Source organism: Procambarus clarkii, chromosome 11 (genome assembly GCF_040958095.1).
Source record: "Procambarus clarkii isolate CNS0578487 chromosome 11, FALCON_Pclarkii_2.0, whole genome shotgun sequence".
NCBI lineage: Eukaryota > Metazoa > Arthropoda > Malacostraca > Decapoda > Cambaridae > Procambarus > Procambarus clarkii.
The window spans coordinates 49263013-49330970 of NC_091160.1; the positions used below are offsets into that span (position 1 = coordinate 49263013).

Consider the following 67958-nt stretch of genomic DNA (forward strand, 5'->3'; position numbering starts at 1 on the left):
ATTCAGGCTTGTTCGCATTTGTGTTCCTCACGTGTGCCCCAAAGAATGAGGTGATTTGGTAAAATGCTATGCCCAAGATTACTATCCGAGTGCCGGCGGTGGGGTGGTTCAAATAGCCTCGGCTATCACCTCATTATGTCCGGTCGTGTTGGTCAAGTGGATTAAGGCGTCTTGTACATACCAGTTGCGTGGCTCCTGGGAGTATGGGTTCGAGTCACTTCTGGGGTGTGAGTTTTCAGTTGCATATTGTCCTGGGGACCATTCAGGCTTGTTCGCATTTGTGTTCCTCACGTGTGCCCCAAAGAATGAGGTGATTTGGTAAAATGCTATGCCCAAGATTACTATCCGAGTGCCGGCGGTGGGGTGGTTCAAATAGCCTCGGCTATCACCTCATTATGTCCAGTCATGTTGGTCAAGTGGATTAAGGTGTCTTGTACATACCAGTTGCGTGGCTCTGGGAGTATGGGTTCGAGTCACTTCTGGGGTGTGAGTTTTCAGTTGCATATTGTCCTGGGGACCATTCAGGCTTGTTCGCATTTGTGTTCCTCACGAGTGCCCCAAAGAATGAGGTGATTTGGTAAAATGCTATGCCCAAGATTACTATCCGAGTGCCGGCGGTGGGGTGGTTCAAATAGCCTCGGCTATCACCTCATTATGTCCGGTCGTGTTGGTCAAGTGGATTAAGGCGTCTTGTACATACCAGTTGCGTGGCTCCTGGGAGTATGGGTTCGAGTCACTTCTGGGGTGTGAGTTTTCAGTTGCATATTGTCCTGGGGACCATTCAGGCTTGTTCGCATTTGTGTTCCTCACGTGTGCCCCAAAGAATGAGGTGATTTGGTAAAATGCTATGCCCAAGATTACTATCCGAGTGCCGGCGGTGGGGTGGTTCAAATAGCCTCGGCTATCACCTCATTATGTCCAGTCATGTTGGTCAAGTGGATTAAGGCGTCTTGTACATACCAGTTGCGTGGCTCTGGGAGTATGGGTTCGAGTCACTTCTGGGGTGTGAGTTTTCAGTTGCATATTGTCCTGGGGACCATTCAGGCTTGTTCGCATTTGTGTTCCTCACGTGTGCCCCAAAGAATGAGGTGATTTGGTAAAATGCTATGCCCAAGATTACTATCCGAGTGCCGGCGGTGGGGTGGTTCAAATAGCCTCGGCTATCACCTCATTATGTCCGGTCGTGTTGGTCAAGTGGATTAAGGCGTCTTGTACATACCAGTTGCGTGGCTCCTGGGAGTATGGGTTCGAGTCACTTCTGGGGTGTGAGTTTTCAGTTATATATATATATACATATATATATATATATATATATATATATATATATATATATATATATATATATATATATATATATATATATATATATATATATATATGTATCATACATATACATACACATACATATACATATGTATATGTATAATTATTAAATATGACCGAATATTTAATAATAATTCGGTCATATTTAATAATATATGTCTACAGGAAAGACTGCTACCAAAATTTACTAATATATATATATATATATATATATATATATATATATATATATATATATATATATATATATACATATATATATATATATATATAATTTGTATTATTATTAATTTTGTATCAACCCATGTATATCTTGTAACCATCAAATACATAATAAAGCACAAAAAATAAAAAAGGTAGTGAATGGTGAGAGAAAAGCACACAGAAACTGTATTGGAGGGGATCTAAACATTCCCTCTAATGCGTTATGTGTGGCTTCCTCCGAGGCTATGGGTCCCCCTTCTTCCAGCTAGAGGTGGTACTCCCTTCCATTAAAATATATATATATATATAAATATATATATATATATATATATATATATATATATATATATATATATATATATATATATATATATATATATATATATGTCGTACCTAATAGCCAGAACGCACTTCTCAGCCTACTATGCAAGGCCCGATTTGCCTAATAAGCCAAGTTTTCTTGAAATAATTGTTTTTCGACTACCTAACCTACCTAACCTAACCTAACCTAACTTTTTCGGCTACCTAACCTAACCTAACCTATAAAGATAGGTTAGGTTAGGTTAGGTAGGGTTGGTTAGGTTCGGTCATATATCTACGTTAATTTTAACTCCAATAAAAAAAAATTGACCTCATACATAATGAAATGGGTAGCTCTATCATTTCATAAGAAAAAAATTAGAGAAAATATATTAATTCATGAAAACTTGGCTTATTAGGCAAATTGGGCCTTGCATAGTAGGCTGAGAAGTGCATTCTGGCTACTAGGTACGACATATATATATATATATATATATATATATATATATATATATATATATATATATATATATATATATATATATATATAACTGAAAACTCACACCCCAGAAGTGACTCGAACCCATACTCCCAGGAGCCACGCAACTGGTATGTACAAGACGCCTTAATCCACTTGACCATCACGACCGGACATAATGAGGTGATAGCCGAGGCGATTTGAACCACCCCACCGCCGGCACTCGGATAGTAATCTTGGGCATAGCATTTTACCAAATCACCTCATTCTTTGGGGCACACGTGAGGAACACAAATGCGAACAAGCCTGAATGGTCCCCAGGACAATATGCAACTGAAAACTCACACCCCAGAAGTGACTCGAACCCATACTCCCAGGAGCCACGCAACTGGTATGTACAAGACGCCTTAATCCACTTGACCATCACGACCGGACATAATGAGGTGATAGCCGAGGCTATTTGAACCACCCCACCGCCGGCACTCGGATAGTAATCTTGGGCATAGCATTTTACCAAATCACCTCATTCTTTGGGGCACACGTGAGGAACACAAATGCGAACAAGCCTGAATGGTCCCCAGGACAATATGCAACTGAAAACTCACACCCCAGAAGTGACTCGAACCCATACTCCCAGGAGCCACGCAACTGGTATGTACAAGACGCCTTAATCCACTTGACCATCACGACCGGACATAATGAGGTGATAGCCGAGGCTATTTGAACCACCCCACCGCCGGCACTCGGATAGTAATCTTGGGCATAGCATTTTACCAAATCACCTCATTCTTTGGGGCACACGTGAGGAACACAAATGCGAACAAGCCTGAATGGTCCCCAGGACAATATGCAACTGAAAACTCACACCCCAGAAGTGACTCGAACCCATACTCCCAGGAGCCACGCAACTGGTATGTACAAGACGCCTTAATCCACTTGACCATCACGACCGGACATAATGAGGTGATAGCCGAGGCTATTTGAACCACCCCACCGCCGGCACTCGGATAGTAATCTTGGGCATAGCATTTTACCAAATCACCTCATTCTTTGGGGCACACGTGAGGAACACAAATGCGAACAAGCCTGAATGGTCCCCAGGACAATATGCAACTGAAAACTCACACCCCAGAAGTGACTCGAACCCATACTCCCAGGAGCCACGCAACTGGTATGTACAAGACGCCTTAATCCACTTGACCATCACGACCGGATATAATGAGGTGATAGCCGAGGCTATTTGAACCACCCCACCGCCGGCACTCGGATAGTAATCTTGGGCATAGCATTTTACCAAATCACCTCATTCTTTGGGGCACACGTGAGGAACACAAATGCGAACAAGCCTGAATGGTCCCCAGGACAATATGCAACTGAAAACTCACACCCCAGAAGTGACTCGAACCCATACTCCCAGGAGCCACGCAACTGGTATGTACAAGACGCCTTAATCCACTTGACCATCACGACCGGACATAATGAGGTGATAGCCGAGGCTATTTGAACCACCCCACCGCCGGCACTCGGATAGTAATCTTGGGCATAGCATTTTACCAAATCACCTCATTCTTTGGGGCACACGTGAGGAACACAAATGCGAACAAGCCTGAATGGTCCCCAGGACAATATGCAACTGAAAACTCACACCCCAGAAGTGACTCGAACCCATACTCCCAGGAGCCACGCAACTGGTATGTACAAGACGCCTTAATCCACTTGACCATCACGACCGGACATAATGAGGTGATAGCCGAGGCTATCACCTTGTTTTCAGTTGCATATTGTCCTGGGGACCATTCAGGCTTGTTCGCATTTGTGTTCCTCACGTGTGCCCCAAAGAATGAGGTGATTTGGTAAAATGCTATGCCCAAGATTACTATCCGAGTGCCGGCGGTGGGGTGGTTCAAATAGCCTCGGCTATCACCTCATTATGTCCGGTCGTGATGGTCAAGTGGATTAAGGCGTCTTGTACATACCAGTTGCGTGGCTCCTGGGAGTATGGGTTCGAGTCACTTCTGGGGTGTGAGTTTTCAGTTGCATATTGTCCTGGGGACCATTCAGGCTTGTTCGCATTTGTGTTCCTCACGTGTGCCCCAAAGAATGAGGTGATTTGGTAAAATGCTATGCCCAAGATTACTATCCGAGTGCCGGCGGTGGGGTGGTTCAAATAGCCTCGGCTATCACCTCATTATGTCCGGTCGTGATGGTCAAGTGGATTAAGGCGTCTTGTACATACCAGTTGCGTGGCTCCTGGGAGTATGGGTTCGAGTCACTTCTGGGGTGTGAGTTTTCAGTTGCATATTGTCCTGGGGACCATTCAGGCTTGTTCGCATTTGTGTTCCTCACGTGTGCCCCAAAGAATGAGGTGATTTGGTAAAATGCTATGCCCAAGATTACTATCCGAGTGCCGGCGGTGGGGTGGTTCAAATAGCCTCGGCTATCACCTCATTATGTCCGGTCGTGATGGTCAAGTGGATTAAGGCGTCTTGTACATACCAGTTGCGTGGCTCCTGGGAGTATGGGTTCGAGTCACTTCTGGGGTGTGAGTTTTCAGTTGCATATTGTCCTGGGGACCATTCAGGCTTGTTCGCATTTGTGTTCCTCACGTGTGCCCCAAAGAATGAGGTGATTTGGTAAAATGCTATGCCCAAGATTACTATCCGAGTGCCGGCGGTGGGGTGGTTCAAATAGCCTCGGCTATCACCTCATTATGTCCGGTCGTGATGGTCAAGTGGATTAAGGCGTCTTGTACATACCAGTTGCGTGGCTCCTGGGAGTATGGGTTCGAGTCACTTCTGGGGTGTGAGTTTTCAGTTGCATATTGTCCTGGGGACCATTCAGGCTTGTTCGCATTTGTGTTCCTCACGTGTGCCCCAAAGAATGAGGTGATTTGGTAAAATGCTATGCCCAAGATTACTATCCGAGTGCCGGCGGTGGGGTGGTTCAAATAGCCTCGGCTATCACCTCATTATGTCCGGTCGTGATGGTCAAGTGGATTAAGGCGTCTTGTACATACCAGTTGCGTGGCTCCTGGGAGTATGGGTTCGAGTCACTTCTGGGGTGTGAGTTTTCAGTTGCATATTGTCCTGGGGACCATTCAGGCTTGTTCGCATTTGTGTTCCTCACGTGTGCCCCAAAGAATGAGGTGATTTGGTAAAATGCTATGCCCAAGATTACTATCCGAGTGCCGGCGGTGGGGTGGTTCAAATAGCCTCGGCTATCACCTCATTATGTCCGGTCGTGATGGTCAAGTGGATTAAGGCGTCTTGTACATACCAGTTGCGTGGCTCCTGGGAGTATGGGTTCGAGTCACTTCTGGGGTGTGAGTTTTCAGTTGCATATTGTCCTGGGGACCATTCAGGCTTGTTCGCATTTGTGTTCCTCACGTGTGCCCCAAAGAATGAGGTGATTTGGTAAAATGCTATGCCCAAGATTACTATCCGAGTGCCGGCGGTGGGGTGGTTCAAATAGCCTCGGCTATCACCTCATTATGTCCGGTCGTGATGGTCAAGTGGATTAAGGCGTCTTGTACATACCAGTTGCGTGGCTCCTGGGAGTATGGGTTCGAGTCACTTCTGGGGTGTGAGTTTTCAGTTGCATATTGTCCTGGGGACCATTCAGGCTTGTTCGCATTTGTGTTCCTCACGTGTGCCCCAAAGAATGAGGTGATTTGGTAAAATGCTATGCCCAAGATTACTATCCGAGTGCCGGCGGTGGGGTGGTTCAAATAGCCTCGGCTATCACCTCATTATGTCCGGTCGTGATGGTCAAGTGGATTAAGGCGTCTTGTACATACCAGTTGCGTGGCTCCTGGGAGTATGGGTTCGAGTCACTTCTGGGGTGTGAGTTTTCAGTTGCATATTGTCCTGGGGACCATTCAGGCTTGTTCGCATTTGTGTTCCTCACGTGTGCCCCAAAGAATGAGGTGATTTGGTAAAATGCTATGCCCAAGATTACTATCCGAGTGCCGGCGGTGGGGTGGTTCAAATAGCCTCGGCTATCACCTCATTATGTCCGGTCGTGATGGTCAAGTGGATTAAGGCGTCTTGTACATACCAGTTGCGTGGCTCCTGGGAGTATGGGTTCGAGTCACTTCTGGGGTGTGAGTTTTCAGTTGCATATTGTCCTGGGGACCATTCAGGCTTGTTCGCATTTGTGTTCCTCACGTGTGCCCCAAAGAATGAGGTGATTTGGTAAAATGCTATGCCCAAGATTACTATCCGAGTGCCGGCGGTGGGGTGGTTCAAATAGCCTCGGCTATCACCTCATTATGTCCGGTCGTGATGGTCAAGTGGATTAAGGCGTCTTGTACATACCAGTTGCGTGGCTCCTGGGAGTATGGGTTCGAGTCACTTCTGGGGTGTGAGTTTTCAGTTGCATATTGTCCTGGGGACCATTCAGGCTTGTTCGCATTTGTGTTCCTCACGTGTGCCCCAAAGAATGAGGTGATTTGGTAAAATGCTATGCCCAAGATTACTATCCGAGTGCCGGCGGTGGGGTGGTTCAAATAGCCTCGGCTATCACCTCATTATGTCCGGTCGTGATGGTCAAGTGGATTAAGGCGTCTTGTACATACCAGTTGCGTGGCTCCTGGGAGTATGGGTTCGAGTCACTTCTGGGGTGTGAGTTTTCAGTTGCATATTGTCCTGGGGACCATTCAGGCTTGTTCGCATTTGTGTTCCTCACGTGTGCCCCAAAGAATGAGGTGATTTGGTAAAATGCTATGCCCAAGATTACTATCCGAGTGCCGGCGGTGGGGTGGTTCAAATAGCCTCGGCTATCACCTCATTATGTCCGGTCGTGATGGTCAAGTGGATTAAGGCGTCTTGTACATACCAGTTGCGTGGCTCCTGGGAGTATGGGTTCGAGTCACTTCTGGGGTGTGAGTTTTCAGTTGCATATTGTCCTGGGGACCATTCAGGCTTGTTCGCATTTGTGTTCCTCACGTGTGCCCCAAAGAATGAGGTGATTTGGTAAAATGCTATGCCCAAGATTACTATCCGAGTGCCGGCGGTGGGGTGGTTCAAATAGCCTCGGCTATCACCTCATTATGTCCGGTCGTGATGGTCAAGTGGATTAAGGCGTCTTGTACATACCAGTTGCGTGGCTCCTGGGAGTATGGGTTCGAGTCACTTCTGGGGTGTGAGTTTTCAGTTGCATATTGTCCTGGGGACCATTCAGGCTTGTTCGCATTTGTGTTCCTCACGTGTGCCCCAAAGAATGAGGTGATTTGGTAAAATGCTATGCCCAAGATTACTATCCGAGTGCCGGCGGTGGGGTGGTTCAAATAGCCTCGGCTATCACCTCATTATGTCCGGTCGTGATGGTCAAGTGGATTAAGGCGTCTTGTACATACCAGTTGCGTGGCTCCTGGGAGTATGGGTTCGAGTCACTTCTGGGGTGTGAGTTTTCAGTTGCATATTGTCCTGGGGACCATTCAGGCTTGTTCGCATTTGTGTTCCTCACGTGTGCCCCAAAGAATGAGGTGATTTGGTAAAATGCTATGCCCAAGATTACTATCCGAGTGCCGGCGGTGGGGTGGTTCAAATAGCCTCGGCTATCACCTCATTATGTCCGGTCGTGATGGTCAAGTGGATTAAGGCGTCTTGTACATACCAGTTGCGTGGCTCCTGGGAGTATGGGTTCGAGTCACTTCTGGGGTGTGAGTTTTCAGTTGCATATTGTCCTGGGGACCATTCAGGCTTGTTCGCATTTGTGTTCCTCACGTGTGCCCCAAAGAATGAGGTGATTTGGTAAAATGCTATGCCCAAGATTACTATCCGAGTGCCGGCGGTGGGGTGGTTCAAATAGCCTCGGCTATCACCTCATTATGTCCGGTCGTGATGGTCAAGTGGATTAAGGCGTCTTGTACATACCAGTTGCGTGGCTCCTGGGAGTATGGGTTCGAGTCACTTCTGGGGTGTGAGTTTTCAGTTGCATATTGTCCTGGGGACCATTCAGGCTTGTTCGCATATATATATATATATATATATATATATATATATATATATATATATTTGGGTAGCAGTCTTTCCTGTAGACATATATTATTAAATATGACCGAAAAAGTAAGATTAATAATTCTAACACGAATTTTCTCGATCTTTCGTACATTTCTTTTCACTGTTGGTGGTAATTCAAAAATCAATTCTCCAAAATTCATTTTTATTTCTAGTCTGACGCGACACTTGAGCGCGTTTCGTAAAACTTATTACATTTTCAAAGACTTTAGTTTACACATACACAACTGAATAGAACTTACACATCTCCGATTTGTTTATATCTACATTTGAGTGAGGTGGATGGGGTTAGGTGGTATTAATAGGGTATTAATTTCATCAACACAAGACAGAACACGAAACAATGGGTATTGAATGGAAGTGATTGTAGAAAGCCTATTGGTCCATATTTCTTGATGCTTCTATATTGGAGCGGAGTCTTGAGGTGGGTAGAATATAGTTGTGCATTAATTGGCTGTTGATTGCTGGTGTTGACTTTTTAATGTGTAGTGCCTCGCAAACGTCAAGCTGCCTGCTATCGCTGTATCTATCGATGATTTCTGTGTTGTTTACTAGGATTTCTCTGGCGATGGTTTGGTTGTGGGAAGAGATTATATGTTCCTTAATGGAGCCCTGTTGCTTATGCATCGTTAAACGCCTAGAAAGAGATGTTGTTGTCTTTATATACTGGGTTTTTTGGAGCTTACAGTCCCCAAGAGGGCATTTGAAGGCATAGACGACGTTGGTCTCTTTTAAAGCGTTCTGCTTTGTGTCTGGAGAGTTTCTCATGGGTAGGCTGGCCGTTTTTCTGGTTTTATAGTAAATCGTCAGTTGTATCCTCTGATTTTTGTCTATAGGGATAACGCTTCTATTAACAATATCTTTCAGGACCCTTTCCTCCGTTTTATGAGCTGTGGAAAAGAAGTTCCTGTAAAATAGTCTAATACAGGGTACAGGTGTTGTGTTAGTTGTCTCTTCAGAGGTTGCATGGCGTTTCACTTTCCTTCTTATGATGTCTTCGACGAAACCATTGGAGAAGCCTTGTTGACTAGGACCTGCCTTACCCTACAGAGTTCTTCGTCGACTTGCTTCCATTTTGAGCTGTGGCTGAGAGCACGGTCGACATATGCGTTAACAACACTCCTCTTGTACCTGTCTGGGCAGTCGTTGTTGGCATTTAGGCACATTCCTATGTTCGTTTCCTTAGTGTAGACTGCAGTGTGGAAACCTCCGCTCTTTTCCATGACTGTTACATCTAGAAAGGGCAGCTTCCCATCCTTTTCCATCTCGTAAGTGAAACGCAGCACGGAACTCTGCTCAAACACCTCCTTCAGCTCCTGCAGATGTCTGACATCAGGTACCTGTGTAAAAATGTCGTCAACATACCTGCAGTATATGGCCGGTTTCAAGTTCATGTCGACTAAGACTTTTTGCTCGATGGTACTCATGTAGAAGTTTGCAAACAGGACAACTAGGGGAGAACCCATGGCGACCCCATCTACTTGCTTATACATGTGCCCATCCGGGCTCAAGAAGGGTGCCTCTTTAGTACAAGCTTGGAGTAGTTTCCTTAGAATATTTTCGGGTATGTCAAGAGGAGTACAGGCTGGATCACGATACACTCTGTCGGCTATCATCCCGATTGTCTCGTCCACTGGTACGTTGGTGAACAGTGATTCTACGTCCAACGAGGCTCTTATCCCTGTGGCCCGTGTGCCCCGCAGTAAGTCAACAAATTCCTTTGGAGACTCCAGGCTGAAGGTGCAAGGGACATAAGGAGTCAGCAGGCCGTTGAGTCGCTTCGCCAGTCTGTACGTGGGTTAATACCCTATTAATACCACCTCACCCCATCCACCTCACTCAAATGTAGATATAAACAAATCGGAGATGTGTAAGTTTTATTCAGTTGTGTATGTGTAAACTAAAGTCTTTCAAAATGTAATAAGTCTTACGAAACGCGCTCAAGTGTCGCGTCAGACTAGAAATAAAAATGATTTTTGGAGAATTGATTTTTGAATTACCACCAACAGTGAGAAGAAATGTACGAAAGATCGAGAAAATTCGTGTTATAATTATTAATCTTACTTTTTCGGTCATATATAATAATATATATATATATATATATATATATATATCCTCCTGAAAAACACGACAATAGGACACATTGATGAATGTCACAAACGGGTTCGATCATTGTTACAAGTCAAACACTTCTTCATATTCCTCTTAAGTTGGACTAGTGCCCAAGACGCAACAGGCATTTCCCCCTCTGAACCGCAACACTGAGGCGCTGGAACAAGAAACTTTTTGCTCTCTGGTCTTTTGTATCGCTGATCAATTTGTCCCCCAATTCCTTCAGGAACTTCAATGCCCATTTTCCCCACGAACCTATATATATATATATATATATATATATATATATATATATATATATATATATATATATATATATATATATATATATATATATATATATATATATATATATATGTCGTACCTAGTAGCCCGAATGCACTTTTCAGCCTACTATGCAAGGCCCGATTTGCCTAATAAGCCAAGTTTTCCTGAATTAATATATTTTCTCTAATTTTTTTCTTATGAAATGATAAAGCTACCCATTTCATTATGTATGAGGTCAATTTTTTTTTATTGGAGTTAAAATTAACGTAGATATATGACCGAACCTAACCAACCTTACCTAACCTAACCTAACCTATCTTTATAGGTTAGGTTTGGTTAGGTAGCCGAAAAAGTTAGGTTAGTTAGGTTAGGTTTTCGAAAAACAATTAATTCATGAAAACTTGGCTTATTAGGCAAATTGGGCCTTGCATAGTAGGCTGAGAAGTGCGTTCAGGCTACTAAGTACGACATATATATCATAGTAGGCATCCTTCAGTCTCGGGAGACTATGGAGTTGCGCCCTAGTTGTCAATCCTGGTGCAGCGTCTGGTGTGACTGATGAGGCCAATCCGAGAGTGGCAGTCCATCCCACACCGAGCACAAACGAAGTCCGATTCTGGTCTGTCTTCCTGGTTACCGGCTTTCCTTCTCTGTCTCTTTGCCTCCGAATCCTTGGCAAGTGACTCCTCGAACTTGGAGAGACCTCGTTGAACAGACTGCCTCCAGGCTGAACGGTCTGTAGCCAGTGTCTCCCATATAGCAAGATCGACGTCCATGGCTTTCAGGTCCCTTTTGCATACGTCTTTATACCGTAGCTGGGGCTTGCCTACTGGACGCTTTCCCTGCCTCAGCTCTCCATACAGGAGATCCTTGGGGATCCTGCCGTCGCCCATTCGCATACGACATACGACATATATATATATATATATATATATATATATATATATATATATATATATATATATATATATATATATATATATATATATATATATATATATATATATATATATATATATATATATATGTCGTACCTAGTAGCCAGAATGCACTTCTCAGCCTACTATGCAAGGCCCGATTTGCCTAATAAGCCAAGTTTTCCTGAATTAATATATTTTCTCTAATTTTTTTCTTATGAAACGATAAAGCTACCCATTTCATTATGTATGAGGTCAATTTTTTTTATTGGAGTTAAAATTAACGTAGATATATGACCGAACCTAACCAACCCTACCTAACCTAACCTAACCTATCTCTATAGATTAGGGTCGGTTAGGTAGCCGAAAAGTTAGGTTAGGTTAGGTTAGGTAGGTTAGGTAGTCGAAAAACAATTATTTCATGAAAATTTGGCTTATTAGGCAAATCGGGCCTTGCATAATAGGCTGAGAAGTGCGTTCTGGCTACTAGGTACGACATATATATATATATATATATATATATATATATATATATATATATATATATATATATATATATATATATATATATATATATATATATATATATATATATATTAATAAATATGACCGAAAAAGTAAGATTAATAATTCTAACACGAATTTTCTCAATCTTTCGTACATTTCATTTCACTGTTGGTGGTATACCACCAACAGTGAAAAGAAATGTACGAAAGATTGAGAAAATTCGTGTTAGACGTATTAATTTTACTTTTTCGGTCATATTTAATAATATATGTCTACAGGAAAGACTGCTACCAAAATATACTAATATATATATATACATATATATATATATATATATATATATATATATATATATATATATATATATATATATATATATATATATATATATATATATGTATATATATATATATATATATATATATATATATATATATATATATATATATATATATATATATATATATATATATATATATATATATATATGTCGTACCTAATAGCCAGAACGCACTTCTCAGCCTACTATTCAAGGCCCGATTTGCCTAATAAGCCAAGTTTTCATGAATTAATGTTTTTTCGTCTACCTAACCTACCTAACCTAACCTAACCTAGCTTTTTTTGGCTACCTAACCTAACCTTACCTATAAATATAGGTTAGGTTAGGTTAGGTAGGGTTGGTTAGGTTCGGTCATATATCTACGTTAATTTTAACTCCAATAAAAAAAATTGACCTCTTACATAGAGAAAAGGGTTGCTTTATCATTTCATAAGAAAACAATTATAGTAAATATATTATTTCAGGAAAACTTGGCCTATTAGGCAAATCGGGCCTTGCATAGTAGGCTGAGAAGTGCGTTCTGGCTACTAGGTACGACATATATATATATATATATATATATATATATATATATATATATATATATATGTCGTACCTAGTAGCCAGAACTCACTTTTCAGCCTACTATTCAAGGCCCAATTTGCCTAATAAGCCAAGTTTTCCTGAATTAATATATTTACTATAATTTTTTTCTTATGAAATGATAAAGCAACCCTTTTCTCTATGTATGAGGTCAATTTTTTTTTATTGGAGTTAAAATTAACGTAGATATATGACCGAACCTAACCAACCCTACCTAACCTAACCTAACCTATATTTATAGGTAAGGTTAGGTTAGGTAGCCAAAAAAAGCTAGGTTAGGTTAGGTTAGGTAGGTTAGGTAGACGAAAAAACATTAATTCATGAAAACTTGGCTTATTAGGCAAATCGGGCCTTGAATAGTAGGCTGAGAAGTGCGTTCTGGCTATTAGGTACGACATATATATATATATATATATATATATATATATATATATATATATATATATGTCGTACCTAGTAGCCAGAACGCACTTCTGGGCCTACTATGCAAGGCCTGATTTGCCTAATAAGCCAAGTTTTCCTGAATTAATATATTTGTTCTAATTTTTTCCTTATGAAATGATAAAGCTACCCATTTTATTATGTATGAGATCAAATTTTTTTTATTGGAGTTAAAATTAACTTAGATATATGACCGAACCTAACAAACCCTACCTAACCTAACCTAACCTATCTTTATAGGTTACGTTAGGTTAGGTAGCCGAAAAAGTTAGGTTAGGTTGGGTTAGGTAGGTTAGGTTGCCGAAAAACAATTAATTCATGAAAACTAGGCTTATTAGGCAAATCGGGCCTTGCATAGTAGGCTGAGAAGTGCGTTCTGGCTATTAGGTACGACATATATATATATATATATATATATATATATATATATATATATATATATATATATATATATATGTCGTACCAAGTAGCCAGAACTCACTTCTCAGCCAACTATGCAAGGCCCGATTTGCCTAATAAGCCAAGTTTTCATGAATTAATTGTTTTTCGACAACCTAACCTACCTAACCTAACCTAACCTAACTTTTTCGGCTACCTAACCTAACCTAACCTATAAAGATAGGTTAGGTTAGGTTAGGTAGGGTTGGTTAGGTTCGGTCATATATCTACGTTAATTTTAACTCCAATAAAAAAAAAATTACCTCATACATAATGAAATGGGTAGCTTTATCATTTCATAAGAAAAAAATTAGAGAAAACATATTAATTCAGGAAAACTTGGCTTATTAGGCAAATCGGGCCTTGCATAGTAGGCCGAGAAGTGCGTTCTGGCTACTAGGTACGACATATATATATATATATATATATATATATGTCGTACCTAGTAGCCAGAACGCACTTCTCAGCCTACTATTCAAGGCCCGATTTGCCTAATAAGCCAAGTTTTCTTTTATTAATATATTTTCTCTAATTTTTTTCTTATGAAATGATAAAGCTACCCATTTCATTATGTATGAGGTCAATTTTTTTTTATTGGAGTTAAAATTAACGTAGATATATGACCGAACCTAACCAACCCTATCTAACCTAACCTAACCTATCTTTATAGGTTAGGTTAGGTTAGGTAGCCGAAAAAGTTAGGTTAGGTTAGGTTAGGTAGGTTAGGTAGTCGAAAAACAATTAATTCATGAAAACTTGGCTTATTAGGCAAATCGGGCCTTGAATAGTAGGCTGAGAAGTGCGTTCTGGCTACTAGGTACGACATATATATATATATATATATATATATATTTGTAAATATATATTATTTGTATTATTATATATATATTTGTTTATATATATATATATTTGTGGTTCCAAGGGGTTGTCATTGCCAGGGGGTGGTAATGGGGGACGAGCTCCCATGACCTATAAAATGCTCCTATACGGCATGCGTCTCAAATAGCCTCTTACAACCAAGTCCAACTCCTGGCCTGCACGGGTGGCTTAGTGTAAGTCCGGCGGAACTGCTTTTATCGACAGGAGAAGGGGCGAGGGCGTACCTCTGGCGCCATAAAACCAGCTGCTCCGGGTAGATGGGACTCGATAGCCTGGGAAGGCAGCCCATCTAGGGGAAGGAAAACCCTGATTTTAAACCTCCGCTGCCTGGCGGCCATTCCCCTTTTTTGGGAAAAGCTTCAGGAGTCAACCTCGAGGAAAAATCCGGAGTTGGAGCCCCTAAGGCAGTTCGTTGTTGACGTCGACCTCGTTCTGGCAACTCCTGCGACGTTGCTGGAACCATGCGTATTGGCATTTGCCTTTCTATTGGATAATTTCAGCAACATGGAGAGGGGGGACCTGCTGCATGGGTAACAGCTTCTCCTCCATATCTACCTACCCAGGCTTTGCGCCCTGGAGAGGACACTCCAGCTTCGCCTCACAGCGTCGAACCAACACGGGAAGCGACAGTCTACCGGTTTTAAGTCTTCTGCTCGATTGGCGAAGAGTGTGACGCCAGGGGTTGCTTCCGACAGTGGGAGGGGTCATCGCGCCCCACTGGGCAGCTACCGTCCGCCTCAAGCTGGGCAAACCCCAGCCAATAAGGTGTTGCCTCGCCACGGTCCGTTAACCTCACTGGGTGCGTGGGGTTTAGGGTGAAAACCGACAAGCGGCCCGACAACTTTGCACCAAGCAATACCAAACCAAAGAAGAAAATATCAACTGCCCTAAAGCTGGGCACATGGAACGTCAGGACACTGACACCAGGTTTCTCTGACGACCTGCAAGAAATCAATGATGCCCGAAAAACAGCAATCATCGATAGGGAACTGAGCAAGCTGCAGATGGATATTGTTGCTCTCCAAGAGACCAGGCTCCCAGGATCAGGATCTGTGAGAGAGAGGACCTTCTCTTTCTTCTGGCAAGGAAAACCTCCAGATGAGGCCAGAGAACATGGTGTGGGATTTGCCGTCAGGAATGCACTGTTGGGACACATTATGCCACCGATGGGGGAAACCGAACGAATTCTATCTCTGCAACTGCACTCCCAAACAGGACCAGTCAATGTAATTAGTGCATATGCACCAACCCTGACTTCTCCAGCAGAGGCAAAGGAAAAATTCTACGATGACCTCAACAGAGTCATAGCGAGAATCCCTGTAAAGGAGCCACTGTTCATCCTCGGCGACTTCAACGCCAGAGTGGGTGCCGAGCACAACATTTGGCCCACTTGCCTGGGTCAGTTCGGCATAGGAAGGATGAATGAGAACGGGCAACGTCTGCTAGAACTCTGCTGTCTTCATGGTCTTTGTGTCACCAACACGTTCTTCGGCACAAAGCCTCAACACCGAGTATCTTGGAGACACCCCAGATCCAAGCACTGGCACCAGCTTGACCTGATTCTTACCAGGCGTGAAAGTCTACCCAGCGTCAAGATTACGCGTAGCTACCAGAGTGCTGTCTGTGACACCGACCACTCCCTGGTATGTAGCAGGGTCAAGATGCAACCAAAGAAGATTCATCACTCGAAAAAGGCGGGCAGACTTCGCATCGACACCACCAAGACCCGCAACCAGGACAAGGTGGAAGATTTTGCACACGTGCTCGAGGAAGCTCTCCCTGGCCCAGCTGGGGTCACTGCCTGTAAAAGATGGGAGCACTTTAGAGACGCTGTGTTCAACGCTGCCATTTCCACCTTTGGCAAGAAGACCAGCAGGCCGGCAGACTGGTTCGAGGCTCACTCGGAAGAGATGACACCTGTAATCGAAGAGAAGAGAAACGCCTTGGCAGCCTACAAAGCCTGCCCAAGTCAGCGCAACTTACAGATGCTTCGGGCCGTCCGCTGCAAAGTGCAGCAGAGCGCCAGGCGATGTGCCAACAACTATTGGCTCCAGCTCTGCTCCCAGATACAGACTGCAGCGGATACAGGCAATGTAAGGGGAATGTATGACGGCATCAAGCAGGCCCTCGGCCCAATCCAGAGGAAGACCGCTCCTCTGAAATCTGCCACTGGCGAGGTGATTCAGGACCAGACACTGCAGCTGAAGCGCTGGGTCGAGCACTACTCTGAGCTATACACCAGGGACAATGTGGTCACCGAAGATGCCCTGAGCGCCATTGAGTGTCTGCCTGTGTTAATGGAGCTCGACAGCGAACCTACCCTGGAAGAACTCAGCGATGCCCTAGACTCCCTTGCTTCTGGTAAAGCTCCTGGCAAAGATGGCATTCCTGCTGAGACCTTGAAGTGCTGCAGAGGTAGCCTGCTCATGGAGCTGCATGAAATTCTCTGCCTCTGCTGGGAAGAAGGAGAGGTGCCACAGGACATGAGGGATGCCAACATCGTCACACTGTATAAGAATAAAGGTGACAGGGGCGACTGCAACAACTACCGTGGAATCTCCCTCCTCAGTATTGTCGGAAAGCTGTTTGCTCGAGTCGCATTGAAGAGGCTCCAAGTACTTGCAGAGAGAGTCTATCCAGAATCACAATGCGGATTGAGAGCTGGCAGGTCGACCATCGACATGGTCTTTTCCCTCAGACAACTGCAGGAGAAATGCAGGGAACAGAAGCAGCCACTCTTCGTAGCCTTCATAGATCTGACGAAGGCCTTCGACCTCGTCAGCAGGGATGGCCTGTTCAAGATCCTCCCCAAGATCGGATGCCCACCCAGGCTCCTCAGCATCATCAGATCTTTCCATGAGAACATGAGGGGCACCGTGGTCTTTGATGGCCAAACATCAGACGCCTTTGACATCCGAAGTGGAGTAAAGCAGGGCTGCATACTGGCTCCAACCCTATTCGGGATTTTCTTCGCAGTTATGCTGCGGCACCTTGAGGCTACCTTGAGGTGCTTCCGGGGCTTAGTGTCCCCGCGGCCTGGTCGTCGACCAGGCCTCCTGGTTGCTGGATTGATCAACCAGGCTGTTAGACGCGGCTGCTCGCAGCCGCGTCTTCCGTGACAGATCCGAAGGCACGCCTTCGGATCTGTCACGGAAGGCATTTACCTCCGGACCAGGTCGGATGGAAAGCTCTTTAACCTCGCCAGGCTGAGAGCCAAGACGAAGGTTCGGCTGAGGTGTCTGCGCGACTTCCTTTTTGCCGACGACGCAGCAGTCACTGCCCACTCAGCTGAAGACCTCCAACGGCTCATAACCCGCTTCAGCGAGGCCTCTCAGGCTTTCGGACTCACCATCAGTCTGAAGAAAACGCAAGTCATGGGACAAGGAGTGGACTCCCCACCTGACATCGGCATCTCTGATTCCAAACTGGAAGTCGTTCACGACTTCGTGTACCTGGGCTCCACAATCTCTGACTCCCTCTCTCTTGATACGGAGCTAAACAAACGCATCGGTAAGGCATCTACTACCATGTCCAGACTGACAAAGAGAGTGTGGGCCAACAATAGGCTAACTGAGCATACTAAGATTCAGGTTTACAGATCCTGTGTCCTGAGCACTCTCCTTTATGGCAGTGAATCTTGGACACTCCGTGCCCGTCAGGAAAGACAGCTGAATGCCTACCACATGCGCTGCCTTAAACACATCTTGGACATCACCTGGCAGGATAAGGTGACAAACAACAACGTCTTGGGGAGAGCAAGAATCACCAGCATGTACACAATGCTGAAACAGAGACGAATGCGCTGGCTCGGACACGTTGTGCGAATGGGAGACGGCAGGATCCCCAAGGATCTCCTGTACGGAGAGCTGAGGCAGGGAAAGCGTCCAACAGGCAAGCCCCAGCTACGGTACAAAGACGTATGCAAAAGGGACCTGAAAGCCATGGACGTCGATCTTGCTATATGGGAGACACTGGCTGCAGTCCGTTCAGCCTGGAGGCAGTCTGTTCAAAGAGGTCTCTAAAAGTTCGAGGAGTCACTTGCCAAGGAATCGGAGGCAAAGAGACAGAGAAGGAAAGCCGGTAGCCGGGAAGACAGACCAGAATCGGACTTCGTTTGTGCTCGGTGTGGGATTGACTGCCACTCTCGGATTGGCCTCAACAGTCACACCAGATGCTGCACCAGGATTGACAACTAGGGCGCAACTCCATAGTCTCCCGAGACTGAAGGATGCCTACTATATATATTTGTATTATTATTATTTTTGTATCAACACATGTATATCTTGTAACCATCAAATACATAATAAAGCACAAAAAATAAAAAAGGAAGGGAGTGGTAGGAGAAAAGCACACAGAAACTGTATTGGAGGGGATCTAAACATTCCCTCTAATGCGTTATGTGTGGTTTCCTCCGAGGCTATGGGTCCCCCTTCTTCCAGCTAGAGGTGGTACTCCCTTCCATAATATATATATATATATATATATATATATATATATATATATATATATATATATATATATATATATATATATATATATATATATATATATATATATATGTCGTACCTAGTAGCCAGAACTCACTTCTTAGCCTACTATTCAAGGCCCGATTTGCCTAATAAGCCAAGTTTTCCTGAATTAATATATTTACTATAGTTTTTTTCTTATGAAATGATAAAGCTACCCATTTCATTATGTATGAGGTCATTTTTTTTTTATTGGAGTTAAAATTAACGTAGATATATGACCGAACCTAACCAACCCTACCTAACCTAACCTAACCTATATTTATAGGTAAGGCTAGGTTAGGTACCCAAAAAAAGCTAGGTTAGGTTAGGTTAGGTAGGTTAGGTAGACGAAAAAACATTAATTCATGAAAACTTGGCTTATTAGGCAAATCGGGCCTTGAATAGTAGGCTGAGAAGTGCGTTCTGGCTATTAGGTACGACATATATATATATATATATATATATATATATATATATATATATATATATATATATATATATATATATATATATATATATATATATATATATATATATATATATATATATCCTACTGAAAAACACGACAATAGGACACATTGATGAATGTCACAAACGGGTTCGATCATTGTTGCAAGTCAAACACTTCTTCGAATTCCTCTGAAGTTGGACTAGTGCCCAAGACGCAACAGGCATTTCCCCTCTGAATCGCAACACTGAGGCGCTGGAACAAGAAACTTTTTGCTCTCTGGTCTATTGTAGCGCTGATCAATTTGTCCCCCAATTCCTTCAGGAACTTCAATGCACATTTTCCCCATGAACCGATATATATATATATATATATATATATATATATATATATATATATATATATATATATATATATATATATATATATATATATATATATATATATATATATATGTATATATATATATATATATATATATATATATATATATATATATATATATATATATATGTATATATATATATATATATATATATATATATATAGTGGGGGGGCACTATATATATATATATATATATATATAGGGGGCACTATATATATATATATATATATATATATATATATATATATATATATATATATATATATATATATATATATATATACAACTTTAGAACACTTTCCCACCAGGAGACTCGAACCCTAGCCAGCACAGAAGCCTTCCAGCAACTGGCATAACAGGTACGCCTTAACCCACTCCACCACCTGCTCAGACCCTTAAAAGAGATGGTAATTTCGGAGTATTTAACACTCCAAAGACTACAACCTCCCAAGAGCACTAGAGCAAGTGAGGGGTCATTTTTACGTTTTTTCATCCAGTCCCTGTTAATATGGGAGAACACTGTGTCTATGCTTAAGGCACAACTCTCCTAAACACGAGAGTGAAGTATACAACTTTAGAACACTTTCCCACCAGGAGACTCGAACCCTAGCCAGCACAGAAGCCTTCCAGCAACTGGCATAACAGGTACGCCTTAACCCACTCCACCACCTGCTCAGACCCTTAAAAGAGATGGTAATTTCGGAGTATTTAACACTCCAAAGACTACAACCTCCCAAGAGCACTAGAGCAAGTGAGGGGTCATTTTTACGTTTTTTCATCCAGTCCCTGTTAATATGGGAGAACACTGTGTCTATGCTTAAGGCACAACTCTCCTAAACACGAGAGTGAAGTATACAACTTTAGAACACTTTCCCACCAGGAGACTCGAACCCTAGTCAGCACAGAAGCCTTCCAGCAACTGGCATAACAGGTACGCCTTAACCCACTCCACCACCTGCTCAGACCCTTAAAAGAGATGGTAATTTCGGAGTATTTAAAGCTCCAAAGACTACCACCTCCCAAGAGCACTACAGCAAGTGAGGGGTCATTTTTACGTTTTTTCATCCAGTCCCTGTTAATATGGGAGAACACTGTGTCTATGCTTAAGGCACAACTCTCCTAAACACGAGAGTGAAGTATACAACTTTAGAACACTTTCCCACCAGGAGACTCGAACCCTAGCCAGCACAGAAGCCTTCCAGCAATATATATATATATATATATATATATATATATATATATATATATATATATATATATATATATATATATATATATATATATATATATATATGTCGTACCTAGTAGCCAGAACGCACTTATCAGCCTACTATGCAAGGCCCGATTTGCCTAATAAGCCAAGTTTTCATGAATTAATTGTTTTTCGACTACCTAACCTACCTAACCTAACCTAACCTAACTTTTTCTGCTACCTAACCTAACCTAACCTATAAAGATAGGTTAGGTTAGGTTAGGTAGGGTTGTTAGGTTCGGTCATATATCTACGTTAATTTTAACTCCAATAAAAAAAATTGACCTCATTCATATTGAAATGGGTAGCTTTATCAATTCATAAGAAAATAATTAGAGAAAATATATTATTTCAGGAAAACTTGGCTTATTAGGCAAATTGGGCCTTGCATAGTAGGCCAAAAAGTGCGTTCTGGCTACTAGGTACGACATATGTATATATATATATATATATATATATATATATATATATATATATATATATATATATATATATATATATATATATATATATATATATATATATATATTCAGTTGCATATTGTCCTGGGGACCATTCAGGCTTGTTCGCATATATATATATATATATATTTATATATATATATATATATATATATATATATATATTTATATATATATATATATATATATATATATATATATATATATATATATATATATATATATATATGTATATATATATATATATATATATATATATATATATATATATATATATATATATATATATATATATATATTATTAAATATGACCGAAAAAGTAAGATTAATAATTCTAACACGAATTTTCTCTATCTTTCTTATGTTTCTTTTCACTGTTGATGCTACTAGGTACATATCCCACTGATATGCTATTTAAAATTTAAGATATTGTAATTTCCAATTTGATTGACAATCACCAACAACAAAGCTCAGCGCCCATTTTTAGAATTGTGTGGTTTACATCTAGACACGGATTGCTTCTCAAACAGATTAAGGGTTTGCTATCCGGGAGCTGGAATTGGTGATATTGTTGGAAACATGAATGATATTATGACGGGAAATGGGAACAAACCCATTATTTGTATTAGTGCAGGGGGTAATTATGTAGGGCGAGTTAGGAGTGAGGAACTAATACAGATATTCAGAACATCCATTGAATTAGTTAGGAGCAAGGGAGGAATCCCGATCATATGTGGCATTCTTACAAGAAAGGGAGTGGGAAATGAATGGATGTCGAGGGCACTTTCCTTTTTCTTTCCTGAAATACTCTACTTTGTGGCGCCACATAAAGATGTTAAAGTTAACTACAAATATGCCTGTCCAGCTGCAAAAGGATCCATCAGCTGAGATATTCTCACATCAATTTCTGGAAATTGGGAACAGAAATGTGCTGGTTGATCTGACCTCAGGACTAATTTCATTGCCTCGTAACTTCTATAATTTAGTGACGTCAAAAGAAGAATTGGTTGAAAAAGTATTTCCCAATATTCAAACCAATTATAAAAATCACGATTGGCTGATTGAACGAGCTGTTCTTGCGGCCAAGAACAAATACGTCTAAGTACATAACAATATTATACAGTCTAACATCCAAAGCAAGGCAGTCACATACAAGTCCGTTGACACTGTTGAGGAAGACGATGAAGCAGTTAATTATCCAACATAATTTTTTAATTCACTCGATCTGTATGGGATACCATCACACGTACGGCAATTGAAAATCGGCTTGCCAATTATCATGTTGCGAAATTTCAACTAGCCAAAACTTTGCAACGCCACGCGCCTTGCAGTAAAAGAAAATAATCGGCGACGTCGTAGAAGCAACAATCTTGACAGGACCCTTCAAAGGTGAAAGGTCCTCATTCCTTGCATTCATATGATTCCCACTGATATGCTATTTAAAATTTAAGATATTGTAATTTCCAATTTGATTGACTATCACCAACAACAAAGCTCAGCGCCCATCTTTACAATTGTGTGGTTTACATCTAGACACGGATTCCTTCTCACATGGACAATTATATGTTGCGAGTTCAAGAGTCGGCAAACCAGACAACCTCTATATCTCCGCAGACAATGGAACAACAAAAAATATTGTAGACCCACAAGCACTGTGAAATTAAACATATTAGAAACGTGCACTTTCTCTTTTCTTTCTTTCGCATTTAACTAGACTGAGCCATAGCAACGCGTGGCGGGTACAGCTAGTATATAGATATAAATGGAAATGTTCGTTTGTTCAAAATCACTAATCTCCGAAAGTTCTTCACCAACTGCTTTAAAATTTTCACACAATGCTCCATTTGCATCCGAGCAGGTTTTTATATACATATTATATTGATGTCACGTCTGTGACGGGGAAAAAAACATGCTTTTTCGAAAATGTGTTTTTCATATGATTTTCATGTGAGAGATATCTTCGAAACCTGTTTACTAATTGCTTTGAAATTTTGACACGACGTTGCATTCGAATAGGCGCGTGTTTTTATATACCTACTATATACAAGTCTTGCCTGTGACAGGAGAAAACACGCTTTTTTGAAAAACATCGCCATCTGTTGGATGTAAGAGCTACACATGCCGTAATCTTCCAAGGTTCTTCACTGATGGCTTTGAAATTCGGACACAGCGTTCCATTCGAATTTGTGCATCTTTTTATATACCTACGATATAGATGCCACCCCTGTGACAGGTGGCAAAATATGTGCTGTGTTGCACATAATATCAACATGCACGCTATACTAAATATGTCACAAATTCAATTTCAATGTTTCTGATTGCATTGATAAATTTTATTTTCATAGATTTCGATTTGTTTTATTTTTTATTTAACTATTTTGTGTGACATTGTGTTGGAATTGAGCTGTGCTGTTTACTATACCGTTCATTTCATGAGTATAGATTATTTTTTTATTTTTTCATATTATCATTTCATTTTTTAATTTTTTTCTTATATTTTAGTGATGGAAACATCAGATCACTTGATGTTCCCAGTTTTCTGATGGCAACATTAGAACATTTCAGAAGGCATCGGGCGAGAGAGTGCTGAATGGTGGGGATGACGAGGGGACGGAAGTGAGAGATGGTGAGGAGGGCGAGACGACAAGGGAGGGGGTAATGGTGGGGAAGGACGAGGGGACGGATGCGGGGGGAATGGTGGGGATGACTAGGGGACAGGGAAGGTTGTTGTGCGTCAGTAACACACATGCGATGCTGAGCCACAACAATGCGTTGCTAGGTACTGCTAGTATCTATATTAAAATGTAAATGTTCATTTGTTCAAAATCGCTAATCTCCGAAAGTTCTTCACCAAATGCTTTGAAAAATTTTGGCACCACGTTCCATTCTCATACGAGCGTGTTTATATATTCATTATATATAGATGTCACGTCTGTGATGGAAAAAAACATGCTTTTTTGAAAACTGTTATCATGTGTTTTTTCATGTGAGGTAAATCTCTGTAACCTCTTTACCGATTGCTTAGAAATTTTGACACAACGTTGCATTTGAATATGCACGTGTTTTTATATAACTACTATACCTACATGCCACACCTGTGACAGATAAAAACATGTTTTTTTTTTAACAGCGCCATCTGTTGATCATAAGAACAACACACACTGTAATCTCTGAAAGTTCTTCACCAATCGCCTTGAAAATTTGACACAATGTTCCATTCGAATTCGCGTGTGTTTTTATATACCTACTATATAGAGGCCACACTTGGGATGGGTAAAAACATGTTTTTGTTTTTTTAAACAGCGCCATCTGTTACATGTAAGAGCAGCAAACGCTGTACAAAATATGTTACGATTCCATTTCAATGTTTCCATTTGCATTGATAAATTTAGTTTTCATAGATATCGATTTATTTTCATTTTGCTTTAAATATTTTGTGTGACATTGCATTGGAATTGAGCTGTGTTGTTTACCATACCGTTCATTTCATGAGTATAGTTTATTTGTTATTTTTCCATTGTATTTCATTTCGCTTTTTTTACTGTTTTTATTTTTCAGTGAGGGGAACGTCAGATTATTTCATGTTCCCAGTTTTCTGAAGAGAACATCAGATCATTTTGGAATGCATTGGACGAGGGAGTGGAGACTGGTGGAGAGGATGAGGGGACGGGAGTGGGGGATGGGGGTAAAGACGAGGAGACAGGGAGGGGGTAATGGTTGGGAGGAAGAGGGGATTTTTCGATCTCTTTTAAGGATCTGCGTAGTGGAGAGGTCAGAGTAATGGTTGTGTCTTGGTGTGCGATCACCTTGGCCTTCTAGTTTCGAGTTTAGAGATAGACAGATAGATAGATAGATAGATAGATAGATATATAGATAGATAGATAGATAGATAGATAGATAGATAGATAGATAGATAGATAGATAGATAGATAGATAGATAGATAGATAGATAGATAGATATCAAGTTTCATATTTTGTGTCATTGAAAATTATTCTTGCAAACAAAAAAAAATCACTTTCTATCGCAGACCTCCCTCAAGGACACATCAGTTCAAACAATAAACATCCACTCATGGATTTTTACACGTTTACTGATTAACTGGCGGGAATTCTGCCAGCTCTCCTGGTGATATTTTTGTTACTGGAGGAGATAATGGTCTGGGAGACCTTGGGAATGATGCACATATTGTACTCACTATTAAACTAATATTACTACAATTAATGAGAAAATCAATTGAAGCAATGGGGGGTTTAGAACCATCGACTTGGGTATTCACGTGGTTCAACACGTTAATATTATTTCCTTGTGCATTATAACTAATATTACTAGTTATAGCTAGCATTATATCTACTACCACTTGGATACACAAGTTGCTATTACCACAACTACACCAACCATAAATTCAAGTGCCACGTGGAAATAATAACCATATTTTGTTTAATTAATTTTTGCATATTTTATATGAAATAAACTTTAATACTACGGGGATTACCAGTACTTCTACTACTATTATTGTTATTATTATTACTAGATGTAATATTCGAACCATTACAACTAATGTTTGTATTACTACTTTTAATTTTGCTGCTAAAACTTTTACTACTCTAAATTCTTCTACTGTTACTTGTAATACTTGTAATGCTACTACTTTGATAATTACTGTTTGTTATTTTTAATAATAATATTTTGACTTTTACTACTGTTAATGCTTCTGCTTTAACTTTTGCTGCTTTTAATGCTGACACTATAGTTTTTACTAATTTTAATAATCGAACTACGAATTTTAATAATAGTAATACTACTAATATTAATATATTGCTACGACCATGACTTTTACCGTTTTTGTGTTCTTACTTAGTTTTTATTACCCTTATTGCTACTAATTTGACTTTAACTAATTTCAATACTACTGTAGCTCATTACTTTCAATGATTTATAAATTTAATAACTCTTAGTGCTCTTGTAATAACTTTTTTATAATTTTAATGTTACTATTATGACTTTTATTGCTACTATGGCTTTCATTACTTAAAGCTACTACTATGAGATGTAATACTTTTAATTATGCAAGTATGACTTTACTATCAATACTACTATAATTTTGAAACTTTTGCTTCTTTTATGCTAGTATTATGACTTTTAGTACTTTTAACAGTCTTAGTATGAGTTTTGACATTTTATCCTACGACAATGACCTTCACCATTTTTAATGAAACTACTATAACTATAATACTATTATTGTTTCTACTATGACTTATTACTTTTAACGTGACATCTAAGATTTTTACTACTTTCTATGTTACTACTTGTACTTTTATTATTTTTAATGGTTCTACTATGACATTTACTACTTTTAATGCTACTACTGTGACTTTTATTACTATGATTTTTTGAGCGCTTGCAGCATTTGTCAAAACTACGGTCATATGATCCCACCTGATCTTCTCAATTAGAGATTAAGACTGTAATTAAGACCCTCTGTTGAACCTTGTCCTGCCACTCTGTTACTTGCAGGTTTTACATATTCAGTATTTACTTGGGGATCCTTAGTTGGCAATTAAGAACCCATAAACCTTTTGATATGTTGATCTTCATGTCTTTTCCATTTAATATTCCAAAAATTCTGCACTTGCCTTATGAAATTCCTGTGGCTTAAAATTTCAGCAGTCTTTCATTTTACCCAAGACTTACATATCGTCCGCAGACATTACACTGTAATAAGGAAAGAGTGAGAATTAAGGGGAGGAGGCAGAGTGGCCCTACTGATGAGAAAGGAAAAGAGTTTCGTGGAGATAGTTATCCCGGGTTGCAGTAGCAGTGATATATAAACCACCACCAAATGACAGAAGACTCAGGCAAGAGTATGACAGAAACAACAAGGCGGTTAACACTATAATTTGAGAGCAGCAGGTGCTGCCTGTTGGAATCGATCCCATCTGCTCATCATGGGGGACTTCAATCACGGAAGGATAGACTGGGAAAACAAGGAACCGTATGGAGGTGAGGAAACATGGAGAGCTAAACTGTTGGAAGTGGCGACAAGAAACTTTTTTAAGTCAGCATGTCAGGGGACCCGCAAGAATGAGAGGCAACGATAAACCGGCGAGACTTGACATAGTCTTCCCTCTGAACGACTTCGACTTAAGGGAAATTGATTTCGAAGCCCTCGTGGAAATGAGCAAACCCAGTGTACTGATGTTTGAGTATCTGGCGAAGAAGGGTTAATGTACTCAAGGAAGGGCCCATCAAACAAAGGGCTGTTATTCCACAAGGAAAACTATGAGTTGATAAGAAAATTTCTAACTGATATAACTTGAGAAACAGAGCTCAGAGGAAAGACGGCCCAAGACATGATGGACTTCATTATACAGAAGTGTAAGGAGGCAGCAGACAAGTTCGTCCCAGTTTCAAAAGGAAAAAACTGAAATGCAGACGAGAAACCCATGGTTTAATCGGAGATGTAAACTAACATCTCCCATACGGAAAGGGAGATGAAGTCCTGCATGAAACGGACAAAGGTAATGATCTAGGAGTTGATACCACGCCAAATCTGTCTCCTGAAGCCCACATGAAAATAATAACCTCAGCGACATATGCGAGGCTATCTAAAATAAGAACTGCCTTCAGAAACATGTGTAAGGAATCTTTCAGATCTTTGTATACTTCCTATGTAAGGCCTGGAGTATGCGGCCCCCAGCATGGAGCCCGTACCTTGCCAAGCACAAGATGAAGCTGGAAAAATTTCGGAGGTATGCCACTAGGCTAGTCCCAGAACTAAGAGGCATGAGTTACGAGGAAAGTGAACTGCTCCTCACGTCGCTGGAAGACAGAAGAGTTCGGGGAGACACGATCACCACAAACAAAATCCTCAGAGGAATTGACAGGGTAGACAAGAAGGGTTCATACACTGAGTGCTGACAAAGAAATTAGTGAAATCCCAAAAAAGCAGTATGCGGACATGCTTAGCACTCCGATACTCAGCATGAAAGTGGAAGATTCGGACAATTTCTTTATGAATGATACTCAAACACCTGTGAATATAACTGATATCAACACGAGCGTGGCAGATTTTGAAAGAGAAATTGACAATATGCCCATGCACTCAGCCCCAGGTCCAGACTCATGGAATTCAATATTTATAAAGAAATGCAAAGCGCCAGTAGCACAGGCACTCAGTATAGTGTGGAGGAAGAGCTTGGACACAGGGGAGATACCAGATGCGCTTATAGCAGCAGACATTGCCCCTCTACACAAGGGTGGCAGCAAAGCATTGGCAAAGAATTATAGACCAGTTGCACTAACGTTCCACATAATAAAAGTATTTGAGAGAATGATTAGGAGTCAGGTCTCTAGATTCAAGGAAACCAATGACCTCCACAATCCAGGACAACATGGATTTAGAGCAGGAAGATCATGCCATTCACAGCTACTTGACCACTATGACAAAATCATTGAGGCATTAGAGGAAAAGCATAATGCAGATTACGTATACACAGATTTTGCAAGGGCATTCGACAAATGTGACCATGGAGTGATTGCACACAAAATGAGGTCAATGGGTATAACTGGTAAAGTAGGACGCTGGATACTCAATTTCCTGTCGAACATAACACAAAGAGTAACAGTCAATCAAGTAAAATCGAGTCCGAGCGCAGTTAAAAGCTCTGTACCTCAAGGTACATTCCTTGCATCACTCCTGTTCCTTATTCTCATATCAGATATAGACAAAAACACAAGTCACAGCTTCGTGTCATCCTTTGCAGATGATACAAAAATCAGCATGAAAATTACCTCTGCTGAAGACATTGATAAACTACAAACAGATATTAACAAAGTTTTCGATTGGGCAGCAGAAAATAACATGATGTTTAAGTGATAAATTCCAGGTACTCAGATACGGCAAAAATGAGGATCTTAAACATAATACAGGGTACAAAACACAATTGAATCTGTCCATAGTAGGAAAACAGCATGTCATGGATTTGGGAATAATGATGTCCCACGACCTAACGTTTAGGGAGCATAACCAAGCAAGTATTGCGTCAGCCAGAAAAATGATAGGATGGATTACGAGAACCTTCAAGTCCAGAGATCCCATCACAATGGTTGTACTCTTCAAATCACTTGTGTTGTCCGGTCTTGAGTACTGCTCAGTACTCACTTGCCCCTTCAGAGTAGGAGAGATTGCTGAAATTGAGGGAATACAGAGGACATATACGGCAAGCATAGACGAGATAAAGCACCTAAATTATTGGGATCGTCTCAAAGCTCTCCAATTGTACTCACTAGAAAGGAGACGAGAGAGATACCAAATAATATACACATGGAAGATACTGGAGGGCCAGGTCCCAAATCTACACAGTAAAATAACGTACTGGAGTGAACGATATGGAAGAAAATGCAAGACTGAACCAGTGAAGAGCAGAGGTGCCATCGGCACAATCAGAGAGCACTGTATAAACATCAGAGGTCCGCAGTTGTTCAACGTCCTCCCAGCAACTATAAGAAATATTGCCGGAACAACCGTGGACATCTTCAAGAGAAAACTGGACTGTTTTCTAAGAGAAGTTCCGGATCAGCCGGGCTGTGGTGGGTATGTGGCTCTGCGGGCCGCTCCAAGCAACAGCCTGGTGGACCAAACTCTCACAAGTCGAGCCTGGCCTCGGGCCAGGCTTGTGGAGTAGAAGAACTCCCAGAACCCCATCAACCAGGTAACCAGGTATCAATCAGGTCAACCAAGGGATTATTTAACACGGGTGGTATATGATCAAATGGACACAGGTAGAAGTTGAGTACCCAAATAAACCACAGAAACATTAGAAAGAACTTTTTCAGTGCAAGAGTAGTTAGTAAATAGAATGCATTAGAAAGTGATGTGGTGGAGGTAGACTCCACACACAGCTTCAAATGTAGGTATGATAGAGCTTGAGAAGCTCAGGAATCTGTACACCAATAGATTGACGGTTGAGAGGCAGGACTAAAGAGCTGAAGCACAACCCCCGCAAGCACATCTAGGTGAGTACATTCAAAAATTTCTTGCGTGTACTGGTTTTTCTCTACCTGAATCTGTCTTTACTGTTTCCATGTGCACTTTTAAATGCCTATTACACAGTAAATTAGAAGATTTATCAGTGGTAGCATAAATCGTTTTTCTTTGATTATTCAAAAATCTACAAAGTCTTGTGTTAATAGAACCTTCCCTAAACCCTGTAGATATTTTTAAGATCTCTCTGCTCTCTCTGCTAGAACCCTTTAGGAAGGATTATATGGAGCAGATGTTGCATGTTTTATACCATTTTTCCTTAAAAAATCCTCCAATACATCAGACACAAAAAATGAGGATCTTTTTAACACAATAATGCCTGGCAATCCAAAATTATTGATCTCCTTAACAATTCACTTGTTATAGATGACTGAAGAATTACACACATAAACATCCAAAAAAATTTGTGTGAGAATACACACAAAATAACATAACATTTTATAATAAAAATAAAATAACATTTCCATAACAAGAAAATATTTATTATCCTCATATTCAGCATAATCTATATGAAGTCTAGACCAGGGTTTCTCAGTGCATGATCATGAAAGTACTGGGGCCTGGGTGTTTCTAGAAATTCTTAGAACAAATATGAGAATTCTTCGTGCAGCAATATCTTGGTCTATTTTTGGCAACCAAACAAAACTCCTAGCATCGGCTTTCATAGCATTTATATCATTATGGACTACATGCAGCTATTCCAAAATCTTACCTCTTAATTCCGCAGGAACCACCACTCTATTTCTGTATGTTGCATCCTGGTGCATACTCAGGTCAGCCTTTATTGAAGAATAATCAGACAATAGTAAATTATCTTTCCAACCATACTCTATGCAGGTAATTAACTTATCTCTACTTGTTGCCTGCCTAATTGTCTAAAATGAAGTATCCTCTAACGACGTAGTTTCCACAAAATTAATATATCCAAACGTAATATTAAAATTCCTCTCTTCTGTAACAGGCAATCTGCATAAAGCCTCTGCAATTACATTTTACTTGTCAGCTTTAAACTTTAAATAAAAATCTAACTGTCACAATACCAATATCCAACCCCTGAATGCAGTGGCATTAGGGGGGGCATAATTTTCAGTTATGCAAAAAATGTGCAATAAATCAAAACTGGTTAGATTTCAATTAAACTTTTTCAACTAGTTGTATATGAAAAGGGCTTCGTCGGGTCCGAGTCTCAGCATCATGGCATAAACAGGAAAGGAGAAAAAAATATTTAATTATGTGTCAACAAATTTCCAAAATGTTCAAAAATTAACATCATACACGTGTCAACTGAAATCATGTCTATGACTCTCAGTTGTCACAATAGCATATCATAAAATAAATTACAAATTAGTTTTATCCCCCCAAAAAATTAGTTAAAAAAAGTTAGATTTTTTTTCTATTTTTTCTCATTTGTTTATCGGGCGATTTGCATGAAACTTATACAAATGACTGCACGTTAGTCTATATGTATGGGTACATATTTTGGAAGAAATTGGTTGATGTCAACCTCAGCCACAGATGGCATCACCTTAGACTTCAGTTTTAATTATTTATTTTCAAGTAACATAAACGTAACTTCTACTCGTTCATTTTGTATTCAAATTACATGAAACGTACACCGTATATGTAGAGCTTATGTCTCTACAATTTGTAAGAAGTAATTTTTCCTAAGTTCATTTGTTGATTTTATAAATAGTAATAAACGTGTTATATTTGCATAATTTTGGAGGGAACTTTGACTATTTGTATTTGTAAAACTAAACATATTTCGGAAAATCCAGTCATACCAATCCTTTATTATATGCTAATGTGATGGATGAGTGTCATAGAAATTATTTAATTGAAAAAGTGTGGATGTAGTTTTTGAAAATGAGTAAAATTCGTTGAAAAACAATCTCACTTTCTATTTAGGCTGCGATGCTTAAACTTGGAACAGTTGCAGCCCTTTCATACAGAACTAGTCCAAAAATTTTGATTGCAATTGAACAACTTTTGAAATCCTAGTTGTATGCCCCCTTATCTGGAATTGGTTTACCTTAAATAACCAATCCTAGTAAGGGTTTATGATCAGCTCCACCAAGAAACTTCCTGTCCAGCAGAAAATACTTGAGCTTTTTACAGTATATTTCAAAGCTAAAACTTCTTTGTCTAACATGAGAATAATTCTGTTCTGCTGAAAACAATTTCGTGCTAGCTAAATAGATTGCTGTTTCTTGATAAATCTATTTCTTGGAAAAAAAAATTAATCAACTCTCTCTGGAGAAGCATCTACCTCTAGTATTATAGAGCAGTTATCTGTAAAGTTAGTGGATACAGGAGAATTCACCAATTCCTGCTTAATGCTCCTAAAAAATTATCTTCTCTTGATGTCAACATTAATCTAGCACCTTTATTTAATTATACAAAGAAGGTAATTTACCTGAAATTTTTGAAAACATTCATAAAACATAGGTTATCATCTCTATGAAAGATCTTTTTTCCCAACTGATGTTGAGGCTGGAGCGTCCACAATAAATACTAGAATTTTATAACAATGGGGTAGACCCTTTAATATACATATGGTAACCTAGATACTCTACGGGTCTTGTTTTCAACACTGTCTTACTTTAACAGTATGAAGTTGAAAAATATTTAAAACTTTTAGCAGTTCAGCATCATGTTCTGCTTTATTCTTTATATCATTAATAAACTAGCATCTCCCTCAATCTTTACTGAAAGTTGTGACAAATATCTCTGGAGGCGTAGAAAGTCCAAAAGGAAGTCTTTTAAACTTAAATAACTTTTGAGTATTAATCACTAAAAAAATCTGGTTCTCCTCCTCTACAGCAGTTTTCACATAAGAACTGTTTAGGTCAATTATTGAACGTATTGCACCCTTACAAACCACTGGAAATAAATAATTAATTATATGGGCAAAGGATATGTCTCACAATGAATGCAATTATTCAGTTCTTTAAAATCAGAATATATTTTCATTGACCTTAAATCTATCTTTAACTATGGTACAATTGGGGCTGCCTACTCACTATGTGCACCCGATTCTAAAAGCTGATTCTACCAATGTCTTTTAAATGAAAAGTAGCTGTTCTTGCTCTGAAATATTAGGTGCAGTGTCAGTTTCGAGACGAATTTTCAGGCTATAATACTAAAATAACTGTACACCAATGGACGTTATTTCAAAGTGATCTTCGACCTAGACAAAACATCTTTAAGCAGACATATTTTTTTCTTCAATTATTTTCTTAATCACTTATTCTAAACACAGCCTCAATCTTATTTCTCACAACCAGACTCATTTAGTGACTCATTTAGAAGTATCAACTATCACAATGTCTCGGTCCCCACTCTGTCTTTCTATTTGTGTCTCTATCTCAGTCAGTCGTCTGGCTCACACCGTAGTATAAGATGACTACAGTTTTCGCTTTATACAACTTCATACTACAGCTATGCACTGACTCAACAATACTCTGGTGCCCAACTATTTGGGTTAGACGGTAGAACGACGGTCTCACCCCGAGCAGGTCGACGTTCAATCCCTAACCGTCAAACGTGTTGGCCATCATTCCTTTCACCATATCTCATCCCAAATCCTTATCCTGATCACTTCGAAGTGCAATATAATTATTTGTAATGGCTTGGCTCTTTTTCCTGATAGTTCCCTTCCCCATTCTGATCGTGTCTCTGTCACTTATGAATACAATATGTCTACTTTTCTCTTTCATTTCCACTTTTTTTCCTCTCCATACTGTATTTAATTCCCCCTACTATTTCTCTTTCTAAAATACAAAATGCACCACTGCAGTGTTATACTGTGACCTTATGCCTTTCTCACTTGCATGTGTATTCATACCCGTTCCATATGCCTGTTTCACATGTTTCTGTCTTCATGCCTATCACGCCAGTCCCACATACCTGTGTCTCCATGCCTATCATGCCAGTCCCTCACACCTGTGTCTCCATGCCTATCATGCCAGTCCCTCATACCTGTGTCTCCATGCCTATTCAGATTCAGATTCAGATTCAGATGTTTATTCAGGTAAGGTATATACATACAAGTGATGTTACATTAATGGATTGATATATAGATAGAGCTAGTACATACAAAGCCTAAAGCCACTATTACGCAATGCGTTTCGGGCAAGAAAAACATTAATATCTAGAACTTAATACTAATTGAGCATAAAGAATAAAAAGTGTTGAGAACAAAAACAAATAAAGATAAAAAAAAAAAGGGGGAACATGACTGAAAAAGCAGCACAAATACAATAGGTTGACAAACAGTGTTGATTAAAAAAAAAAAAAAAAAAAAAAAAAAAAAAAAAAAAAAAAAAAATAACGGACATGGGTTGACAATAGAGGAGTGAGGTAGGTTACAGGGAATTTATTAGGTAGTGTTTAGTTTTTATCTTAAACTGGTTGAGAGAGGTACTGTCTTTAATATGGTTGGGAAGGTCATTCCACATTCTGGGCCCCTTGATTTGTAGAGCATTTCTGGTTTGATTAAGTCGTACTCTAGGAATATCAAAACTGTATTTATTTCTGGTGTGGTGCTCATGGGTTCTGTTACAACCTTCTATGAAGCTTTTGAGATCAGGATTGGCATTACAATTTAGCGTTTTGTATATGTATAGTACACATGAGAGAATGTGCAGTGACTTAATGTCTAACATATTCAGGGATTTGAATAGGGGTACCGAGTGATGTCTGGGGCCAGAATTGGATATTGTCCTAATAGCAGCTTTGTGTTGAGTAATTAGAGGACGTAAATGATTTTGGGTAGTAGAGCCCCAAGCACAAATACCATAGTTGAGATATGGATAGATAAGGGAGTAATAGAGAGTCACCAGGGCAGGGCGTGGTACATAATATCTGATCTTAGAAAGAATGCCCACAGTTTTTGAAACTTTTTTAGATATGTTTAGAATGTGTCCCTGGAAATTCAGCTTGTGGTCAATGAGAATGCCAAGGAATTTGCCATCTAATTTGTTACAAATTTGGGTATTGTTTATTTTGAGATTTATTTGATTAGAGGATTTATTGCCAAACAGAATATAGAAAGTTTTGTCAATGTTAAGGGTGAGTTTGTTGGCAGTTAGCCACAGATGGACTTTATTTAGCTCAGTATTTACTGTGGCATTTAGAGCAAGGGGATCAGGACTGGAGTAAATGAAGGTTGTGTCGTCAGCAAATAGGATTGGTTTGAGGTGTTGGGAGGCATTTGGAAGGTCATTAATGTAGATGAGAAAGAGGAGAGGGCCAAGTATGCTGCCCTGGGGAACACCAATGTTGATGGGTAGGGTGGGAGAAATTATATTATTTACAGAAACACATTGGAGCCTGTCAGTAAGGTAGGATTTGAGGTATTGTAGGGAGTGTCCTCTGACACCATAATGATGTAATTTAAGAAGAAGGTTTTGGTGGTTGACAGTATCGAAAGCTTTACGCAGGTCCACAAATAACCCAACAGGGAACTCATTTTTATCAAGAGCTGTATGAATCGAGTTAAGCATACTAATAAGTGCATCGTTAGTGCTATCATGCCAGTCCCTCATACCTGTGTCTCCATGCCTATCATGCCAGTCCCACATACCTGTGTCTCCATGCTTATCATGCCAGTCCCTCATACCTGTGTCTTCATGCCTATCATGCCAGTCCCACATACCTGTGTCTCCATGCCTATCATGCCAGTCCCTCATACCTGTGTCTTCATGCCTATCATGCCAGTCCCACATACCTGTGTCTCCATGCCTATCATGCCAGTCCCACATACCTGTGTCTCCATGCCTATCATGCCAGTCCCTCATACCTGTGTCTTCATGCCTATCATGCCAGTCCCACATACCTGTGTCTCCATGCCTATCATGCCAGTCCCACATACCTGTGTCTTCATGCCTATCATGCCACTCTCACATGAATATCATGCCACTCCCACATGCCTCTGCCCTCATGCATGTCTTTCACACCTGTTACATATACTTGTGCACTTGTACCTGTTAAATATGACAGTGACTACAACCTTCTCCCACATGTTTGTGCTCTCATGTCTGTTTCACATATCTGTCCTACATACCTGACACAAAATGGTTTAGTCAGGCAAAACTTTTATTATGAAGTTATATATATATATATATTTTAGGAAAGGAGAGACGAGTAATTTTTGAGTAAATTTATACATTATTTGCCCAAAGTTATGCATTATTTGCAACAAGTTGTACATTATTTGCAGCAAGTTATACATTAGTTGCTAAAAGTTATACATTACTTGCTAAAAATTATATATTATTTGCAATAAGCATTCATTATTTACTTCAAATTATACATTATTAACTTCAAATTTTACATTATTTACTTCAAATTATACATTATTTGATGCAAGTTAAGCATTATTTGCTACAAACTAAATTATTTTGTTGAAAGTTATATATTAATTAAGTCACTATTTGCATCACATTATACATTACTTACTTCATGTTATACATTACTTGTTTCAAGTTATTCATTATTTACTTCAAGTTATATATTATTTGTTTTATGTTATATACTATTTGATTCAAGTTATACATTATTTGCATCAAGTTATACATTATTTGCTTCAAGTTATACATTATTTGCATCATGTTATACATTATTTGCTTTAAGTTAATGTATAACTTGAAGCAAATTATTTGCTTTAAGGTTATGTATAACTTGAAGCAAATAATGTATAACTTGAAGCAAATGATGTATAACGTGAAGCAAATAATGTATAACTTGATGCAAATAATGTATAATATGAAGAAAACAATAGGAAACTTGAAACTAATAATATATATCTTGAAGCAAATAATGAATGATTTGAAGCAAATAATGTATAACATGTTGAAAATAATGTATAAATTTAAACTAATAATTTAAAGCAAGTAATTTATAACGGGACGAAATAATGAATAATTAAAACAAACTATGTGTAACTTGCAGCAAATAATGTATAACAGGCAGCAAATAATATGTAAATTGAAGTAAATAATATATAAATTATAGCAAAAAATATAAGTAACAAATAATGCATAACTTGTTGCAAATAATGTATAACACGGATCAAATAATTTACAACTTAAAACAAAAATATATATTGATCTTACGATATACATTATTTGCCTTGCGGTATACATTATTTGCCTTGCGGTATACATTATTTGCCTTGCGGTATACATTATTTGCCTTGCGGTATACATTATTTGCCTTGCAGTATACATTATTTGCTTTAAGGGATACATTATTTACTTCAAATTACACTTTATTTGTTTCAAGTTATACATTATTTGTTTCATGTTGTTCATTCTTTACTTCAAGTTATATATTATTGTATTCAAGTTATTCATTATTTGCATCAAGTTGTACATTATTGCCTCATGTTATAATTTTGTATGCAAATTATACATTATTTGCATCAGATTATACATTAGTTGTTGCAAGATATTCATTTGTTGCTTCAAGGTAGTTCCCGGAGGATGGTTGGCGTCCCTGGTAGTGCCGGTAAGTGGGTGGTAGTTCCTGGAGGATGGTTGGTGTCCCGAGTAGTGCAGGTAGGTGGGTGGTTGTTCCCGGAGGATGGTTGGTGTCCCTGGTAGTGCAGGTAGGTGGGTGGTAGTTCCTGGAGGATGGTTGGTGTCCCTGGTAGTGCAGGTAAGTGGGTGGTAGTTCCTGGTGGATGGTTGGTGTCCCGAGTACTGCAGGTAGGTGGGTGGTAGTTCCTGGAGGATGGTTGGTGTCCCTGGTAGTGCCGGTTAATGGGTGGTAGTTCCTGGAGGATGGTTGGTGTCCCTGGTAGTGCAGGTAAGTGGGTGGTAGTTCCTGGAGGATGGTTGGTATCACTGGTAGTGCAGGAAGGTGGGTTGTAGTTCCTGGAGGAGGGTTGGTGTCCCTGGTAGTGCAGGTAAGTGGGTGGTAGTTTCTGGAGGATGGTTGGTGTCCCTGGTAGGGCAGGTAGGTGGGTGGTAGTTCCTACAGGATGGTTGGTGTCCCTGGTAGTGGAGGTAAGTGGGTGGTAGTTTCTGGAGGATGGTTGGTGTCCCTGGTAGGGCAGGTAGGTGGGTGGTAGTTCCTGGAGGATGGTTGGTGTCTCTGGTAGTGCAGGTAAGTGGGTGGTAGTTTCTGGAGGATGGTTGGTGTCCCTGGTAGTGCAGGTAAGTGGGTGGTAGTTTCTGGAGGAGGGTTGGTGTCCCTGGTAGTGTAGGTAAGTGGGTAGTAGTTTCTGGAGGATGGTTGGTGTCCCTGGTAGGGCAGGTAGGTGGGTGGTAGTTCCTGGAGGATGGTTGGTGTCCCTGGTAGGGCAGGTAGGTGGGTGGTAGTTCCTACAGAATGGTTGGTGTCCCTGGGAGTGGAGGTAAGTGGGTGGTAGTTTCTGGAGGATGGTTGGTGTCCCTGGTAGGGCAGGTAGGTGGGTGGTAGTTCCTGGAAGATGGTTGGTATCCCTGGTAGTGCAGGTAGGTGGGTGGTAGTTCCTGGAGGATGGTTGGTGTCCCTGGTAGTGCAGGTAGGGGGGTGGTAGTTCCTGGAGGACGGTTGGTGTCCCTGATAGTGCAGGTAGGTGGTTGGTAGTTCCAGGAGGGTGGTTGAAGTCCCTGATAGTACAGATAAGTAGAAGGTAGTACCGAAAGTGTGGTTTATGTCCCATGTATTCTCGTGTGTAGCATAGTTGTAATCTCGGCATTGTGAATACCGAGCCAAGGTAGCCAAGGTAGATTGTTGGTAGTTCATGTAGGTGCGTGGTGGTCTTAGAGCGGAGGTTCGGGGGCTCTGAACGATGGGTTGAAAGGGCATGCAGTGGGAGAGATACAGTGAGGGTAGGCGGGGTCCGGGTTAAAGACTTTGTCTCCTTCACAGGTATTAACGGTGGCTATCTGGTTGACGTACTCACACTCAAAGTAGTGCTGGTCACACGACGTACACTTGGGGAAGAAGCCCACTGACGTACACGTCATTGAATCCTTGCACTCAGGAGTGGCCGTTGTTGTGATTGGCTGGGAAGCATCACACAGTGTGTCACAAACGGCACCGGGTAGACAGGTATCCGCTACAACGTCAAAGTTGGATCCTGAAGTGCATGTTAAGTGATTCGTCTCGTCAGCTGGTCCTGCGGTCACGCATTTGTAGAACTTGTGACAGTCGTAGGGGTCTCGGGTAAGCAATTGCCCATTCGTGCAAAAGGCAGCACATGGGTCCCTACAGCAGCCGGATGGTGTCGTACCGCAGACCCCTTTTTCGCTGTTATAATAAGGAGTGTTTGCGGGACATTTGAAGGGCCCCTGAGGGCTACCGCCAATGCAAATGTAATAGGTGCTGCAATCCTTTGGGTCATTAAACGAGTCCGGTTCTGTGATGCATTCTGTGCTGCAAGGTGGTAGCGTGCAGTTATTGTTACATGGTAGGGTACCAGTACAGATTGGAGCTGTTGCGTTGAAGGATGTACCAGCCGGACAAAGCGCATTGACGGGTTCATTGTTGTTTACACAGATGTAATACCGAGTACAGTCGTAACGATCCGCTACTAAAGTCCCGGGAACCAACCCGTCGCAACTCGGATCACAGCCACGCTGGGCGAGGACCTGGGTGACGTAGACTAGCACCGCAACCCACGCCACCTGCAGCAGACACCCGCCATGTTAATGTTCCTGCTGAAATTACTACTCATAAAACATATTAAAATATATCAAACATTACCTTAAACTGGAAATATAATTGGTACAAATCACTAAACCGTTTGAGGAGTATTCAGAGGGTTACTAAGACCACCACAATAACTTACTGACCAACTAGCAAGTATACTTTAGTCCTGGACATAGTCCAGGTCTAAAGTAAACGCTCAGTGTATATACACCGCGAAGTGGGTTACACCTCTGTGTATATATCCCTGGCATCAATATTCTCCTTCCCCCCACAATATGTAGGAACAAATCCTGCGGTATAATGAAAGAAAAATCTGAATAACAAGGGAACTATGCAGCGAGGACGAATATGGACAACCAATCACAGCCTAAGAGGTAAACGGGGCTATGAAAAAAGGTAAATTAACTGTATTTGTTGAAGACCGGGGGGGGGGGAAATGAAGGGGTGAAGGGGTCACCTATGACATTCAATATACTGTGAAGACTCGGAGAATCTATTACTCGACATCTTCAATAATTCATTGTTGAATAGAGTATTTCCACACACAGTAAAAATTTGTAGTAATTGTCCTCATACAGAAACACAAAGTGGTAATTACTGTTCTACAAGTATCGTATCGCGAACGCGCAATTTGATGATTGAAAGCCTCATCCTAAATCTCCTCTCACACATAATAGGTAGACTATGGTAGTGCAGGTAAGGGTAGTGCTATGGGAAGGGCCAAGGGTGATGAAGACCATTATGTGTACTTCATCCCCACGTCCGCTTTTACAAACCCAGGACATCATGAAACATCACCAGGCGAAGAAAAGCGGACAGAAGAGCAAGTCAGAGAATTTGTACGCTGATACAATGCAATCGCAGCAGACAACCTCGGTCGTTAAGGCCGAAGGAGGGAATCTATAATTAGAAGAATTCGTCCAGGATACAAATATGGAGATTAGGGATAAAAACAACAGTGGAGGAGCGAAGTTACAAAATTTGCTGCATGAGTGACGGACATCATCTACACTACTACCTCAGAGATTGTCCCTATCTAAAAGACATTATCAACATGTGATATAATAAATCCCGCATTGAGTTCGGACAGCAGATTTTATCAAATAAAGACATTGTCCTTAAAAGGACAGTGTCTTTATTTGATTGTCTTTATTTATCTTTATCCCGCATTGCACCCGCAAGGTAACGTATACTTGAGGACTGTTAGATTTTATTTCCTTGTTTTCCAGTCTCTTCACTTGAGACAGTTAAGTCCCAGCTTCGTCTGGGTACAAGTGACAGGATGAACTATCCAGCGGGTTTTCTTCCTATTGATGGGTGTTGTATATTCCGGTTACGTGGTATGTTCAATCACAGGATGAGTAACGCTGCCCAATAAACTCCCGGAGCAAATTTAATATGAAATTAAGTACGTACAGCGGACTTCGGCTATTGTGATTGGCACGTATAAACTGTCTTTGTATATGTATGTTAAGCGGACATAGTGAGAGATGTCAATCATACAGAATGATTGACACAAGCATTCCTGTATACAGATGAATATATTTTAACGCCAAAATATAACCAATAATGCTGAATAATCCAAAAGAATCACATGAGGATATTCTTACCCAAATCGACTCCTGCAGCAGCGGCTTGGTCATGCTGAAGACGCTGAACAGCTGAAGGTGGACAGCTCGCACTAGACAGCTGACGGTGGACAGCTCGCACTAGACAGCTGAAGGTGGACAGCTCGCACTAGACAGCTGACGGTGGACAGCTCGCACTAGACAGCTGAAGGTGGACAGCTGATGGCGGAAAGCTGAAGGTGGACAGCTGACAGTGGACAGTTGACGGTGAACAGCTGTCTGCTCATCCAGCTGTGGCTCCTGCTGCACCTGTCTTGTTGTAGGCGATAAAAGTGTGCTCTGTGGTAGTGCAAGCGTGATTTGGTGGGGGAGTGCAGGTGGGTTGTGGGAGAAGCAGGTATGATGGTGTGCCAGGAGCTTGCAGGCTGTGGTGGTTGGTTGAAGCTTGTTGTGAGTGCAGGAGTCTACTGCTGCTACTGCTGCCTTAGAGTCATCATATATACTTCAAACCTTATCACAGTAACCAAGTTGAAATACTGATAAGGAATCTGTTGAGGCCAAGCAAGTACAAGGAAACATTTTTGTTTAATTAATGATATAATTTTGATTAAAGTTTTGAAGAACAAAACAAATCAATGTTATTGTATTCACCATAGTTTCCCCGTCATCTTGATCTCTTTCTGTAGACGATGAATCACAGTAACGTGGCTGAATATATGGTGACCAAACCACACATCAGAAAATTGAGAACCGGCGACGTTTGTGTCCGTCCTGGACCATTATCAAGTCGTGTGAAACGACTTGATAATGGTCCAGGACAGACCGAAACATCGTCGTTTCTCAATTTTCTGATGTGTGGTTTGGTCATATATGACATCTCCATCAGCACATGTCTCCACCACCGTTTAGATTTTCTAACAGACTCTCTTCGCCACTTTCATCATCCTGTATTTAGCTTGACCAAAACTCAACACACTCTCCCTAGTCCAAGAATTTATCCCCTTGTTCACTCATCCTCTTATGACACAGTACGTATTCCGAATGTGCTGTTTGTCATAAAAAATCATATTTTATGCTATTGAAAATGCTTCTAACAAAAGCCGAAATTAGAACCTAAAACAAAACAAAATAAACTAGCTTCTTCTGGGCTAAACGTATGAAGACGTATGTTTCATTAGGCTAAACGGCCTAATGAAACATATCCTATGTCTAATTTATCATATATTAATATCACATATATGCATCGTTTCTTGGATGCAGGTTAGGTTTTTGTGAGAAGTATTTCCAAAAGCACAAAATAAGTTTTTTCCTTATGTTAAACAGCACATTCGCAATATATGTTGTCCAATAGGAGGATGACTTAGCAAGGCTGTAAATGATTGGACTAGGGACTGTTTTGTGGGGCTTTATTCAAGCTAAGAACAGGATGATGACAGAGTGGCGCACAGTCTTTCAGTGAATTTAAAGGCTGGTGGACGAGAGAAAATCCACGATGAAGAGCAACTATGATGAATATACTTATTTTGCTTATTTTAATCAACAATAAATATTATGTTAAAATAATTGTTTCCTTGAATTTGCTTATCCTCAAAAGATTCATCAGCCGTGTAGCAACTGTCTCTGTGATAAGGGTTGGGGTATATATGTTTGCTCCATTTAAGCAGTAAACTAATCTAACCTAATCTCAAAGGAGAATACATTCTAAGGCCAAAAGACGAGTCGGCCGCTACGATTCTAAAAAACTACGCAAAATGTGAGGAATTGAAACCAGAGGATAAAATAAGTAAAGTCATTGTCCTCCATTATCCCTTGCATATGGGCCTTGGCCATCTCGAAAAGCTGAACTATGTGGTGTCAGCAGAGAGATGCCAAGTACGAACAAAACAAGAAACTCGACAAGTCCTTCTCACAGTAAGAGGACGGATCCCAGAAAAACTTGACCTTGGAATCTGGGGCGTGTTCCAACACAGGCCTTACACCCCAGAACCCCTAAGATGCTTTAGATGTCAGAGATTTGGGCATCACAAAGATGGCTGCCAACGCCCAGTGAGGTGCGGAGTCTGCAGCCAGTCCCATGATACAAAAACATGTATTGATAAATTCAAGGCAAACCACCCTGTTCAGGCAAAATGCCCAAATTGTTCCAAGGCACATCATGCCTGGAACTTGAAATGCCCTGAAAGGCTCAAAAGGCTTCAAACGAACCCCACCACGCCAACAGCTGAGCCGAAACCCCCACCAAAACGAATACCAGCTCCGATGCCCACTAAAACCGCGTGGGGTCTACCCATTCAGGAAGAGGGGGCACACGGCCCTTCACCATCGGCCATGGTGAAGGGTGAGAAGACAGTACAGGACAAAAAGAAAGATGGAGGACACAAGACTCATGTTCAAAGCAGTCGGCCTCCCATTTCATCCAGCAAGCACACTGGGGCCAATAGGAGTAGCAATTCCAGTGCCAAAGTTACCACCGAGAAGGGTCTAAAAGCCACTAGGCCCTCAACCTGCACAACATTAAATAGTGCTCCCACTGAACTGAACGCTCTCTGGCCAATGCTCAAAACTTTGGTCACTGAGTTAATCGAAAGTCTGCTGTCTTCACATGGAATCAAGCAAACCACAGAGACTCGGAAGACAATTGAGCACAAGCTCAAAAAATTCGAAGATGTAATATCCATACCGTCAAGACAGCAGGGCAAGAGGCACCCCCATAAAAAGCAGATAGAGTCCAGGTCGTCGGAAAGCGACATCGATGAGGCAATTTCAGGACCACTAAGAACCTATACCCCAATTGCAACTTCCATGGCGTGTTCATCAGACTCCATGGATACCACGGAATTATCAGCACATTCCAAGAACCTAGAATTCTAAAGATCCTGCAATGGAATGCGCAAGGACTGCGCACTAAATTGCAACACTTGAAATGCATAGCAGCAACCAAAGGCATAGACATCCTGATACTACAGGAGAGCTTGCTTCGAGCCGGATTAGAACCTAAAATCTCAGGCTATCGAGGCTTCTTCCTTCCATGGATCAATGGGCAATCCAGGGGATGTGCAATCTATGTAAAAAGCGACCTGATCTCCAAATCCATAACCAGCCCACCCAATTGTGGAGCAGGGACAGAGGTAATGGGAGTCACCATTGAGCTAAGACACGACAAACTTGAAGTGTTCAATGTGTACAGGTCTCCACAAGCCGAAATGGATCTCTCTGTGTTATTTGGACACGCGACAACAACAAACACAATCATTTGTGGAGATTTTAATGCCCATCATCGATTGGCACTGGGCTCGAACAAAACAAATGAAGCCGGCATACACATTACACATCTACTGGACCAGCTTCCAGAAATACAAATCCTAAACAAGAATGAACCTACCCACATCCAAGGAGGCAGATTAGACCTAACCTTCGTTTCAGCCTCCCTAAGAGATGCAGCAATATGGTCAGTTGAGCCCACACTCACAAGCGACCACTATGGGGTCCAAATTGATCTTCAGTTAGACCTACCCACCCCACCTCCGCCTCCATCTGAAGCCTGGAACTTTGCTTTAGCAAACTGGGACCGATTTCAAAACCTCATTTCGGAGTGGCAAAGAAACTATGATCTTCCCGAAGACATTAATCAGGCAGAACAAGAATTTGTCAAAGCGATTCAAAGTGCAGCCAACCACTCAATCCCACTGAAAAAACAGTCCACCGGACACCATAAAGATCATTGGTACTATTGCGAACGCGTCAAAGAACTCAACCATAGACTCAATAGAACAAGAAAGCTATACAAAAAGCAGCCAAGTGACCGCAACAGGATCTTACTTTGTGAGGTCAAGGAACATGTACATCGAGAGACCAGACAAATAAAAGAACAAAAGTGGCTAGAATGGTGTTCACACCTGAATGAACACACCTCTCTCGGGGAGATGTGGCAGCAAATTCACTGGGCCAAAGGGAATAAAACACCTAAAGCTCCACACCCCAAGGATCCTCAACAGGAAGCCGAAGTACTGGCAACCAGGTTTGCAGAGAGAGCAGCCAGCAATCAACTTCCACCAGATGTTTTAGCAGTACAGACCGGACTAGAGGAAGAAAGGTGGCACAGAATCCTTACAGCATGTGAAGAAGTCTCTGACACTAATGCCCCCTTCACACTGGATGAGCTCAATCGGGCTAAGAAAAACTCCAAGGATACATCCCCTGGAGCCGACAAAATAACCTATAAAATGATTAGAAACCTCGGCCCAGAGGGAGACGCTGCATACCTAAGGTTAATTAATTTGGCCTGGACTTCTCAAACTAGACCTTCTGCTTGGAATAGAGCAGACATAGTGCCGATCCCAAAACCCAAAGATCCAGCTAATCCCAGGCCCATCTCTCTCCAAAGCTGTGCAGCCAAGATGGCTGACAGAATGGCACTCAACAGACTGGAGTGGAAAATGCCTAAACTGCACCATGATATGTATGCCTATAGAAGAGGGGTTGGCACAGTGGAATGTATTACAACTCTGTTAGCCCACTTGAATGACAGACCAGGAATGCTGATATTCCTGGACCTCGAAAAAGCCTTTGAACTGGCTAGCGCCCCAGCTATTCTCTGCTGCCTCATTGACAAAGAGGTCAGAGGCAACCTGCTCTCCTGGACCAAAAACTGTCTCATAAACAGAGAAGCAAGAGTAAAACTTCATGGCACAGTCTCTGAGTACAAAAGACATGAAAATGGTACACCGCAAGGAGGTATTCTTAGCCCTCTTCTCTTCAACTGTTTAATGGAAAGAATAATGAGGTTGAAACTCCCACATCACTGCAGGCTGCTAAACTACACGGACGACTTTGTCATCATCATAAAAGGAAGGGATGCGGCGCGCCTTGCACCCAAATGCTTAGACTGCATCAGTAAAGAGGCAAAACAGATTGGGATCAAACTCAACCCCTCAAAGTCAAAGGCCATGCCCATAAAAATAGCGAAGCCCAACATCCAACTCACAGTACAGGGTCAACCAATAGAATGGGTCGACACCTATCAGTATCTAGGAATCATCCTGGACACACACATGAATTTTAATGCTGAGGTCACATACTTGAGAGAGCGAACTGCGGCCCGGACGGCAATCCTCAGGTCGCTAACCTCCCTTTCTGGAGGAGCCAATCTGCAAGTCCTTCGCACATACTATGTACAGGCAGTCAGATCAGTGATCGATTATGCCGCACCTGCACTCACAAATCTATCACACCAACAGTGGAAAAAGCTTGAAGTTGCCCAAAACAATGCTATGAGAGCTGCACTGGGAGCCCCCATGTGGACCAGGCTTGAAACTCTTAGACTGGAGACGGGTTTGCCCTCTCTACAAGAAAGAATATCACAAAGGACAGCTACAATTATCAGTAAGATAATTATTTCTTCTGATCCAATCCCAGTACGACAGGCCTTGGTGGTTGGACTAGGTCAAAACAATGGAAACTCTTGGGTTGCAAGAGCAGGAAAAGTCCTAAACAGACTACATTTAAAAAACATGATTCTTGATAGAGAGGGTGATCATCCACACCCAAATTACACTCCTTCCGCGCCGTGGGAAGAGCCTACTTTCAAAATAGTAATAGAAAGTCTCCCAATGAAAAAGGCTGCCTATGATCCGACAATCCTAAGGCGCATAATAGAAGAGCAAATGTATAGCATAGCAGTAGCAGGAGCCACCCACATCTTCACAGACGGATCGGTGGACACAGAAAATGAGAGTGCTGGCGCTGCTCTTTGCACGACCAGCGTTCAGGCATATTGGAGACTGGGAGGACTAGTATCATCAACCCAAACTGAGCTGTTCGCCATACAACAGGCATTCGCATATGTGATTGCACAAAACACTCAAAATGCAATCATACACACAGACTCAAAAGCTGCACTTCAAATACTAGGACAAAAACAATGGAAAGATAATGTGGAAATAATTACCACCATTTTGTATCAAGGAGCAGTCGCTAAAGGCAAAGGCCTCAACATAACTTTAAACTGGATCCCATCCCATATTGGAATCCCATTAAATGAAAAAGCTGATGAAATTGCTAAATTGGCAACTCGTCATCCAGTGATACATAAAACAATTCAACCCAGCCTAGAGAACATAAAAAACATCATCACCAAAAAACTCTCACATCTCAACAAAGCCTACCTACACCAGAGAATAGCTGAAGGTTCGCCATCTGCAACATGGTATCTTCAGGCAACCAAATTAGAAAGGTTAAATATCCCAAAAGGAATCCACAGGGAAATAGCAGTTAGGCTATATAGACTACGTCTAGGTTACAGATGCAACTGGGAGATTGGTGAACCCCGACAGAGAGAGTGCATCTTCTGCCAAACTGTCACAGAAAAGCCATTACTTCACTATCTTCTGGAATGTGAAGCAACCAATGACCTTAGAAGAGCTTTAAGAGTTCCTGAATCATGCAGCGGCCACCCTGAAGCCATCAACACAGCCACTCTCCTGGTCAACAAAGGTGTCCAGCAGCTGGACACCCTCATAAAGACTGTTAAGCAGTATCCTCCCCCACGATAACAGCTTGATGGTTAAATGCAACCTCAGAACACTGGGGGAAAAAAAACGAAAAAAGAAAAAAAATTAATAATTACGGGAGACATCTCCCGCAGGATGCAGTTGCACCTCCACAAATCTCCAGTATCAGCTCTTGATACTGGTAATGGCTCAAAAGGGCCACCACTTACGGGCTATTCATGCCCGTGCCACCTTTTGGGTGTCTTAATCTTTATCAATCAATCAATCAAGCAGTAGACTTCTGCACTAGCAGTAAGGGGTATACTCAGAGATATATACTCAGAGAAGTGCAACCAACCAAGAAGTGTAATTAGGGTTATCTCGGCTCTCCGCCCAAACATTATTAATAGGAAATAACTGCGCAATCGATTTATTCCCAGGTTCCTCGATGTAAATATCTGAACCTCTCTATTTAGCGTAGCATATGGGGTTTGGTACAGAGATCACAAGAAAATCTGATTTACCAGGGCATGTAAAAGATGTGTGAAGTGACCAGTAATATCAACAAGGTTTTGGACGATAGTGTGTGTAGTGAATACGAAAGACTGATAAACCAGCCTGCCCTCCTAAAGTCTCCCATCGTCAAGAAAATGTTATACTATAGTGCCCTTATCCTAACCTACCACAGGACCCAAAACAGAAACGAGACAGTATGCCAATTTTGCGAGTCGCTACCATTTTCTAGTACGACAATTTTTGGCCTTAGGTAGAGTATACGTCAAAGTGCGACGCTCTGTTAGGAGGACGGGTTGACCGCAAACTTCAATGCTGGGCAGAACAATTTTAAATGCAAATTAATCCAATCATTTGATAATTACTTAAGGTTGATGAATGCAAATTGTTTAACTTAGGGAATAATAGAGATGCTATACTGTATAGCAAATCAATAATATAGTCAAAGGAAACTCATATTATGAGAGACTTGTGGGTTAGGATTAGAAGCGGCCCATTTTTATGAAAACAGATTTGATTGTCTCAATATTCACTCGCTAGAGAAATGCAGAACAAGGAGGGATATGATTCAAGCTTTTAAATGGGATAAGGATATAAGCAGGCTGGATATTAATAAAGTATATACAACAACAACGGATTTAAGCCGGAAAAATTTCGATTTAGGGGATACAGGGAATCCCTTGTTTCGAAACAGGTGTGTAGATGATTGGAATAGGCTGCCAGCTAGGATTATAGAGACGAACCCTTTAACAAGTTTCATTGATTGATTGTATATGGGATTTGAACCAGATTTAAATATGATCAGCCTAGCATGGGGCAAAAGGCCTGCTCTCCTAAATCTGATTTAATTTCTTTTCAATTAATCGGATTAAGTTTACATAATATTAAACAAAATAATAGCTGTCAACTCCTTAGTAGTGTCAGATATTTAAGAGCGCTTTTGACGATTATAAAATAATACTTAAAGTGAGCCATTGGCATTGGTATGAAAACATTCCACACAACCTATCAAGGAACCTTTGTAAACAACTCAACTAACTTAATTATGTATATAATTCTCTAGCTAGGAATTACTCTTCCTGCAGTTTAATTGTTAAATTGGATTCTTTTTAAAGTTCTTCTCCTTCATAGTAGAAGAAACTGCCTCATCACTTTTATCTTCGACATTGCAAGGCCAGTTAACTCTCTACTACACTTCCTCCAGACTATCATACCACATAATACGTCCGGTGTGGAGTTCCAGACGAATGTCAACACACCACTAGGGTACCAAACCCCTTCCCGAGTGACCCCAAGCAGGCTTGCGGCTGCAAGACTCGCCGGTTCCTGCTTAAGTCTAGGTAACTGCCTGTTTCGCTGCTGGTTACTCGTTCCAAGCCTCAGTGACACAGGATGTGATGTCTCAAGATAGGAAGTTAACCGTCAGGGGATATAAATACCCACTGACTTCGGTAACATCTTCTCAGTTACAGCCCCTCTCCTGTGCACGGTAAGTCTACTACGGGCTCTTCATAGCCTGTGCTGCTTAGAACCTCTTTTTTGTTCCAAGTAGTGAATCTTAAACAACAACAACAAGAACTACAACGGTAACATCTTCAGTCGTATTATAGAATGGATATAAATTCACTGGAACGTGTCCAACGTCGGATGACTAAGTTAATTCCCCAAATTAGAAATCTTTCATATGAAGAAAGATTAACAAAGCTTAAGTTGCATTCACTGGAAAGGAGAAGAGTTAGGGGTGACATGATAGAGGTTTACAAGTGGATGAATGGACATAACAGGGGGGATATTAATGGGGTATTAAAAATATCAACACAAGACAGAACACGAAACAATGGGTATAAATTGGATAAGTTTAGATTTAGGACAGACTTGGGTAAATACTGGTTCAGTAACACGGTTGTTGATTTGTGGAACCAATTGCCGCGTAACGTGGTGGATGTGGGGTCCCTCGATTGTTTCAAGCGCGGGTTGGACACGTATGAGTGTGATTGGGTGGTTATAGATAGGAGCTGCCTCGTATGGGCCAATAGGCCTTCTGCAGTTACCTTTGTTCTTATGTTCTTATGATTTCGGGGCTTTAGTGTCCCCGCGGCCCGGTCCTCGACCAGGCCTCCACCCCCTGGAAGCAGCCCGTGACAGCTGACTAACACCTAGGTACCTATTTTACTGCTAGGTAACAGGGGCATAGGGTGAAAGAAACTCTGCCCATTGTTTCTCGCCGGCGCCTGGGATCGAACCCAGGACCACAGGATCACAAGTTCAGCGTGCTGTCCGCTCGGCCGACCGGCTCCCTGGACATGTTTATGAATGGGATTAGGAGGTTATTGATAGGAGATATCTCGTCTGGGCCAATTGGCCTTCTGCAGTTACCTTGTTCTTATGTTCTGATAAATGTAAAGTTCTGAGGCTAGGTAATGATGATAGAGTTACAAGAAACGAGCTAGATGTTGTTAAGATTGCGAAGTCGGATTGCGAAAGGAAAGGGAGTTATGATAAGTAAGAATTTAAAACAAAAGGATCAATGCATGAATGTTCGTAATAAGGCAAATAGGACACTGGGATTTATTAATCTAAGCGTTAGTAATAAGACACCTGGTGTGGGAACCGACCTGTGAGATTTATATTTACGTTAATTTGTATACTTCGATAGCAATTTGTATAATGATAAGTGGACTGTATTTCTGCAATAATCTTATAATCTCACAAATCGATCCTCTACACATTAGGGGGGGTTTATTAGTTTATATATATGCAGCCAATCAAACTACAGTAATAGACTACATACTATTAAACATTGAAGAGGTTCCTTATCTTATAGTACAGCAGGTTAGTCCACCAGGTATAACTAGGGTGTAGACACCAAATTATCCTCTTTGAGGTAGCTTCCATCACCCAGTAACTGGTGCACAAATCTTGCTTCCTCGTGCTTGACCTGTCAAAAGTGCGCTAGCTGTGAAGCCAGATACCTATATATGACAAGCTATATCAGAGAAAACTGTACATGGAACAATAAAGACCTGGCTTAATTACCTTTAGTTTGAGGCTTCCACGTGATCTAACCGGATCACCCTATATCCTGACATTAATGGCCATAAATGAATGATAAACGGGTTTCGGATAGACACTTAACTTGAATTTGTAGACAGCGTGTTGACAATGGTACACCTTTGGTTTCCATAACACTACGTCCAAGTAAATTTAACAGGAGCCGAATTTGCTCCCGTGTGAGCCTCTGGTCTAGTATAAACAATGGCTGTTTAACACTCCATACTATTGACGTTACTGGCCGACATTGTCCAGATAAGATAGGAGCCGAATTTGCTCCACACGTCTCGGAGGTGACACAACAATGGCTGCCCCTCCTTCCTCACTCTGACGCCTGGCTTACATTGTCCAGATTTCAGAAAGTGATAGAAGGGTCACATTTACTCTACTTTAATATTGATAATTAAGTTAATTTATATAAGATGTTTTTATGATGGTAAAGTCCAAAGACTAATGTATTTAAGAATAATTCCCACCATAATAGGTGGTGAATTATAATAGTGTGTGGTGATGATATCCCGTTTTCTATAGACGGTAATTCCACTACAGGTTACATTTTCTATGGGTAACTTGTTGGTACAATACAGCTATTATCTGTATGATTATTAAATGGTGTCGGATTTTCCGACATAATTCCCCAGGGGGCTGCTCACGGGTCGAAGTCCTCTTTAGAACAGACGAACACCGATACTCCTCCTTCGAATTATTAGATTAATTTGATGTTAGTAGTTAGTAATCACACATTTGTGTGTCTGTTCGTACAGGACGGATGTCCCGTACTAGAGTTGCAGGGGTTAGAAGTCTAATGCGATTTCATTTCCCTGTCAACTCTTGAAAGGCTAATATTCAAGCCTAATACATATTATTTAACCCAGAAGACTGAATGTGATCAAGTACTACAGTCAAGTATGATTCAGGGACTGCAGTGAGATCAGTGACATTAGGTATAACTTGAAGTTTCTTCAGGTAACTGGTCACTGATATATAAACACTGAGGCCCATGGAATACATCTTGATTAAATAATAAATGTATCAAATCAGTCATCAGATTTATTGGGGTTTTAATTTAGTTAATTGATTCAGAAGATTGAATAGCTCATCATTAAAGTAAAGTATGGTTCTGAGACTGCAGTGGGTTCAGTGACATTGGTCGCAGTGACTTGTAGCTGTTTTAGGCTACTGTTCACTGATTTGCCACTGAGGCCTCATGAACTCATCTTCAGCTTTAAATGATGATACTAACATCAACCTCTGTTGGTATAGTCAGCTGTAATCTCCTTAGTATAATGCTACTGGAGAAATATAATCAGCTGACAAATTTAGATTTCTACTGGTATTGTTTATCTGCAGGCATAGGTCTCCTCAGGCTTGATACTGGGCCTGAGAGTAATTTACCTCCTGCAGAGTTTAACATGGTTATGCCCTGATATTTAGTAGGGCTACCGATGAATCGATGGCAATAGTCTGTCCCTACAAGGAGACCGAAGTCGTTGAGGTGATCAGACTTAATATTATCTGCCAATTTTATTCCTCTATTTCTCAGGAATTTGGCTGTTGCTCTCAGACCTTGAACTTGTAGGTCTACTGGTATTTTGTCCACCACAATGGCTTGTACTCGACAGACGTACCTGCCTAAACGTACTGATGGTTGTACCACCTGGTAGACTTGAGGTCCTGCATCTGTTACAAACCCTGAGATGTTGAATGACGTCTGGGCTACAGGCCTTAATTGTAATTCATCTGCCAACCTTTTAGTGATATATGTTCTCTGGGATCCTTGGTCAAACAACCCACGGGTATGGACCTTGGCCCTCTTATTCAGGATGGTAATTTGGGCAGTAGGCAAAGTCGTATTACCTTTAGACTTTGCCGATTGGACACTGTTTGTTTGTTGCACCTTGCAGTACTGTACTGTGGTGGGAATGCTATCTTCCACCTTGGGGTTTGGAGACGTTGTTTTGGTGTCTCTGCACAATGCTGCATGGTGCTGACCTTTGTTACACCTATTACAGGTGTGTAATTGGGTATCACAGTCGTTGATGTTATGTTTCCTGAGGCACCTCGTGCAATGTAGCAAATCTTTAAGTCGCTCAACACGGGCGTCACTATCAGGAAAATTAGAGCAGTGGTACATTGAATGTTTCTCATTGCAGAACAAACATGTTCCATAGCTTCCAGTACCCTTTGGTGTCACGTTCTTGGGTGACACAGTAACTATAGGCTTGGAGGGTCCCACTGCATATACGCCCACACTGCTACTGTTCCACTTTGGTGTTGAATTATATTGTCTAGATTGAGTTGGAGTACCTTTGGTACTCTGTGGTTTACTATTATTGGTTTCTGAGGGTTTACTTGGTGGTTTTAATTTGTCATGTGTTCGTAATTGATGAACTACTGACTTTAAACCTTCAGATATTTCATTCATGGATAAGATGCTTTTATTGTAATGAGCACTCATTTGTCTCAATATGTCCCTAGGTATTTTCTCCTGGACAATTATTTTCAAGACCCACTCAGCCCCGTTTGTATCTGCTGTCAGGCTGAGGGCATTGATCAATGATTCTACCTCCAGCTTGAAGACTTGGAGTGAATCAGCTGAAGCCTCCGGTGGGGGTAAATGCAATAGCTCATGAACTAAATGTGATGTTCTTACTTCTGGATCAGCATAATTATCCTTGAGGAGTTTTACTGCCAGATCATAGCCGTCATTAGTTAATCTCAGATGGGATACTACTGTTTTAGCCTCACCTGATAATTGACCTTGCAAATAAGAGAATTTACTACTCTTTGGTAAAGATTGTTTTGAGTCTACAAGGTCAACGAATTTGTTCCAAAATTCATCCCAATCTTCCTCATCTTTTCCTGAGAAAGTGGGTAAATTAATTGGAGGGAGTCGAGCTTCTGCTTGACTCGTATTAGATGCAACTGTTGTTGTTGTTGCTGTTGCCTTGTTCTGGGCAATTAATTTGACATAAGGCTGTAACGTGGCCTGAGTGTGATCTTCATAATTCGCTAGATCAACCATAATGTCGTCTATTTCTGTTTCTGATAAATTAGTGTTGGCAAGTTCAGCCACATATGTTGCTATTTGACATTTGATTTGCTCAAATTTACCTGCAGCTGCTTGATAATAGCTTTCCAGGTCAGCATAATCAACTTGAGATTGTTGTGACAAATCTTCACATTTCTTGATCTGTCTTGTTAAGTGGCCTTTAAGACCTGCAAGGGTTCTTTTCATTCTCCCTGCATTATCCATACTGGCTAGTTGGTGAAGCCTTGTGGGACTTGTACTTGGGCTGCTCATAATACTGAACAAGCACTGATGGTAGCCTAGGGTTAAATTCTGCACTCACTAGGCAATAATCCTACCTCTACTAGAGGTTAGCACTTAAAATTAATACACATTATATATATACAATCATACACACTAATGATTTGAGTGATAAACCAGTGTCACTAGAAGTACCTTTAGGTTAGCTCTTCTATATCACCCTAGGATGGAATTGACACTAATTAATCACTCAAAGGTGTAATGATCATAAGTAAATTATTATATATACAACTCAACTCGAGTTGATAAAAATTACACCCAAAATAGGGTCTGGACCATTCATTAATGGTGTTAGGTTGTTCAATATAGTACAACTGACTATGGTAATAATGGGACTAGGATGAACGATAATAGTTCAACTAGTCAATGTTAATATCCTACCCTGTTGTGGGTTGGCAATTAGTAAATATTATACTGTGATCACTAGTGCAATATATATTAAATAATTCTCTATTTTGGAGAAATAATATACACAATTATTGATAATAGCCTCTTAATTAGCCTCTATGAAACTTCTAATATTATCAAGAAGTATTAAATATTATTAGTGACCTCGCGAAATAAAGTCCACAAAATTCGTAGATAATCTCTCGCGAAATGTAACACCACGAAATCCGTGAACAATCTCACGAAGACCCCAGCCACTAATTTGGCTGGCTTCTATATTAGCGCTGTCATTTCACAGAATAACACGCCACCAAATGTCTGTGGGTGTGCATGAAACCGCTGACGAAGCTGATCTGGGTTGAGGGAGGCTCCTGAGCTCCCTCGAGGCTACGCTGCCGTCTTGACTGCTGGCTTTGTTTAAATAACACTGCACTAGTATATTTAATGAATCCACTGGATAACTGGTTCATCCGGTACTAAGATGACCAAATGTGGGTTCATAGGATCAAATAATCCGTCATCCGGTTCGAAGGACCAAATAATGTGGGAACCGACCTGTGAGATTTATATTTACGTTAATTTGTATACTTCGATAGCAATTTGTATAATGATAAGTGGACTGTATTTCTGCAATAATCTTATAATCTCACAAATCGATCCTCTACACATTAGGGGGGGTTTATTAGTTTATATATATGCAGCCAATCAAACTACAGTAATAGACTACATACTATTAAACATTGAAGAGGTTCCTTATCTTATAGTACAGCAGGTTAGTCCACCAGGTATAACTAGGGTGTAGACACCAAATTATCCTCTTTGAGGTAGCTTCCATCACCCAGTAACTGGTGCACAAATCTTGCTTCCTCGTGCTTGACCTGTCAAAAGTGCGCTAGCTGTGAAGCCAGATACCTATATATGACAAGCTATATCAGAGAAAACTGTACATGGAACAATAAAGACCTGGCTTAATTACCTTTAGTTTGAGGCTTCCACGTGATCTAACCGGGTCACCCTATATCCTGACATTAATGGCCATAAATGAATGATAAACGGGTTTCGGATAGACACTTAACTTGAATTTGTAGACAGCGTGTTGACAATGGTACACCTTTGGTTTCCATAACACTACGTCCAAGTAAATTTAACAGGAGCCGAATTTGCTCCCGTGTGAGCCTCTGGTCTAGTATAAACAATGGCTGTTTAACACTCCATACTATTGACGTTACTGGCCGACATTGTCCAGATAAGATAGGAGCCGAATTTGCTCCACACGTCTCGGAGGTGACACAACAATGGCTGCCCCTCCTTCCTCACTCTGACGCCTGGCTTACATTGTCCAGATTTCAGAACGTGATAGAAGGGTCACATTTACTCTACTTTAATATTGATAATTAAGTTAATTTATATAAGATGTTTTTATGATGGTAAAGTCCAAAGACTAATGTATTTAAGAATAATTCCCACCATAATAGGTGGTGAATTATAATAGTGTGTGGTGATGATATCCCGTTTTCTATAGACAGTAATTCCACTACAGGTTACATTTTCTATGGGTAACTTGTTGGTACAATACAGCTATTATCTGTATGATTATTAAATGGTGTCGGATTTTCCGACACCTGGTGTGGTTCTTCAGCTATATCTTGCTCTGGTTAGGCCCCATTTAGATTATGCAGTTTAGTTTTGGTCGCCGTACTATAGAATGGATATAAATTCACTGGAACGTGTCCAACGTCGGATGACTAAGTTAATTCCCAATATTAGAAATCTTTCAGATGAAGAAAGAATAACAAAGCTTAAATTGCATTCACTGGATAGGCGAAGAGTTAGGGGTGACATGATAGAGGTTTTCAAGTGGATGAACATACGAACAAAGACAACTGCAGAAGACCCGTTGGCCCATACGAGGCAGCTACTATATATAACCACCCAATCCCACTCATATACATGTCCAACCCCTGATTGAAACAATCGAGGGATCCCACCTCCATCACGTTACGCGGCAATTGGTTCCACAAATCAACAACCAGTATTTACCCAAGTTTATAATATCACCAATGCCAGCTCCGGGATAGCAAACACTTAACCTGTTCCCCCTATCTCTAGCACAAAACGTTCTATCCAAATACCTTATCTGGGAATCTCCCACAACTAAAGTTTGCTTAGGTACTTCCTTTACTCTCTCAGGAGCCTGCGCTTCCTTGCTCTTCGTTGCTTTCCCTTTTGCGCGATCCGCAGTCTCACCACATCACTCGTCCTCCTAAACGTCAAATGAATTAGAAGTTGCTATGGTGTTTGAAGGCAGCTTTATCAAAGTCTTCTTAAGGCCCCTGTCTTTCACAACTCTCCAAGACGAGGTCCCTTTACTACTGGTCTCCTTCGTTACTTCTCGTTGTTCTTTCAGCTGACGCACCTCCTCCCGCAGAGAGTCCAACTCTGACCTCAGGGCTCCCACTAGAGTCACCAGGTCCTTCACCACAACTTCCATATTGCTAAGATAATATAACAACACTCAGGAGCTCCGGTTAACACACCCTCTCACTGAGACTATCTGCGCCTGACTCAAACCAAACAAATCCCCAGGGCCGGATGAAGTGTTTGCCAGGGTGCTTAAAGAATGCAAAGAGGAGCTTTGTGACCCACTATCAACCATGTTTAATAAATCAATAGAGTCAGGCAGAGTGCCAGAGTTTTGGAAAGTTGCTAATGTGATACCAGTTTTTAAGAAAGGAGATAGATCACTTGCGTCTAACTATCGACCAATTAGCCTAACGTCTATTGTGGGAAAGTTACTCGAATCTATAATAGCAAATAAAATTCGTCTTCATCTTGAAAAACATAAATTAATAATTGAGTCGCAACATGGTTTTATAAATGGCCGTTCATGTTTAACAAATTTGTTATCTTTTTATTCTAGCATAGTTGAGGCAGTTGATAGTGGTAAGGATTGCGATGTTGTGTACCTTGACTTTAGCAAAGCTTTTGATACAGTGCCACATGAAAGACTGATTAAAAAGTTAGAGTCTCATGGTATTGGGGGTGCTATATTAAGCTGGATTAGGGCATGGCTATACCAAAGGAAACAGAGAGTTAGTATAAATGGAGTCAAGTCAGAGTGGGAAAATGTTGTAAGTGGGGTGCCTCAGGGCTCTGTCCTGGGACCTCTGTTGTTTATAATATATATAAATGATTTAGAATCAGGTTTGAGTAGCAACATTTGCAAATTTGCCGATGATACGAAAATCGGTAGGGAAATTAATTCGGAGGAGGACTCACTATCACTTCAAGTTGATCTAGATAGGGTTTTGAAATGGTCGAAGGATTGGCTGATGCAGTTTAATGCTGATAAATGTAAAGTTCTGAGGTTTGGTAATGATGATAGGGTTACAAGATACGAGCTAGATGGTGTTGAGATTGCGAAGTCGAATTGCGAAAGGGATCTGGGAGTTATGATTAGTAAGAATTTAAAACAAAAGGATCAATGCATAAATGTTCGTAATAAGGCAAATCGGACACTTGGATTTATTAATCGCAGCGTTAGTTACAAGACACCTGGTGTGGTTCTCAAGCTATATCTTGCTCTAGTTAGGCCCCATTTAGATTATGCAGTTCAGTTTTGGTCGCCATATTATAGAATGGATATAAATTCACTTGAACGTGTCCAGCGTAGGATGACTAAGTTAATTCCCACAATTAGAAATCTTTCATATGAAGAAAGATTAACAAAGCTTAAGTTGCATTCGCTGGAAAGGCGAAGAGTTAGGGGTGACATGATAGAGGTTTACAAGTGGGTGAATTACATAACAAAGGGGATATTAATAGGGTATTAAAAGTATCAACACAAGACAGAACTCGAAACAATGGGTATAAATTGGAAAGTTTAGATTTAGGAAAGACTTGGGTAAATACTGGTTCAGTAACAGGGTTGTTGATTTGTGGAACCAATTGCCGCTTAACATTGTGGAGGTGGGGTCCCTCGATTGTTTCAAGCATGGGTTGGACATGTATATGAGTGGGATTGGGTGGTTATAAATAGGAGCTGCCTCGTATGGGCCAACAGGCCTTCTGCAGTTGCCTTTGTTCTTATGTTCTTATGCTATGCGAACTTCATAGTTTCTTTTTGCTTTCCTTATCTCTTTTTTAACATTTCTAACCAGTTGAACGAATTCCTGTTCTAAAGTGACCTCCCCATTTTTAATGCTTTTGTACCAAGCTCTCTTTTTACCTATAAGGTTCTTCAAATTCTTTGTTATCCACTTTGGGTCATTAGTATTCGATCTATTCAATTTCTATGGTATACTACGTTCATGTGCTTTGTTTAGAATATTCTTAAATAAGTTATATATTGAATCCACATCGAAATCCCCATTTACGTCACCTATCGCTGGGTTTATGTCTCGCTCCAAGACCGGCCTCCACCCGATACCCAAGACTTTCCAATCAATTTGACCCAAAAAATTTCTTAAGCTATTAAAATCAGCTTTTCGCAAATCTGGCACTTTAACAGAATTTTCTCCTACAGGTCTATTCCATTCTATGCTAAATCTGATTTCTTTGTGATCACTGTTCCCTAGCTCACTCCCTATTTCGATGTCATGAATTTGTGTTTCCCTGTTAGTTAACACTAAATCTAAAATATTATTTTCCCGTGTTGGTTCCTTAATGTGTTGCGTAAGAAAGCAATCGTCAATTAATTCTAGAAAATCTTATGCTTCACTATTCCCTGTTTTGTTCAACCAGTTTATTCCACTAAAATTAAAGTCACCCATGACGTAAATACTGTTAGATCTAGATGCCCTAGATATTTCATCCTATAGATGCTTTGCTTCCATTCTGTCTAAATTTGGTGGCCTATATATAACTCCTATTATAATATTATTTGCTTTTTCGTATAATTCTATCCAAATAGTTTCTGTGTGTGGCTCAGTTTTAATTCCCTCTTTGAGACTACATTTCAAATTGTTCCTAACATATATGGCTTCTCCCCCTCCTCGTCTAATATATCTATCTGTGTGAAATAGTTTAAATCCATTTATTTGATATTCAGCTAATAGTTCTCTATTTTCTACATTCATCCACGTTTCGGTAAGTGCAATAATATCTATTTTTTCTGTGCAGACAAGAGCATTTAATTCGTTAATTTTATTTCTTAGACTTCTACTGTTAGTGTAATATACCCTAAGTGAATTGTTATTTTGAGGCCCTTCTCTCTCCCTGATCATTTTGCCAATTCCTTTCTCCCACAAACACATACTTTTATTATCTCCTTCCTCCAAATCAATTCCCATACCTCTATCTACTAACAGTTTAAACCCAAACAAACACCTCTAACCACTTCTTCCAACGAGTTCGCAACAGCAACAACCCCAGCTCTCGAAAGATGCACCCCAGCACGAGCATACATTTCATTTCTTCCATAGAAGTGTTCCCAGTTGTCTATGAAAGATATTGCATTTGATTTGCAATATCTTTCCAGCCGGCAATTGACACCAGTTGCCCTCGACATCCATTCATTTCCCACTCCCTTTCTTTTAAGAATGCCTCATATGATCGGGATTCCTCCCTTGCTCCTAACTTATTCAATGGCTGTCCTGAATCTCTGTATTAGTTCCTCACTCCTAACTCGTCCAACATCATTACCCCCTGCACTAATACAAATAATGGGTTTGTTCCCATTTCCTGTCATAATATCATTCATGTTTCCAACAATATCACCAATTCCAGCTCCCGGATTGCAAACCCTTAATCTGTTCCCCCTATCTCTGGCACAAAACGTTCTGTCTAAATACCTCACCTGGGAATCTCCCACAACCAAAATTCGCTTCGATTCTCCCTTTTCCTTTTCGAGCAGTTTGTGGGACCTGCGCTTCAATGCTCCTCGTTACTTTGTCTTTGCCACCTCGTTGAACAACAGGTTCAACACAGCACTCGTCCTCTAATACGTCAAATGCGTTAAAAGTCCTTAGGTGTAGGCTATTAGTTGTCGGTTTTGCCAAGGTCTTCTTAAGACCCCTGTCTTTCACAACTTGCCAAGACGAGGACTTCTTAATACTGGTCCCGTCAGTCCTTCTTAATGAGGTCCCGTCAACACTGGCCTCCTCCTTCGTTTCCTCCCGAAGTCTCAGCTGTCGTACCTCCTCCGGCAGGGAATCCATCTCTGCTCTCAGAGCTCCAAACAGACTCACCAAATCCTTCACTAATCCTTCCATTATTGCAATAATAATGTTATTAGAATCGGAGCTCCAGCTAACACAACCTCTCACTGTGACTGCACCTGACTAAATATCGCATAGACAATGGCCTGGCACCCATCATAGCCACTAACGTAAATCTCACTGCCTCCTCTACCACTACGGAGATTACCACCAGGACGACCAGGTGGTCAACTTCAACACCGACTCCAGAACCGCCCATGACCCGGGCGACACAAACAGAGGTAATTCCTTCTCCAGCTCCCAACACTCCTACCATCACTATCTCAGCAGCCGCGCTAGCAGACGTACTGTCTACAAACGATAATAGCACCACCAGCGCTCCTGAAATAGCTACAACCACCAATCAACGACACCTAAACCTACCTAAGGCTGCGAGGCGAAAGACAAAAACGCCCACTACGGAGGTTACGGACTCCTCAGATGAGGAAATTATAGTAGGAGCTCCACCGCCGCATCACATAAACGACACCTACACGGTTCAAGACTTCCTCATGGAGGCCATGTCACCAAACTCTAATGACAGCTCTGCTCAGCCAAAGTCGCATGCAAAGAAAAAACGGAAAACCTAGAGGTGTTCACTAACCCCACCAGCTCCATAACTGGTATAGCCAGCCCTCCAGGCTGAAAACCATCATGAAGACCCCCATCCATCTAGTATCAACGACTGATACAGATAATGGCTCGAAAGAGCCTCCAATTACGGGCTCACCATAGCTCGTGCAACTGGAACTTATTGTTCTGAGTAGCGAATCTTAAACAACAACAAACAACAGAAGTTGTAGTGAAGGAACTGATGACTCTAGTTGGAGAACTGAGGACAGAGTTGGACTCTCTACAGGAGGAGGAACAGCAGCTGAAACAACAGCGAGAAGAAACGAAGGAGGAGACCAACAGTAAAATGACCTCATCATGGAAAGTTGTAAAGGACAGGGGCCTTAGGAAGACTTTGATAAAGCCACCTTCAGACGCCATAAGAACTTCAAATTCATTTGCCGTATTGGAGGACGAATGCTGTGGTGAGACTGCGGATCACGCGAAACGAAGACCAACGAAGCGCAGGCCCCTCAGAGAGTAAAGGAAGTACCTAAGCGAACTTTAGTTGTGGGAGATTCCCAGATAAGGTATTTGGATAGAACGTTTTGTGCTAGAGATAGGGGGAACAGGTTAGGGGTTTGCTATCCCTGAGCTGGTATTGGTGATATTATAAACAAAAAGAATGATATTTTGGCTGGAAATGGGAACAATCCCGTTATTTGCATTAGCGTGGGAGGAAATGATTTTGGTCGAGTTAGGAGTGAGGAACTGATTCAGAGGTATAAAACAGCCATAGAATTAGTTAGAAGCAAGGGAGGAATCCCGATCATATGTGGCATTCTTCCAAGAAATGGAGTGGGAAATGAATGGATGTCGAGGGCACTTGGTGTCAATTGCCGGCTGGAAAGATATTGGAAATCAAATGCAATATCTTTCATAGACAACTGGGAACACTTCTATGGAAGAAATTAAATGTATGCTCGGGATGGGGTGCATCTATCGGGGGCTGGGGTTGTTGCTGTTGCGAACTCGTTGGAACCAGTGGTTAGAGGCGCTTGTTTGAGTTTAAACTGTTATTAGATAGTGGTATGGGATTTGATTTGGAGGAAGGAAGTAATAAAAGTATGTGTTTGTGGGAGAAAAGAATTGGCAAAATGATCAGGGAGAGAGAAGGGCCTCAAAATATCAATTCAATTAGGGTATATTAAACTAACACTAGAAGTCTAAGAAATAAAATAAACGATTTAAATGCTCTTGTCTGCACAGAAAAAATAGATATTATTGCACTTACCGAAACGTGGATGAATGTAGAAAATAGAGAGCTATTAGCTGAATATCAAATAAATGGATTTAAACTATTTCACACATATAGATATATTAGACGAGGAGGAGGAGTAGCCATATACGTTAGAGACAATTTGAAATGTAGTCTCAAAGAGGGAAACAAAACTGAGCCACACACACAAACTATTTGGATAGAATTAAACCAGTTTTTAAGAAAGGAGATAGATCACTTGCGTCTATCTATCGACCAATTAGCCTAACGTCTATTGTGGGAAAGTTACTCGAATCTATAATAGCAAATAAAATTCGTCTTCATCTTGAAAAACATAAATTAATAATTGAGTCGCAACATGGTTTTATAAATGGCCGTTCATGTTTAACAAATTTGTTATCTTTTTATTCTAGCATAGTTGAGGCAGTTGATAGTGGTAAGGAGTGTGATGTTGTGTACCTTGACTTTAGCAAAGCTTTTGATACAGTGCCACATGAAAGAATGATTAAAAAGATAGAGGCTCATGGTATTGGGGGTGCTATATTAAGCTGGATTAGGGCATGGCTATACCAAAGGAAACAGAGAGTTAGTATAAATAGAATAAAGTCAGAGTGGGAAAATGTTGTAAGTGGAGTGCCTGAAGGCTCTGTCCTGGGACCTCTGTTGTTTATAATATATATAAATGATGTAGATTCAGGTTTGAGTAGCAACATTTGCAAATTTGCCGATGATACGAAAATCGGTAGGGAAATTAATTCGGAGGAGGACTCACTCTCACTTCAAGTTGATCTGGATAGGGTTTTGAAATGGTCGAAGGATTGGCAGATGCAGTTTAATGCTGAAAAATGTAAAGTTCTGAGGTTAGGTAATGATGATAGAGTTACAAGATACGAGCTAGATGGTGTTGAGATTGCGAAGTCGGATTGCGAAAGGGATCTGGGAGTTATGATTGGTAAGAATTTAAAACAAAAGGATCAATGCATAAATGTTCGTAATAAGGCAAATCGGACACTTGGATTTATTAATCGCAACGTTAGTAACAAGACACCTGGTGTGGTTCTCAAGCTATATCTTGCTCTAGTTAGGCCCCATTTAGATTATGCAGTTCAGTTAGGGGTGACATGATAGAGGTTTACAAGTGGATGAATGGACATAACCGGGGGGATATTAATAGGGTATTAAAAGTATCAACACAGGACAGAACACGAAACAATGGATATAAATTGGATAAGTTTAGATTTAGGAAAGACTTGGGTAAATACTGGTTCAGTAACAGGGTTGTTGATTTGTGGAACCAATTGCCGCGTAACATTGTGGAGGTGGGGTCCCTCGATTGTTTCAAGCACGGGTTGGACAAGTATATGAGTGGGATTGGGTGGTTATAGAATAGGAGCTGCCTCGTATGGGCCAATAGGCCTTCTGCAGTTACCTTTGTTCTTATGTTCTTATGTTCTTATGTTTTGGTCGCCATATTATAGAATGGATATAAATTCACTTGAACGTGTCCAGCATAGGATGACTAAGTTAATTCCCCAAATTAGATATCTTTCATATGAAGAAAGATTAACAAAGCTTAAGTTGCATTCACTGGAAAGGCGAAGAGTTAGGGGTGACATGATAGAGGTTTACAAGTGGGTGAATGGACATAACAAAGGGGATATTAATAGGGTATTAAAACATAAGAACATAAGAACAAAGGTAACTGCAGAAGGCCTATTGGCCCATACGAGGCAGCTCCTATTCTATAACCACCCAATCCCACTCATATACTTGTCCAACCCGTGCTTGAAACAATCGAGGGACCCCACCTCCACAATGTTACGCGGCAATTGGTTCCACAAATCAACAACCCTGTTACTGAACCAGTATTTACCCAAGTCTTTCCTAAATCTAAACTTATCCAATTTATACCCATTGTTTCGTGTTCTGTCCTGTGTTGATACTTTTAATACCCTATTAATATCCCCCCGGTTATGTCCATTCATCCACTTGTAAACCTCTATCATGTCACCCCTAATTCTTCGCCTTTCCAGTGAATGCAACTTAAGCTTTGTTAATCTTTCTTCATATGAAAGATTTCTAATTTGGGGAATTAACTTAGTCATCCTACGCTGGACACGTTCAAGTGAATTTATATCCATTCTATAATATGGCGACCAAAACTGAACTGCATAATCTAAATGGGGCCTAACTAGAGCAAGATATAGCTTGAGAACCACACCAGGTGTCTTGTTACTAACGCTGCGATTAATAAATCCAAGTGTCCGATTTGCCTTATTACGAACATTTATGCATTGATCCTTTTGTTTTAAATTCTTACTAATCATAACTCCCAGATCCCTTTCGCAATCCGACTTCGCAATCACAACACCATCTAGCTCGTATCTTGTAACTCTATCATCATTACCTAACCTCAGAACTTTACATTTATCAGCATTAAACTGCATCTGCCAATCCTTTGACCATTTCAAAACCCTATCTAGATCAACTTGAAGTGATAGTGAGTCCTCCTCCGAATTAATTTCCCTACCGTTTTTCGTATCATCGGCAAATTTGCAAATGTTGCTACTCAAACCTGAATCTAAATCATTTATATATATTATAAACAACAGAGGTCCCAGGACAGAGCCTTGAGGCACTCCACTTACAACATTTTCCCACTCTGACTTGATTCCATTTATACTAACTCTCTGTTTCCTTTGGTATAGCCATGCCCTAATCCAGCTTAATATAGCACCCCCAATACCATGAGACTCTATCTTTTTAATCAGTCTTTCATGTGGCACTGTATCAAAAGCTTTGCTAAAGTCAAGGTATACAACATCGCAATCCTTACCACTATCAACTGCCTCAACAATGCTAGAATAAAAAGATAACAAATTTGTTAAACATGAACGGCCATTTATAAAACCATGTTGCGACTCAATTATTAATTTATGTTTTTCAAGATGAAGACGAATTTTATTTGCTATTATAGATTCGAGTAACTTTCCCACAATAGACGTTAGGCTAATTGGTCGATAGTTAGACGCAAGTGATCTATCTCCTTTCTTAAAAACTGGTATCACATTAGCAACTTTCCAAAACTCTGGCACTCTGCCTGACTCTATTGATTTATTAAATATGGTTGACAGTGGGTCACAAAGCTCCTCTTTGCATTCTTTAAGCACCCTGGCAAACACTTCATCCGGTCATAAAAGTATCAACACAAGACAGAACACGAAACAATGGGTATAAATTGGATAAGTTTAGATTTAGGAAAGACTTGGGTAAATACTGGTTCAGTAACAGGGTTGTTGATTTGTGGAACCAATTACCGCATAACGTGCTGGAGGTGGGGTCCCTCGATTGTTTCAAGCACGGGTTGGACAAGTATATGAGTGGGATTGGGTGGTTATAAATAGGAGCTGCATCGTATGGGCCAATAGGCCTTCTGCAGTTGCCTTTGTTCTTATGTTCTTAACTATGAGCTGAATATCAGATAAATTGATTTAAACTATTTCACACAGATATATATATTAGACGAGGAGGTGGAGTAGCCATATATGTTAGGGACAATTTGAAATATAGTCTCAAAGAGGGAATCAAAACTGAGTCACACACAGAAACTATTTGGATAGAATTAAATGAAAAAGCAAACAATATTATAATAGGAGTTATATATAGGCCACCAAATTTAGACAGAATGGAAGCAAAGCATCTATGGGATGAAATATCTAGAGCATCTAGATCTAACAGTATTTATGTCATGGGTGACTTTAATTTTAGTGGAATAAACTGGGTGAACAAAACAGGGAATAGTGAAGCAGAAGATTTTCTAGAATTAATTGACGATTGCTTTCTTATGCAACACATTAAGGAACCAACGCGGGAAAATAATATTTTAGATTTAGTGTTAACTAACAGGGAAACACAAATTAATGACATCGAAATAGGGAGTGAGCTAGGGAACAGTGATCACAAAGTAATCAGATTTAGCATAGAATGGAATAGACCTGTAGGAGAAAATTCTGTTAAAGTGCCAGACTCTCCTAAATCTGG

The 67958-nt window shown here is 40.7% G+C and overlaps 2 protein-coding genes across 2 annotated transcripts; both read right to left on the bottom strand.

Moving 5' to 3' along the window:
* Nucleotides 1–38374: 38374 nt before the first annotated feature.
* On the bottom strand, nt 38375–39595 carry LOC123750608 (uncharacterized). Its single transcript, XM_045732710.2, has one exon. It carries the CDS (start codon nt 39593–39595, stop codon nt 38375–38377), a length of 1221 nt encoding a protein of 406 aa, XP_045588666.2.
* A 64-nt stretch (nt 39596–39659) lies between these two features.
* LOC123750607 (peritrophin-48-like) lies at nt 39660–42194 on the bottom strand. The gene is made up of 2 exons (XM_069323123.1): nt 42162–42194; nt 39660–40526 (listed from the first exon to the last, which is right to left on the bottom strand). The coding sequence occupies exons 1-2, from the start codon at nt 42192–42194 to the stop codon at nt 39660–39662; spliced, it is 900 nt and encodes a 299-aa protein (XP_069179224.1).
* Between the last annotated feature and the right edge of the window lie 25764 nt (nt 42195–67958).

Bases quoted from the DNA above. Each gene is read 5' to 3' on its own strand.
- LOC123750608 (XM_045732710.2), bottom strand. From the start codon at position 39,595: ATGCCGAGATTACAACTATGCTACACACGAGAATACATGGGACATAAA.
- LOC123750607 (XM_069323123.1), bottom strand. From the start codon at position 42,194: ATGACCAAGCCGCTGCTGCAGGAGTCGATTTGG. The intron at 40,527-42,161 runs GTAAGAATATCC...TGTCTGCTGCAG, and splicing joins TGCTGCAGGAGTCGATTTGG to GTGGCGTGGGTTGCGGTGCT.